The following is a 66,022-nucleotide window of genomic DNA, read 5'->3' on the forward strand; positions in this document are numbered from 1 at the left end:
CTCTTTTTCTTTCTTTCTTCTCTTTCCCACCCTCTTTTTTACTTTTATTCTGCTTCCCTCCCCCTTTCCAACCTGCACCATCACTAAAAGAAAAAAGCAAACATACACAAGTAATAACCATTGATCTGACTACATGGTCTAGTAGGTCAACCAACCAACAGATGCACACCCATTATCTGGCATATCTCTCAGTGTTCTGGGCTTAGTTTCTGAGTGAGACACACAGCAGTGGAGGAGAAGGCAACCGTTTCTAGTTTGTAAAACTGGGCATGTGGTGGATGATTTGGTGACATGAAGCACAGAAAACGGGAGAAGTTTTCAAATGAAAGACAAATCTGATTTTGATTTCCTGGTAGCAAGTCACTGCATTAGCTCAGAAAAGAGATTTAACATTTACCTTTTCTTTTTCTTAAATTTTTTATTTGCTATAAGGAGAACAAATCTCATGTATTTTATATATACAGTTTTAAGAACATAATTATGGGGCCGCCACTGTGGTACAGCGGGTAAAGCTACTGCCTGTAGTGCCAGCATCCTATATGGACACCAGTTCGAGTCCCAGCTGCTCCACTTTCTATCCAGTCCTCTACTAATGTGCCTGGGAAAGCAGTGGAGGATGGCCAAAGTGCTTGGATCTCTGCAACCATGTGGGAAACCTAGGAGAAGCTCCTGGCTCCTGGCTCCTGGCTTCAGCCTGGCCCAGTCTTGGCCAATGTGGCAACTTGGGGAGTGAACCAGCAGATGGAAGATGTGTGTGTGTGTGTGTGTGTGTGTGTATCCGTGTAATTCTGCCTTTCAAAATAATAAATATTTTTTTTAAAATATCATGATGATACTTCCCACCCTCCTTTGTTCCCTCCCTTGCTCCCATCTACTTCCTCCTTCCTTTCTTATTTTCTTTTAATTTCTACAATGATATACTTTGAATTCACTTTATAGTCACAAGATTCGATTATTGCTCATGGCCCTTGTCTATACTCTTCAGGAACAGTGGGGTTTTTTGCTGACTGCTTGTTGAATTCTTTACTTACTGGAGGGTGACTCTTGGTGATTACTTTTACCTTTTCTATTTCTATTTCTATTACATAAAAGATTATCATTAACTTTAACAGACGCAGTCGACTGCACAAAGAAAAAGCCTGCACTTGCTATACCTCGTCATGAATCTTTGAACCACTTTTAATAGCTGTGTAAGCTTAAATATATAATCTTAACTTCTTCAGCCTCCAACTCCAGTTTCCCATACATTAAGATCAATTTAGATGAAATAGGTTGTGTTTTATAAACTGCATAGTACAGTATAGACACACACACATATAAGGTTATGCGCCAGATTGTGCACCACCAAAACTGAACTTTGAAGTACTTGATACAGATATAATTAAGTTAAAAGTAAAATCATTACAGTGAGCTGCAATCCAATAGGACTACTATCTTTGTAAGAGGAATTTTGGACAGACACATACAGAGGAAACACGATGTGGTGGTAACAGACAGCAGGGAGAAGGTACCCATTATACAAGAGGACTGCAACAAGTTCATGGAAAAATCAAATCGAAAAACTAAGTTTATTCTAGTGCAAAAAACTTTAGAAATTCACGCAGAGCTTTCTCATAACATGTATTCTCCATGGCCTCTGGGAAGATGCCTCGTGTGGGCAGATTTCAAAATTCTTTTGCATAAAATAAACTTATTTTTTAATTCTGTTTTTCATGAGCCCTCTAAAGTAATGCATGTAAGCCCTGGAGAGAGACCTGGAGCAGACCCTACCCTCTGAAACCTCAGTAGGAAGTAATCCTACTGGGTGCCAGACTTCCAGCAGGCATAACTGTTAAGAAATAAATTCCTAACACATGGTACCCTGGTGCAGAAGCCTTAGCAAATGAATCCATCCACCTAGGCATGCCCCCTGTTCTCGTCTCTTACCTCGCTATCCACACCTGCTCGATCAACATAAGTACAGTCCGGAGGAACTTCTTTACTCTTTTTAAGACTCTTCTTTATTTCCTTTATTTCAGCGTCCCATAAAATCAATCTCTGAATTCGAGCAGTTGAATTTGAATGTAAATAACTGAATATAAAAAATCAGGAACGTCATGAATATTGATTATAACATGCCCTCTTCTTTTCAACATTTGAAATTGTGTCTGTAAGTGCCAGCATAAAAGAATGCCTGGTAATTTGAACCCAAAATATGATTGCCCTTATTAAAGGATATTCACCAGGCCTTAATTACTTCAATTCTCATTGCTTACCATCTGTTATTTTTAACATATGCATTGACACCTACTTAACAGAAAACAGAAAAACCATTCTTGGTCCTGCTTGACTACAGATTCTGGTATGAGGCCTGCTCACCTGTGGATTCCAGCAACAGGTCTGTCGCCAGACTTGGCAAGCCAGTAAGCCCATAAGCTCCACTAACTGGCCCATCTAAAACCTCCATTCAAGCCAACTGGTAAAACTGCCAAAGCCAGTTTATAAAGATTGGAAGAAATGATTGCTTCTTCAAATGCACAGAGAGCAACATGCAGGTACCAGAATCAAAGAATCAGGGAAACATGACATCACCAAAGGAATAAAATAAGATTCCAATAACGAAGCTTAAAGAAATGGAGATCTAGGGGCTGGCACTGTGGCTCAGCGGGTTAACGCCCTGGCCTAAAGTGCCGGCATCCCATGTGGGAGCCGGTTCAAGGCCCAGCTGTTCTATTTCCAATCCTGCTATGCCTGAGAAAGCAGTGGAGGATGGCACAAGGCCTTGGGCCCCTACACGTGTGTGGGAGACCCTGAGGGGGCTCCTGGCTCTGGATCAGTGCAGCTCTGGCCATTGTGGCCAATTGAGGAGTGAACATCGGATGGAGGGCCCCTCTCCCTCTCTCTCTCTCTCTGCCTCTCTTCTGTGTAACTCTGACTTTCAAATAAATAAATAAATCTTTTAAAAAAAGAAAGAAATGGAGATCTAGGGCTGGCACTATGGCACAGTGGGTAAAGCCACTGCCTGTAGTACCAGCATCCCATATGGACACCGGTTTAAGTCCCGGCTGCTCCACTTCCACTCCAGCTCCCTAACACACCTGGGAAAGCAGTGGAAGATGGCCCAAGTTCTTGAGCCCCTGCACACCCATGGGAGACCCCGAAGAATCTTCCGGCTCCTGATTTCAGACTGGCCCAGCTACAACTGTTGCAGCTCTTTGTGGAATAAACCAGCAGATGAAAGATTCTCTCCCCCCCCCCACCCAATTTTGTCTTTCAAATAAATAAATAGATCTTTTTAAAACAGAAGAAATGGAGATCTATGAACTGCCTAACAAAGAATTCAAGATAATCATCCTAAAGAAGTTTAGTGAGCAATATATAAGAGAACATAGAAAGAAAATATTTTAAAAATCAGCAAAATAATACATGAACAAAATGAGGGTTCAACAAAGATAGATAAACAAGAATTCTGAAGCTGAAGAACAAAATCATAGAAACAAAAAATTCAAGAGTTTCCATAGCAAACTTAATCCAGTGAAAAAAGAATCAACTAATTCACAGACAGACCATTTCAATTATCTAGTTAAAGAAACACCAACAAAAAGAATGAAATAATAAGTGAGTAGGAAGCTTTTGGATCTGCTATCGTTTGAATATATTTTGTCCCAGAACTCATAATGAAGCTTGATCCCTATAATGGTACTGAGGGACTTTAAATATATGATTAGGTTGTTAATCACAAACTTAAACTTTGTGGACCTAAGAAAATGTTAGAAATCAGCTAATCAACTGAAGAAAGTTACTGTGAAACATTGTACAATTACTGAAATACTCAATAATCTTCTCCCACATAAGTCCCCCAAAATGATGTTCTAATTAAATTAAGTTGGTGTATCATAAAAACATAAAGCAGTGAAATATGATTTTAATTATATAAATAATTGCACACTTAAAGGTTTCAGTTCACAATGAATTCCACAATTCCAGTAGAAATACTCACGCAGCGTACATTCTCCTTTGAGACTTAATTGCTTTCTCCAGTTTCCTGTTTAAATTCTTCTCTCCTAGTGATCCAACATGGGAAGTGAGATACTCAGCAGACTCATAGAATGGCGGATGTCCTAAATAGCACTCTGGCCTCAGAATCAGCCCTAAAGGCACTCGGATCTGGCTGAAAAGCCCATGAGAGTATTTCAGGCATGGAAAGCCAAGACACTCTGGCAAAAAGACCTCTGTGAGTGAGATCCCAGTGGAAAGAACAGGTCTTCAAAGAGGGAGGTGCCTTTCTCTGAAGGGAGGAGAGAACCTCCACTTTGACTATGACCGTGTCTAAACAAGATAAGAGTCGGAGAACTCAAGGGGCTTCCATAGCCTTGGAAACTCATAACTGGTGCATAGGGAGATTACTGATGCCATAAACAGGAGTGTCAATTGGTAAAGTCAACAACAGGAGTCACTGTGCACTTACTCCTCATGTAGGATCTTGGTCCTTAACATGCTGTACACTGAGGCTTAATGCTATAACGAGTACTCAAACAGTATATTTCACTTTGTGTTTCTATGGGGGTGCAAACGACTGAAATCTTTACTTAATGTACACTAAACTGATCTTCTGTAAAAAAAAAAAAAAAAAAAAAAAAAAAAAAAAAAGAAATTTTCAATTCCCAACTTGACTCTCACTGGGATTAAACATGACAATAGGTCTGATCTGATTTCATCATCATTTTAAAAAAATCATCTATTATTTTTCACTTTATGTTTCTGTGTGGGAGCAAACTGTTGAAATACTTACTTAAGGTATACTAAGCTGATCTTCTGTATATTAAGATAATCGAAAATGAATCTTGATGTGAATGGAAGGGGAGAGGGAGTGGGAAAGGGGAGGGTTGTTGGTGGGAGGGACGGTATGGGGGGGGAAGCCATTGTAACCCATGAGTCGTACTTTGGAAATTTATATTCATTAAATAAAAGATAAAAAAAAAAAAATTCTTCTCTCCTTCAGAGTTGTGACTATGAGTATATTGTCTCATCAACATATTAGTAAGAAGGCGTGAAGCTGACCTTTCCACTGAGTGAATGTTGAATCTAAAGTAAAGTATGTGAGAACACTGGATAACTGCATGCTCATTCCAGTCCAGCCCTGCATTCATTAATAAAGACAATTTTTGGATGTAGGAACCTTTGTTTGGGTAACATCAATCTCTGTCATTCATTCATTTTTGCCCATTTAACTCCTAAATCAGAGTTCATGTGAATGGAAGGGAAGATCAGAGTTAGTTACAAAGGTGAATTTTGATACTATGGTAAGAGTAGTTAGGTAAAGGCTCTTTACTAGAGAAAAAAAAAAACTGCTCTTTTCTCATTTGACACAGTTCCCATATTAAGACTGCTGAATCTTTGTAAAGAACAGACCAGCACCTACTTGTCATTGTTACTAGTTAGTTCCTTTTCACCTGTGACATGAAGTTTGAGTTAGGAATTGGATTTCTAGGAGTACTTTTGTACTTCCTCATATTTGGCTTAACCTTTTTCTCTTCACTTTTCTCAAAAATTTTCAGACTTATTACAAGATCAATGCACATTCCTATACAGACATGTAAAGAATTGACAATTTGGCCTCATATTTTCCTTCCAATTTTGAAGTTTTATATATATAGTATATATGTATATATATACTCTATGTCGGTGAGTGCCCACATATACACAATATGCATAAATTAAACCTCCCACAAAGAGCTGATGAAAACATGATTGCCAATTAAATCATCTTGCTACCAGGCCCTATCTAATTTTTCTTTTAATTCTTTGAAGTGATTGTCATAAATATTCTTCAAGGTCTTTTCTTTCCACTTAAAGAGAGCTTATATATAATAAAACTTCACAAAAGAAAAATGGCAGACTAAACACTCAATATGCCATCATATGTGTATATAGGTGTATGTTAATGTATGTACTTTGTTTTGCCAAATACACATTCTTTTTACCATATCTGATTCTACAAATATGTTGAACTTTCTATTAACTTATGGCCCAGGAAATTCCACTCTACCAAGCCATACAATTAGATTTTCAAATAAAATTCAGTAAGAGAGTGTTTGTTTCTGTTGTATTATATCCAAGTTGCTATAGAAAATATCTCTTATATGTGCTAGTTGATATAGATACAAAAATAACATATCAGAATGAAACTGATACCTTATGATTTGATTATTGTTTATAACCCTTTTCTATATTCCTGTGGAACACTGGTCTTCCTACTTTTTACTTGTTGAACATCATGGTTAGTGGTGTGTTAATCCTGTGGTCATAAAATAGATTGAAAATATGTTATTGCAGGGGCTGACGCCGTGGCACAGCAGGTTAAAGCCCTGGCCTGAAGTGTTGGCATCCCATATGGGTGCCGGTTCGAGACCCGGCTGCTCCTCTTCCATCCAGCTCTCTGCTGTGGCCTAGGAAAGCAGTACAAGATGGCCCAAGCTCTTGGGCCCCTGCGCCCACCTGGGAGACCTGGAGGAAACTCCTGGCTCCTGGCTTCGGATCAGTGCAGCTCTGGCCATTGTGGCCATCTGGGGAGTGAACCAGTGGATAGAAGACTTCTCTCTGTGTCTCTACCTCTCTCTGTAACTCTGTCTTTCAAATAAATAAAATAAATCTTTTTTAAAACAGAAAATATGTTATTGCAAAAATTAAAGGAAAATTAAGGAAAGGAGAAAGGTGGATTGAGGGAGGTAGAGAGGGAACTGTGCTTATCTTAGAAGTACATCTATAGCCGGTGCCGCGGCTCACTAGGCTAATCCTCCGCCTTGCGGCACCGGCACACCGGGTTCTAGTCCCGGTCGGGGTGCTGGATTCTGTCCCGGTTGCCCTTCTTCCAGGCCAGCTCTCTGCTGTGCCAGGGAGTGCAGTGGAGGATGGCCCAAGTGCTTGGGCCCTGCACCCCATGGGAGACCAGGATAAGTACCTGGCTCCTGCCATCGAATCAGCGCGGTGCGCCGGCCGCGGTGCGCCAGCCGCAGTGTGCCAGCCCCAGCGGCCATTGGAGGTTGAACCAATGGCAAAAGGAAGACCTTTCTCTCTGTCTCTCTCTCTCACTGCCCACTCTGCCTGTCAAAAAAAAAAAAAAAGTACAACTATAAAATGCATGAAATCTGTTCCCTATATTCTAAAAATTTAAAAAGAAAATATAACTTCAATATGCTCACAAATTTCTCAAATTCTAAGATATGTCAGATTATAAGTTCTTCCTTTTCAATAGTCTGCAAATTCATATAAATCAATGTATAATGCTTTCCACAGAAAATAATTACTTACGAAAAAAATATTGCTGGTAGCCTATCCATTTCTTTAAGTTTTTCCACAAAACAAGGAAGCATTCGTTCCTTTTCAATTCTTGCACTGTCAAAAGTTTGAGGCTTAAGGTACTGCAGTAACTGGTTCACCTGAATAAAGTTACCACAAATAAAAGGCAGATAAGGTACTGACGACCGCAAAGGAAGGCAACAGAATGCGCAGATATTTGAGGGTGAAAAGCAAGTTGCTGTTGAACAGTATATTCAGAATGACAATGTAAGTACAAAGTTAGGATTTCAACCAGTCATATACTAAGCATTTAAATACAATGAAAACCTCAGAAAACTTGAATGACATGGTTCTACACTACTGTGATCAAGTTTATGTAATACTGTGGTGTTGTGCTTACTGAAAGGATTATCATGACTTAATGCTGATCATTATCAGTAAATATAGGCTACAGAAGGATGACTTCAACATTTAATGGCAAGAATATCTGAAATAGTTTTTCTTATCTATAGATATCACATATACACGTATGGTCTACAAATAGTATTTTAATAGGATATTTCATTATTTTTTAAGCTACAATTTTTACGTGGTATAAGTTACCAGAGAAAAGGTAATAGATTCAGTAGGGGCTGTGCATTGGGCACAGTGGTTAGGGTGCCACCTGGGATGCTCACATCACAAAACAGAGTCCCTGGGTTCAAGACCCAGCTCTGCTTTGGAGCCAACAGAAGCTAATACACACCCTGGGAGGTAGCAGGTGGTGGCCCAAATACCTGGACACCTGCCACCAAAGTGAGAGATCCAGATGTAGTTCCAGGCTCCTGCCTTCAGCTGGCCTAACCCCAACTATTGAAGGCATTTGGGAAGTGAACCAATCGGTGGAAGATCTCTATATCTATCTATCTATCTATCTATCTACCCATCTACCCATCCACCCATCCACCCATCCACCCATCCACCATCCACCCATCCATCGCAGGCTCCAAAGGAATGAAGCATATGGCTGGAAGGGATGTGGGAATTAATTGGGTCTAGAGGTTTTCCACCTCCTAGGAAATGGCAAAAATACTCAATGAAATACTCAATGAAAGTCTGATCTAAGTGTTGTCTTTACACCCAAGTGTATTAGAAACCAGACAATGGCAATAGTGGGCCAAAGATTCTCCATCCTGCTGAGAATTAAACTTACACGGTGGGGGGAGGGGGTGGGCGCTGGCACTGTGGCATAGAAGGTTAAGCCTCCTCCTATGGCACCAGCATCCAATACGGGCGCAGGTCCGTGTCCTGGCTGTTTTGTTTACGGCCTGGGAAAGCAGTGGAAGATGGCCCAAGTGCATGGGCCCCTGTGCCCACATGGGAGACCCTGGCTCCTGGCTTCAGATCAGACAGCTCCTGCCATTACAGCAGTTGCGGGGATTGAAACAGCAGATGGAAGATATTTCTCTCTTTCTTTCTCTCTCTCTCCTCTGTCTGCTTAACTCTGTCTTTCAAATAAATAAATAAATAAATCTTTTTTTAAAAATTACATAGGAGGTTGTTTTAAAATTCCAGTGCCCCAGTCCACTGGAGGTCAATCAGCTCAGAATCTCTAGATGAGATCGGGCTTCCTAGATGATCCCTGATAAGCAGCCAGGGTTGAACCCCTCATGAATTTAATAATGATTTGGGACATTAGGTGGTTTTCACATTTGCAGATCAGTGTGGCCTGTCCCAGTGAGTTTTACTGACTGAGGTGCACATTCAAAGAGGATATAGTAGTAGCAGGTGTGGGCTGTCCCAGATGGAACTAAAGTAATGATTCTCTACATCTTTCTTTACCTAGCTGGCTAAATTTAAGGTAGAATGGCAAAGTACAGTAATAGGATTTCCATATTCAAATACTAAAGAGCCCTATGGGGATTTTCTTCACCATAACTGAATAAATCAGATTCATTTTATATTAAATAAAAAATCCTAAATGTCTGTCACAACCTTGCCAGGGTCCAGCTGCATCCAACTAAGCAGTTCCTTTTTCAGTTCCTCTTCATATTTCTTGGCATCTGTCCTCATGATGACTACTTTATTTTTGAAGCAGCTGAATTCTTCAGGTTCTAACTCCTTGAAAATGAAGAAGCACAAATACCAAAGAAAATACAGTTATCACCTGGTCTAAAGTTTGCCACGTGCACGGTTATGAGGCAAATCTCTCAGTTCACTGCATCCATGTTTATGAACAGCGTTAACTACATGAGGAGTTGAACACATAATGTTTTTAAGTATTTAAAAAGCAAGATTTAAGGCCGGCGCCACGGCTCACTAGGCTATCCTCCGCCTTGGGGCGCCGGCACACCCGGTTCTAGTCTCGGTTGGGGTGCTGGATTCTGTCCCGGTTGCTCCTCTTCCAGGCCAGCTCTCTGCTGTGGCCAGGGAGTGCAGCGGAGGATGGCCCAAGTCCTTGGGCCCTGCACCCCATGGGAGACCAGGATAAGTACCTGGCTCCTGCCATCGGATCAGCGCGGTGCGCCAGCCGCAGTGCGCCAGCCACGGAGGCCATTGGAGGGTGAACCAACGGCAAAGGAAGACCTTTCTCTCTGTCTCTCTCTCTCACTGTCCACTCTGCCTGTCCAAAAAAAAAAAAAAAAAAAAAAAAAAAAAGCAAGATTTATTAGAGCCAGAGTGGCATGGAGGGGGCCCCAAGAGAGGCAAACCAGAAGGGGCCCGTGGCACTGGAGTTTTTAAGCACAGTTTTGGGGGAGGAAAAAAACTTCTCAGCTTGACATTCAGTTACAGGCAGGGACAAAACCCATCAAAAAAAAAAAAAAGACATATCATTCTTACTGTAGCAAAGCATTATTCTAAGAACTTTTAATTATTTGGCTTATGTTAATAACAATGCTACAAAATAGGCATTATTAGCTCTTTTAACTAATTTTTCTAAATCTAGAGAAATGAGTCTCTGAAGTTTCTGCTTTGAACTATGGAATACTACGCCTTCATCTACATCAGAGTAACACCTAGTTTGTTCATTCTTAATAAACTATCATGCCACAGGACTAGAAATATCAGCTAAGGAATACCCACAAACACACACACACACACCCCACATGCACAGACACACAGACACACACATACCATTCACAGACACATATGCACTCATATACAACATACACACATACACCACAAGCACAACACACATGCAGACACGCATATCACCATACACATACATACACCACATGCACATACACGCATACACCACACACAACATACACATACACACATACCATGAACACATATACCACATTCACACACACATACACACATCACATGCAAATATGCATGCACACAAACACCACATACACAGACATACACGAAATGCACACACACACACACACACGAGAAATCTCCAAAAAGTTCATGGAAATGTGTATTGTGAAACAAACTGCATGAATTTCAAAATTACTTTGCACCAAAACAAACTTACGACTCCATTTCCTCTCATTTTTGAAATATATATACATATGTAAGTGTATTATACGTATTTACGCACACACAGAGAGAGAAACAGTTCCTAGTGTTTACTTTCATACACACACCTGCATTCTTTACCGTTCTGGCCAAATGTGTACCATAGCATCATACAGAAGTATGCTTTCCCGAGGAGAAAACTGAAGGTCTGCAGGGACTCCATACTTCTCTATCTGAAAAGCAGAAAATGCAAAACCATTGATCTCCATCCCATATGCAGATTTTAACCACCTTGACGCCTCCTTTTCCAAAGTGCTTTTGTACTTACATGGTTGACTGTGAGTGCAGCGCACGGGTGGTAGTGTGCAATGACAAAATCGTTATCCTTTAGAGAACACACATACTTTTCTAGATCGTTGTATCGTTCTTTGTAACACACTGTGAAAGTGGAATTAAAATGCGGATTAAGATGGGTTTGTGTCTCTCAGCAATGATGTAATTCCGATTTTCTAAAGACAGCTAGGCCTAGGGAGAGCTGTGCTGGAAGCCTCTGTCGACAAAATGACAACAGGGCCATGCAGTGGAGGAGGAGCTTATGTGCCTATACCGCACACAGATGTTTTACCTGCCCTCCTGGCCTGGATCTTCAGTCACAGTCCATCCTTGCTTCTTGTAATTCCTAGTGTATATTTTTCTAAATATTCTTGGAAAGCATGCTTTTGCATAAGGAGCATGGTTTGAATAAAAAGGCCTGCAACCCATTCAACTATTTCAATAGGAAACACGGGTGTTACTGGATCATCTCCCTGTCTTGGAGAACAGTATCACCATCTCCCAGAGAAAACGAGCCTTCTTCTGTCATTTACTCATTTTTTAAATCCAGGAATCCAGTATGCCACAGGGCTTTGTTAATATGTCACTTAAAATTAGGACAATTTAGCATTTACCTACCTAACATGTTATCTATTTTACTTGCGCATTGTTTAACCCCTGCATCTGCATAAAAAAAGCAAAGGAAAGCAAGGAGTTGTTTCCTGCTCTATCTCTAGGGACTTGAGTGGGATCTGGCACAGATGAGGTACTTTGACATTGTCAAGTGAAAACATGTATATGGGGCCTGTGTGGCACACCTGGTTGAGCTTCTGTTTGCAACCTTGCCATCCCATCGAGTGACAGGTCAGGTCCCGGCTGCTCCACTTCCATCCACCAACACCCTGATATTGTACTGAGAAAGCAGATGATGGCCCAAGTACTTCAGCCCCTGCCAACCACGTACGAGAGTCAGATGGAGCTCCTGGCTCCTGGCTTCAGCCTGGCCCATTCTCAGCTATTATGGCCATTGAGAGAATGTACCAGCAAATGGACAATCTCTCCCTTTCTGTGTCACTCTGCTTTCAAATAAATTAACCTTTTTTTTAAGGTTCTCTAATCTACTGTTGGTGGGAATGCAAACTAATACAGCCATTGTGGAAGACAGTATGGCGATTCCTCAGACAGCTGAAAAAAGATATGTCATATGACCCAGTTATCCCACCCCTGGGAATTTACCCAAACAAAGTAAAATCAGCATATGAAAGAGTTATCTGTACATCCAAGTTTATTACAGCTCAATTTCCAACAGCTCAGATATGGAATCAACCCAGGTGTCCATCAAGTGGTGACTGGACAAAGAAAATGTGGAATACATACACTTTGGAATATTACTCAGCTGTAAAAAATGGAATTCTGTCTTTCACAATAAATTGGATGTACCTGGAAACCATTATACTTAGTGAAATAAGCCAGTTCCAAAAAACAAATACCATATGTTTTCCCTGATCTGTGGTAATGAAAAGAGTACCAAAAAGTAATGTATAATTATTTGCATTGCAATCTGCACAAAATTATTCTTCTGTGTAAAATGGCTTAAAGTCTAAATGAACTTAATCATTATCCTGTAACCACACAGGAAATATTTAAATGTTACATTGTCATCGCTTCTATTTCATTTTAAAAAATGTATGGGTGAAATGGTCACTTTTTCTCTTCAATTATTGATAGCCGCTGTGTATATTCCCACTAAACTAGGGTCGTCTTGCTTTTTACATGTTAAACTTCTTATTAGGTAAGGTATTAACCTTTTTTTAGTATTCAGCCTTTTTACAGTACTGGAAATTTAAAATATGTTATCTCAAAACCTAAAAAAAAGAAAGGTAGCAGGAAGGAGACTGGGAGGGAGGAAGGGAATACCATTATGTTCTTAGACTTGTATCTATAAGCATATTGATTCTTAAAATTAAAACAAAAATGAAATAAAACAGCATGAATGTCACATATAGGAATCTGAAATTCACAGTAGCTAAGAGATGGAATTAACCTAGATGTCCATCAACTGATTACTAGATAAAGAAAATGTGGTATACATACATGATGGAATTTATTCAGCCAAAAAAAAAAAAAAAAAAAAAAAAAAAAAAAAAAAACCAAAACAGAGAGAGAATGAAATCCTGTCTTTTATAATAAAATGGATGCAACTGGAAACCAATTTACTTAGTGAAATAAGCCAGAACCAAAAAGACAATAGTAGGTTTTCTGATTTGTGGTAAGCAAGATATAGAGTACACAAAAAGTCATGTATATGAGTGACATTGACATCCTGAGATTTGATTATTGCTTATAGCCCTTGTCAACACCCCTGTAGAACAGTGGTCTTCCTATGGGTGGAATCCTTTATTTAGTGGAGGACTAGGCCTGTGATGAAAGAAGTTGAAAGTATGTTATTGCAAAAATTAAAAGGGAAAAAAAGAAAGGATGGAGGAGGGTAGTAGGGAGAGTGGGAAGTATCATTATGTCCTGCAAATTGTATATCTGAAATCTGTTCTCGTTATACAAAGAAAAATAAAAAAGTAGTCAGATAAACATGATTCTACACTACTTAATAGTCCCAAATGCATGCGGTAAGGAATACTCAATTCAATAGTAAAACATTTAGAGTATGTGCATAATAAAAGAGGGGCACATACAAAAATAATTACCACAGGTGGTAGGAAATTGCGTAACATAGGACACCCTATGGGCCCTGACCTAGAACAACCAAGGTGGTGTTCGGGATGTGCCGCAAGGCAGAATCTTTCCAATAAAGAGTAGACAGGACTTGGCCAAGTACAGAGGAAAGTGACCCAGGGAGAGCGTTCTAGAAGAAAAACGGAAACTCAAAGGCAGATTTCAGAGCACAATTAATAATCCAAACTATCAAGAAAGTCCTGAAAGGAGAAGATTTCTTGGATGAAACAGGGGATAGCACAGAAGCTGGGACCACAGGTGAAACAGGAAATTTTGAAACACATTGTTCAGTGAGCCAGAACTGTCCTCTAGGTTTGTTTGAGTCTTTTCTCACAGAACAGGAGTGAAATGCTTATCTTGGCTATGACTCCATATCAATCACATTAAATCATGAAGGAATTCGCACGACACCAATTAGACAATATTTGGAAAGAATCTGATCTCCAAGTTCAGTCAGTCAGCTCTGTGGACGTCAACACGGAATATCACCTCCTAGAGCTGTTTCCTATCTAGCTAATTTCCTCTGTAACTGAAACTAAGATGCACTGCCTTTCACGGTTACAATAAGAACAAGTTGCTCTGCGTATGTAGAACACCCTCAAATGTGACGAGCACACGGGGTATGCTTGCTACCTCTGCACTCCCCTTCTCCCGAGTGAAGAAATCCATACCCAGTCTAACTTTGTACGATGGCTTTCCTACTCTTGTTCGTTGTTGTCTCTTTGAGCTTTTTAATGCATTTCTTGATGGATCAGCATTTTCCATTGTGCTTTCAACACGTTGCCAATATCCTTTAACTAACGCCAACCACCTAGTTACAAAAAGAGAACAATCATTGTTGCAGAAAAACGTGTTCCTAAGTCTGTATATATGAATCACATGAAATTTGTTTACCTTAAATAAAAAAATTTTAAAAAGATAAAATGAAAAATTGGAAATGATGGGTGTGGTTCATTAACTTTGACAAAGATATCAGCATAAAGCGTAATAGCAGAACTTGGGTGAAGGGGAATATGGTAACTCTTTGTATCTCATAATTTGTTTGCAAATTTAAAATTGTTCTTAAGATGTTAAAAAGCAGATATGACTGGAGGGAGGCACGATGGTGGAACAGTGACAGGGAAGTCTTCTATAGGCTCCACGAACTTAGCAGAAAAAAAAGTGAAGTCACACTCTCCAGGAAAACTGCAGTGGGAGATCTTGCAAAAGCAGTGGAAATGGCCTGGACCTAAGGGGAAGGCACAGGCACACAGCAAGGAGCTCGGAGCGTGGAGCAGGAACACAACAAAGGAACCAGCAGCCCACCTGGATAGCCAGGTGGGGTCAGACTGCACCGGCCCTTGCCACACCACGGCTGGTGCAGCTGGAAGAAGAATCTAGTAGACTGTGCAGTGTCTGAGTCCAGCCCAGAACCCTCAGGGGAGCTGGGGCGACTGCTCACCCAGAGTGGGGGAAGAAAAGCCGAGCACCTCCCTCACCACAGCTCCTGCTACCACACCAGCGCCCTGCAGCTAACAGGCTGGGAGACAGCTGGCGTCATTCCACATGATCGGAGCAGCGGCTCCAGCTTCTCCGAGCGCACCCAGTAGCTAGTGGGAACTGTTGGCAGGGGCAACCAGAGCAGTTCGAATCAACTGGTGGGGTCTGTCCCCACCTGTCATCAGGCCAACAACACCAGCTCCTCTGTACCCTTATGGCAAAGGGCGGGGAGGTGGAGCCATCCCCACCAAAGGGAAGCGCCACCCTCAGGGCTCTTGTACCCACCCAGCACAGTTCTGAAAGCAGCAGGGCTGCAGATGGCAAGTACTGTGCTTGCTTGCAACCCAGGGATTCTACCAAGGCGAAAAATCCCTGTGGACTTTGAGTCTGCTCAGGGTGAAACACACAGCCTCCCTGTGGACAGGACAGCCTAGCGGGGCAGAGTGTACTCTCTTGCAGTCCTTGTCTGTGGGAGCCCAGGGTGCTGAGACTGTGAAAACACTGTGACTGTGAGAGGGGGCAGGGTGTAGCGGGTGCTGGGTAAGTTCTGGGTGCAGAGCCACACTTTCAGAACTCCTAGGTTGCCAGGGCAGACCACTGCAGCTGGACCCGTGCACACAGAGAGCTCTGCACACGTTCCCAAATCTGCATACAGGAAATGGATGAAATTTGTATACTTTAAATTAAATAAATTTTTTTAAACAAGAAAAGCTTTAATTTTCAAAAAAAAAAAAAAAAGAATGAATATAAGTCTCAGACTCAGTGAGATGCTCAGGGTTACTGATAGTAGCAGAAAGGGCCAAAAAGGGACAATGAATCATAACAAGGAGATGCTCCCACACTTCCGCTCCAACTTCTCCCCCAAGGCAGTGAACCTGTCAGTGTAAACAGACTCAATGTCAGAATGGGGACAGGGGTTTTATTTTTTAATGTTAATAAACTACCTTGCTACCAGACCTACTTTTCCCTTCTACTCTCCATTTCAGTAACATTCATTTACCCACTGACAAAGCTTGTGAAAGAAGCCAATATGTTTTGCAGAATCACAGTATGTTCCAGACTAACAATAATGTATTTAGGAATGACTTGCTCTGTAACACATTGTGATGATTGACCCATAAGCAAGTACTATTGCCTGCCGTGGTAGTGAAAGCGCATCAAGCACACCATGAACAAAAGGACACATGTTAAGTGTTATTTACAAAAGAAACACTGGTTGAATGACAGAGATTGTCCTAAACAGATACTAAGATAAATCTTGATACAAACCCACATTTGCTTATGCATCACTAATCTCAACACCTTTAAACAGTCTTGATAGATAACAGTATCTATCTTCAAAGGCATTTTATAAAGAGGAAATACAATTTCCTAGAAATTATTTAGAATATATGCCAATCACAGTAAACATTAAAATAATGATGCCAATTATATTTTGTATAGCAATGCATAAGTTACAATATACTTAATTATTAATTAACACAATGCTTGCATTCTTTTCCTAACCTTTATTTTGTTGTGAAACATAAGATTCAATAAATTACATAAAGCTTGATTTTTCAGATCACAAAGTATTATCCATGGAAATGAAGTAAACCAAATATCATTGTCACTGCACCTGTAAATCAAGATAAATAATGCCTCTAGCATTTCAGAAGTCCAGATTATAACAGCTTCCCTCTTTGGAAGTTACTATATCAATTTTTGAAAAAATTATGATTCCATTGGTCATTCTACTTCTTCACATGTCCATGTGTATATATGTACTTGTATGTTTATATATAAAGCATAGAAATTTATTTTGCCCATTTAAAACATTGTATAACTGGAATTATTTAACTTGTGTTCTTTTGTATCTAACTTCCTTTGCCCAACATGATTTTTAAATTAATCTGCATTTCAGCCGGCACGTGGCTCACTTGGCTAATCCTCCGCCTGCAGCACTGGCACCCTGGGTTCTAGTCCCGGCTGCTCCTCTTCCAGTCCAGCTCTCTGCTGTGGCCCAGGAGGGCAATGGAGGATGGCCCAAGTGCTTGGGTCCCTACACCCACATGGGAGACCCGGAGGAAGTACCCAGCTCCTGGCTTCGGGTTGGCACAGCACCAGCCGTAGCGGCCATTTGGGGGGTGAATCAATGGAAGGAAGACCTCTCTTTCTCTCTCTCTAACTCTGCCTGGCAAAAAATTTAAAAAAAAATTAATCTGCACTTCATTGACTTTCCTCACTCTATGTATTTTATCAAATGCCTGTGCCACCTTCTATTTTTTTCTACTCTGGAGGACATTTCAGTTGTTTATAGTTTGATAACACCACCAATGATGCGACTATGAACATTTTGTACAGGTATCCTAGCCTGATTCAGTCTTACTCTTGAAAACGTGACTCCTGTTTTTCTATTTCAGAATATATACAAGTGGAATTCCTTGTTCCTGAAGTACTGTCACCATCACTAGTTTTTTGAGACAATTTCCAAAGGAGCACAATGTCCATGCCTTCCCGTTGCTCCTCCTCCTCTGCAACACCTGACACTCTAATTGTCAACACTGTGATGGGTAAGACTCAATGTGAGGTTACTTTCAATTAATTTAGTTCTTTCTTTGAGAAGAAAAAGAGAGAGAAAGGCAGAAAGGGACAAACACTGTACCTACTGACTCACTCCCCAAATATCCACAATGTCCTGGGCCAAGCCAAAGCCAGGAGCTGGGAACTCAACCTGGGTCTCCCACATGCATGATAGGAGCCCAGTTACTTGAGGTATCACCTGCTGCCTCCCTGGGTGCACATTCACAAGCAGCTGGAGTCGAGAGTCTGAGTTGGGAATGGAACCCAGGCTCTTCAACATGGGATCTGGGCAAACGCCTGCCTCTCAGTGTGACATCAACTTGTATTTCACTTGACTTACTTTTCAGAAGTGTATCAAGGGTCTTCAAAAAGTTCACAGAAAATGTATGCTATGAAAAAGTTATTTGTGGAGGGGCTGGCATTGTGGCACAGCCGGTCCAGCATCCCAGTGAGCCCCTGTTTGAGTCCCAGCTGCTTCATTTCTGGTCCAGTTCCCTGCTAATGCACCTGGGAAAGGTAGCAGAAGATGTCCCAAGTGTTTGGGCCCCTGCCACTCAAGTGGGAGACCCAGATGGAGTTCCTAGCTTCTGGCTTTGGCCTGACCCAGCCCTGGCTGTTGTGACCATTTGGGGAGTGAACCAGTACATGGAAGATATCGCGCTCTCGCTCGCTCTCTCTCTTTCTCTCTCTCTCTCTCTCTCTTCCCCCTTAAGGATGTGCTACACACAGAAACACAGAGAGATAGCCATCATTATGAAAGAATGTAAAGGCAGAAAATCCCCCAGTAAAAGTACAAAAGAAATTCAAAGTAAACAATGGGAATATTATGGGAAAATGGCAGAGCCAAGTTGTTACTTATCAATAGTCATGTTGAATGTAAATGGCTTCACCTCTCCAGTAAAAACCAGACTGGCTGAATGGATTAAAAAACAAGACTCATCTATTTGCTGCCTACAAGAAACACCTCTCATCAACAAAGATACAAACAGACTGAAAGTGAACGGATGGAAAAAGATACTCCATGCCAACAGAAACCAAAAAGAACTGGTATACGATCCTAATATCAGACAAAATAAACTTCAACTTGAAAACTGCTGAAAAAGACAAAGAAGGGCACCATGTAATGATTAAGGGATCAATTCGACAGGAAGAAGTGACTATTGTAAACGTACATGCACCTAGTTACAGGTCACCTGGTTATTTAAAGAAATGTTAATGGATCTAAAGGGAGATAGGACTCCAATACAATAGTAATGGGGTGGAGGGAGGTCAGACCAAGGCAACAGGACCAGTCTCACAGGGCAAAATAGCTAATAAGGAAGGGGTATATAAGCCAGCAGTGACAGAGCCATGAGAATTTCATGCAGAGAAGCCCAGGAGTCCAACAGAGACTGAGCAGGCCCACACTGAGGGAGCAAAAAGTGGTGGAAGAGCAGTGGAGAAACCGAACCTCGAGACTGACACCACCCCCACCCCCGGCAGACCAGGCGAGGCACGAGGTCTCAAGTCCACGGAGCTGTGGGTAGAAGTGGGCGGGGGAGCCTGGTGAACTGTGTTTGAAGTTCCAAGCTGGAAGAACAGGGGAACAAATGGAGAGGTTGGGCACCTCCTACCATCCATGTCTCCCCCTCCCCACAATCAGACCTGCAGCCTGCTGGGAGAAGCCGTATTATTTGTTTACATCTTCAAATGTAAGCAGGGGGCTACTGCTTTGCTGCTCATGCTCATGTCCGTCAATTGGGGGGGCCACTTCACAAGACCCCAGAAATAGGATCACAACATTCCAGAGTAATTTCCCCACCACCAGCAGCAAGCTGTACAACAAGGAGAAGTACTAAATATCGAAATCTCGAGCTGGTTCCATGCACAAGCAAGAAGCAAGCCCAACCCCAAAAGGCAGGGCTTAGTGCATCAGAGCTCTCGTACCTGCCCCATCAAGATCAAGAAGTGAACAGAATGACTCCTGGAGGTGGCCCTGCGTGCTTCCATTTGCAACGCACAGACACATAGCAGCTCATAGCAGTGGGAAATCTCACTGTTAGGTAGGAAGTCAGATATGAGCTTATGTGTGTATGACATAAAGGCTTAAAGAGAAGACGTCTATGTCCAGCATATGCATCTGCATCTCAAAGTCATCCCAATAACGTTTCAGGGGCAGCCCAGTGTTCACATCCTGCACTGCCCCTTCCTACCCCATAATCTGCCAGGTGGGGGTCCCTGCCCCTTCTGCCTGACAATCTTCCACAATCGCAGCCCAGTATCTGCATTTAAAATACCCTGCTCCAGATCCTGGGTTAGGATGGTGCCAGCTAGGCTTCCTCCTGTCTGATACCTTCAGAGGAAAACTCAGATAGGAGCTTCTTAATATTTGCATCCATAAAATCCTTTGTTTCAGGAGGAGATGTGTGAAGACAAATACTCATCTCCTTAAAAACCCCCAGCCTCCACCGGACAGTGCGCTCTGCCTCTCTGCTGAGCTGCCTGCCTGCCTGGCCAGGTGTAATCTCTCCATTCAACCATGTAACCTCGTCCCCCCCCCCCCCCGCCCCAGTCCGAGTGACTGCACACTCTCTCTCAGGTCCTATCTGGAGAGGTGCCCATCCGTTCTTACGGATGTCCCTTCACTAATAAACTTTGCTATTTTACTCTTCTATTACTCTCACGCCTGAATTCTTTCTTGCAAAGACAAGAACTCTGCCATTCACGGTAACATCACCACAAGCACCAAGACACATATTTAAGAGAAAAGCAACCGGAAATGCCAAAAAACAAAGGAAAAAACCTTAATAAGGATAAGAAAGACAGTATGAGTCCCTCCCAAAGGAACACTACAACTCTTCAATAATAGAAGCTGGAGAAGAGGCTGAGGTTATGCCAGAAATGGAATTCAGAAAATTAATCATCAGATTACTTAGAAGCAATCAGAAATAAACTCACAATCTAAATGAAACATGTTCCCAATAAATTGAGATATTAAAGAGAAGTCAGTATGACCTTGTCTAAATAAGATTGGAGTTGGTGAACTCAAAAGGCTTCCATAGCCTTGGCAACCCATGATAAGAGCCTAGGGTGATTACTGATGCCATAAACAAGAGTGTCAATTGTTAAGTCAACAACAGGAGTCATTGTGCACTTACTCCCCATGTAGGATCTCTGTCCTTAATGTGTTATACTATGCAAATTAATGCTATAACTAGTACTCAAACAGTACTTTACACTTTGTGTTTCTGTGTGGGTGCAAACTGTTGAAATCTTTACTTAATATATACTAAATTGATCTTCTGTATATAATGATAATTGAAAATGAACCTTGATGTGAATGGAATGGGAGAGGGAGCTGGAAATGGGAGGGTTGCAGGTGGGAGGGAAGTTACGGGGGGGGGGGCACTGTAATCCAAAAGCTGTACTTTGGAAATTTATATTTATTAAATAAAAGTTAAAAAAAAGAGAAGTCAGAATGAAATACTAGAAATGAAGAATTCCATAGTTCAAATAAAAAATGCAGTGGAAAGCCTTAACAATAGAATAAGTGAGACAGAAAAAAGAATATCAGACTAGAAGACAATTTTCTGGAAATAATAAGGTCAGACCAAACACAAGAAGAAGAAATTAGGAAACTGAAAAACATGGTAGGAGATCTACAAGATTCTATCAAACGACCCAACACACAGATCCTAGACTGCCAGAAGGCATGGAGAGAAAGAATTAGAAGGCCTTCTTAATGCAATAATAACAGAAAACTTCTGCAATCTGGAGAAAGAGACATCCAAGTACAGGAAGTACACAGAATTCCCAAAAGACAGGAAGAGAAAAGATCTGCACCTTGACACATTGTAGCATAGCTCTCCTCCATAATGCATAAAGAAAAGATCTTAAAACCTGCAGGAGAGAAAGACAAATCACACTCAGAAAACCCAATTAGATTCACTTCCAACTTCTCATCACAAACCCTAAAGACAAGGAGAGAATGGAAGACATACTCCAAGTCCTAAGGGAAAAAAATTGTCAACCCAGAATACTGTACCCTGCAAAGCTCTCATTTATGAATGAAGGAAAAATAAGGATCTTCCACAACAAACAGAAATTGAAAGAATTTCTAACTACCTGCACAGCCCTAAAAAGATGTTCAAGGATGTGCTACACACAAAAACACAGAAACAGGAACATCCCTACAAAAGTAGTTGAATGCAGAAAATGACCCAGCAAAAGTACAAACAAAATTCAAAAACAGAACTATTTACAGAAACATGGCAGGGCAAAGTCGGTACTAACAATATGTATGGTGAATGTAAATGGCCTGAACTCACCAGTTAAAAGACACAGACTAGCTGAATGGATTAAAAAAGAAAATCCATCTATTTGCTGCCTACAAGAAACATATCTTTCCAACAAAGATGCATGCAGACTGAAAGTGAAAGGATGAAACAAGATATTCCATGCTAACAGAAACCAAAAAAGAGCTGGTGTGGCCATCCTAAATCAGACAAAATAAACTTTAACACAAAAACTATTAAAAGAGATAAAGAAGGGCACTATACAATGATTAAAGGATCAATTCAACAGGAAAATGTGACTATTATAAATGTATATGCACATAATAACAGGGCACCTGGTTATTTAAAAGAAATGTAAAGGGAGATATAGATTCAAATACAATAGTAATGGGGGACTTCAATACCCCACTTTCAGCAATGGACAGATCAATGAGGCAGAATATCAAAAAAGAAATAACAGAGTTAATCAATACCATAGACAAAATAGACCTATTAGCTATCTATAGAGCCTTCCACCCTACAGCCACAGAGTACATCTTATTCTACTTGGTACATGGAACTTTCTATAGGATTGACCACATACTAGGCCATAAAGCAAGTCTAAGCAAATTCAAGCAAATCAAATCATGTCATGCATCTTCTCGGACCACAATGCAAGGAAACTGAAAATCAACAACTCAAGAATCTCTACATTATATGAAAACACATGGAGAATGAACAACATGTTCCTGAATGCACAGTGGGTCATAGAAGAAATCAAAAGAGAAATCAGAAAATTTCTGGAAACAAATGAAGACAACAATACAACATACCAAAATTTGTGGGATACAGCAAAAGCAGTGTTAACAGGAAACAACTCTCCCAGAACTTATTGGTAAACCCTTCTATAAACAACTTATATTTATTTTAGTAACTAACCATATGAATGCCATCTTTATTAAAGTACATATGGTACATGTGGTCTTGGTTGACATAAAATATTCTGTTGAGATAAAAGGAATAAAAAGCACATACCTCATCAAATATGACATAGCGCATTCTTTCTGTCCATTTCTGATAATGAGGTGATAGCAAGAGTATTTCCAAACACTGAGGCACTGTTACTAATATCTGTTTTTTTTTTTAAAAAAGCTGTTTTAATTTCCAAACATTAATAAGAAATTTTATGACACACTATATCCATCTTGACATTTCCATGTTCAAAAAAATATTTCATTAATGTAAAAGTAAAATGAATATGTACAACTGATCCCCACATATGCTGCCACTGATACACTCAAAAGCAGTTAAGTTTGTTTCATTAAGAAACATTCTCTTGGGGCTGGTGCTGTGATGTAGCAGGTAAAGCCGCTGCCTGCAGTGCCAGCATCCCATATGGGCACCAGTTCCAGTCTCGGCTGCTCCACTTCCGAGTCAGCTCTCTGCTATGGCTTGGGGAAGCAGTAGAGGATGGCCCAAGTGCTTGGGCCCCTGTACCCATGTGGGAGACCAGGAAGAAGCTCCTGGCTCCTGGCTTTGGATCAGCACAGCTCCAGCCATTACGGTCAGTTGGGGAGCGAACCAGCAGATGGAAGACCTCTCTCTCTGCCTCTCCTCTCTCTGTAGAACTCTTTCAAATAAATAAATAAATCTTTAAAAAAAAAAAAAGAAATATTCTCTGGCACAGTATTCTGGGAATATAAAAGTCACCATGTCCTGTAACCATCTCTACTAAAGAAGAAGTTGCTTCCTCAGGCTAAAATTTCAGAAAAGTAACGCATTCTCTTTACGTAACATTTATGTAATGTAAACATTTAATAATTAATATTGAATTAAAATATCATCAGTGATCAAATTCTTAGATAAGAAAAATTATACAAACCATCTAGCCCAATATAAATACATCTATCAGGGTAGCTGTGGGTTTCATGTTACCCCATTAAAACCCCACCGGGTCTCCCAGAGTGCCACATTCACACTACGACTCATCACGCGGACAGCTGTGACGTACCTGACAGTTCAAGGTGTCGTGGTGGTAATCCCTTGTGAAAACTCCACACACCACTGAGCCTTTCGGCAGTGCTTTAGTAAACAAATTGTAGACAGTTCCCACCACCTGGTTAACCAGAGCCTGGAGTCACAAAAGACAGAGTGAGCAGCTACTCAGTAAACTATCAACAATGCTGCAAAACACTGGTTCAAGCAAACCCACGTCTGGAACCACTGATACGCAACAATGCAGTACCGAACTGGTAACAATTCTGCCCTAATAAGGCAACACTTCACAGCAAATCCTTCCACCGATTCCATTTAAGTTTTCTAAATGTTATATAATACAATGCAGTGCCTGTTGATGGGATGGTCAGCAACAAAAACACAAACAGTGGTTCCTCGTCCCGTCAGTGTAATATGTGCTGATACAGGTAATATTAGACGGCGCCTGTATTTTACAACGCTGTACAGTAATGGGCGCAGCACTGAAGCTCACTAAGCTTCCGCATCCTCATCAGTGAAGGATGTGGCTCATGGGACGCAGGGCCCCTCCCCACACTGGCTCCTCGCAGTGCAGCTGTAAGCCTGGGAATTAAGTATTTTGCTAGGGAAAGTGAGAGGAAGGAGTATATCCCAAAACCCCTTTTGAGAGAAAAAGAATATTTATTTCGCAAGAGCCCTTTAACTCTACTTCACCCAGGCTGCTGCAAAGGAAGAAACCCACGGCCCCTGTAAGAATCCAGGGCTCTTCCATCAGGCACCTGCCCAACCCCAGAGCTGGTAAAACTGAGGGGAGAAGAGCCTGCCTCTCTTTCTCTCTCTCTCCCCCCCCCTCTCTCTCTCGAACTTGTCTGTCCTCTCTTAAGTACACAAGCCTGGCACCAACACCAAATCATTCCCATTGGCAAGACTCTCAGAAGTGTCCAGCCCTGTCTTTTCACAAGTGCTGGCCCTAGGGAGATTTATGAGAGAACACTAATAAACAAATGCTTGTGAACGGCACATTTACGCATCATTATTCATGCCCAGACAGTACACTGGATGCCTGGTGTGCCTCGTCTCAGGTCACGCTCGGAACAACAGCATAAAGTAAGCGGTGCCGTGTCTCCTTGCAGGTGGAAAACATGCCAGGAAACTGGCCAAGGGCACACAGCACATGAGCACCAAGCCCACGACTGTGTGACACTGGAGGCTGGGCACTACCAGGTGGGACACACGGCTACGGCAGAGGAACACCCCTAGAACAGCGCAGGGTCACAGGGCATGATACCTTTGTGGGCGCAACGTACACGGCCACTCCGTCATCGCTCTCCCGCAGGACTTTCCCCATGCAGTAGTAGGAGGCGTAGGTTTTCCCTGATGAGGTTGGAGCAACAATCACAGCCGACTCATTGTTATCTACGACATCCAGGAGTTCCCTCTGAGGGAAAAAAAATCACCTTTCATTGGAAAATGCATCTTTACTGTCATTTTTAAGTTGGCTTCAACTAGCTCTTAGACTAGTGTTTACAGTTCTGAGACCTGCTAGTGCTCAAGATGGCAGGAATCACCACTTCCGGCTATGTGCAAATAACCCAAATCACTGGAGACAGGAAAGTCCTTACTTAAACTTAGATTTAAAAACCCTCTAATACAGCAGAGGACAGTGCCATGGGTCTGTAGCCTGGCTCTTGGAGTTCTTTTTAGTTCAGATTAGGGAAACCTCCTGCTGAGACGGAATTACCAAAACCTGTTGCTCTTTTCATTTCCATGTTTCATTAATTATGGTCAGTGAATGATTAAGGTGTAGAAAAGAAGTTTTTCAAAAAATGTATGCAAATACATAATAGGATCCGTGACACATCATGATGTATTATGAGTGACTGTGGTTGAACAATTGGACAACCCAAAAGCAACACTACTTTAAAAAAAAAAAAAAAGTATATTTTGCCAAATATACATCAGGCACCTATTTTGTTATGTGAATTAAGTGGCTGCACAGAATTGGAGTGTATAGTTGGGTTCTTGTTTGTTTTGTTTTTGCTTTTGTTTTTATTTGAGGGGCAAAGACACAGATAGACAAAGACAGGTCCCATCTGCTGGTTCACTCCCCAAATGCCTAGAAACTGGGAACTCAATCCAGGTCTCCCCTGTGAATGGCAGGATCCCAATCACTTGAGCTTTCACTGCTGCCTCCTAGCGTGCATTAGCAAGAGCTGGAGTCAGGCGCTGCACGTGACACCCAAGCACTAAGGTTTGGGACACGGCGTCCTGACCAATGGCTTCACAACCAGGTCAAACTGCTGCTTCTCAATGCATACTTCCCACACTCCATTTAAGAGAACCAGTGTATCTGTCACTCAACTGACTCGTCACTGCATTGCTTTATCTCTTGGGCCAAGATATGATTTACTTTTCTTGTCATTAAGTCGCTTTCTAGAACAACAGGCATTTTCAAAATTTGTCGCACACAATGAGGTCTGAACACACAGTTTCACCAAAGCGTCTTTGCCTTTCCATACGACAGATCTTTTAGAGAAATACCTGCCACGTGTCCGGTATAAAATGATGCACCCGGGGATCTGGATCACTTCTTTCTTCTCGGAACAAGTAAGGGCCCATGTGCGTTAACTGAAACCGAGCGGCTCCCATGTGAACTGAGTATTTAGAAATATCCTTCCCAGCACCTGACTCCTTCCCCTAAAATAAGTATGGTGCATTAGACCTCTGTACGACTTTACAATTCCTAACCTGGGCATGCAGGAATTATTCCCAATCCTGTTGTAGTTTGCTTTGCCTCAGTGAGATTATTTTTTCATGTTCTTTCAATAAGCTGCAAATCTTAAAACTGGATAACCCAATTTTGGAGTTGCCAGAGGGTAAAAGTGCCACTCAACTTAATATATCATTACAATAGCACAGGGAACATTGAGGCTATATTCAGTATAATTTTTTAAATATCATTTTTATGGCAAGATCATTTTCCATGGCATATAAGTAAAAGACAATATGAAATTGATCTTTTGTTACAAATTAGTAAAATCTTTGATAACTGTTCCACAATTATTACACACACACACATACACTCACACACACTAAAATTGTATTTCCTTTAAGGAAATTTTTTCTGACCTTAAAAAGGCATCTTTGGTAAAAATAAATATCTCTGTAAAGATCTATATAACAAATACCTATCATCTTACAAGTCAAACTATTTTACTCAGAGAATTCCACCCAATGGGTCAACAGCTCTTACTACAGGGCCTCAACATCACAGGAAATTCACGTGCTTGGCTGAGCCTCCATTCTCAGAGTTCTGACAAAACTGGATTATGATCATATTAGCCATGCATGGAAAACATAAACTTCTGTGCCAAAGTGTTCTCACTGTCAATCAACACCAAGACATGTTTGGACACAATGATGGCTTGGAGCAGAGAAGACTTCATTTAAAAATTGCCAAAAATATTAATGGAAAATGTTTAAAAACAAGCTTTTTAAAATTTATTTACTTTCTCATTTAAGAAATTAAAAAGTAATAGCAGTTTTGGTCATGCAATGTTTAAGCAAATATCCTATTTCAAATCTACAGCTGTTGGAAATAGCTAGATTCCCGTTCTGATCATCACCATCAAGGTTTTCTTGTTTTATTTTTTTAGAGAGAGAGTTGCTTTCCTAGAGCTTATAGGTCTCCAACTCTCTTAAAGGAGTGAGGAACAGCTCTCCTCCCTTCAGACAAACCCTATACCTGTGCAACATAAGGTAGGCATAGAACAACCAAAGGAAGGGATTTGTGTGAAGACTCATAATTTCCACTCTTGATGTTCACATCCTGCATTAAGATAATTCTTTCCAATGAAATTAGTTTCTCTATCCTCATGGTTTCAAAGGCCTTGTTAAATATGTCAGTCTTCCTGATAGAAGGCTTATTAGATGGGATAGTTAAATTTTGTCTGTGGCACTTGGGGAACAGAGATGTAGGGCTCCTTCCATGTTTGCATGATAGGAAACCTGACCTCAGACTCTTAGTGAATCTACAGAATCACCAAAGACTGGTTGAAAGTATTCCTGAGATGAGCAGAGCGAGATACACCAAGGAAGGGGCCACAGGCCCTGCTGAGATTCCTAGCAAGGCTAACCTAGCAAAGACGGGGGTCCCAGTGAAGCGTAAGGAAAGTCAGAAAGCCTAAAATGGGGAGATTTGGCACAGGAAGTGGAGAGCTACCTATATCTCCTCTTTTTGGCTTCTCACCCTGAGCTGGTATCTCTCCCCACATCCCTTATATTTCTCTACTTACAGAAATATCTCCACTCTAAGACCATGCAGTACCCCAAGCATGTCTTCATAATTTCTAAAAACACTATTTTAAAGGCATTACTTGAAGAGATTTTTTTTAAAAAATTTATTTAGTTGAAAGGCAGACTTACAGAGAGAGAAAGGCAGAAGTAGAGAGAGAGAGAGAGAGGTGTTCCATCTGCTGGTTCACTCCCCAACTGGGCACCATGGCTAGAGCTGTGCTTATCCGAAGCCAGGACCCAGGAGCTTGGGCCATCTTCCATTGCTTTCCCAGGCCATAGCAGAGAGCTGGATTGGAAGTGGAGCAGCTGGGTCTTGAACCAGCACCCGTATGGGATGCTGGCACTGCAGGTGGTGGCTTAACCCTCTATACCACAGCACTGGCCCCTTGAAGAGATATTTTGACCTACAATTTTTCTCTGGGGCCAGCATTGTGGCTCAAGGGGTTAATCTTCCACTTGCAAGGTCAACATCCATATTCCAGTCCCATCTCTCTGTTAATGCACCTGGGAAAGCAGCATAAGATGATCTAAGTATTTAGGGATCTGTGATCCACATTGGAAACCAGAATAGAGTTCCTGGCTCCTGGCTTCACCTTAGCCCAGGCCTAGCTATTACAACCATTATGGGAGTGAATCAGTGTATGGAAGATTTATTCTCTTCTAAAAGTTAACTAAAGATAAGGCATGACAAGAACCATGACCAAAAAGTGTTCCACTTCTATGAAATTTGCACACAAATTTTTGAAACAATGAACATATGAATAAAATAAAAACAAAAAAATTCAGACAATGACATATGTGTAAGAGTTATCTGTAACCCCAGTTCTTTGCAGCTCAATTCACAATAGCCAAGATACAGAATCAACCCAGATGTCCAACAACTGATGACTAGATAAAGAAATTATGGTTTATATACACTATGGAGTACCACTCAGTGATTAAAAAAAAATGAAATCTTGACTTTTGCAACAAAATGGATGCAACTGGAAACCATTATACTTGGTGAAGTAAGCCAGTCCCAAAAAGACAGATACCATATGTTTTTCCTGATCTGTAGTAACTAACAGAGTACTTAAAATGTAATGTATTGGAATTAAATTGACATTTTGAGATTTGATGACTGTTTATAGCCCTTGTCTCTACTGTTAAGGGACGGTGGTTTTTTTTTTTTTTCTTTCATACTATTTGTTGAACTATTTAGTGTAGCAGGGTTAATCTTAGGAGTTTCAAGTAAACTGAAAATATATCATTGTAAAAGTTGAGAGTGGGAACAGGAGAGGGAGGAGGAAGAACAGTTGGAGCATGGGTGGGAAGGAGGGTATAGTATCACCATGTTCCTAATCTGTATATATGAAATACACAAAATTTGTATACATTAAAATTAAAAAAAAGGAGAGAAATAAGGACATGTCTTAGTGGCTTCCTGAGTAGGGAGAAGAGTGGAAGAAAGGCTACACAATACTGGATGGTCTCCAGTGAAGACTCGCCACAGCGTTGCATTCATCTGGCACAGGCACAGGGAAAAGCAGCAGCCCGGCTATGAGCTGAGGGGATGAACTACCGAAAACAGCTGCCGCAAAACTCCGCAGCAAACGTAGTTCTCTGTACTCAACAGAATCTGTTGGAACTAGTAACAAAGGTAACTAGGGACCCGATGTGTATAGCCCTGGCGTCCTGGGTAAGATGGGAAGTCGGCTGTGTGGATAAATATGAATCCTAGAAAAATACACAGTCATAAACATTAGACCTGTGTCTATACAGTATAATGCATGGTTAACTGTGAACTATTAGCTTAATCTAATGTATACTGATTCTCAATATATTCAGAATATACAGTTCTGGTGACAGGTATTGATTCTCAATATATCCCATAAAATATTTCACAGACACACACATACACACACACTCACACGAATGTCAAGTAGTATCTTCCATGGCATTTACCTGAGGACATAACGTGTGTGCCAAGTTGTCAAACCCGATATATTTTAGATATTTGGCTAATTTTTGCCTGTGTGTATTCTGTAACAATTCTGAGTATTTCTCGTGCAGTATGTGAATCCTCTTCATCATCTGAATTACCACATTTATATCTTTGGATTCTGCTTCTGTTGAAGTAAAACAATTGCACGACCTAAGTGAAGCAAGAGAGTGATAACAACCCACACTCTACCCCAGCGCTGACTTAATTTTAAGATTTTAAAGAAAGCATATTCACATGAACCACTCACAATAATCAAAGAACTCACAACTCCCAGTTCTGCATGACAATTAAAAGTGTGGGCTCCTAGATTCTAAAAGTGCTGCTAGACTTAGCAAGCGAAAAACAGGAAGCCTGCTTTGACAAAAACTACAGGGCACATATTCACAAAATTCATCACACACCTGAAATGCAAACTTAACGTGCCTTTTCTGACATAGAAACATGGCAAATTACTTCTCTCAGCCTTGTTTTCTTTCTCTGTATAAGGGAGATATTAACCACAGGGCTCACCTCACATGGCTATTATCAAGATTAAACAAAATAATCTACATAAAATGATACAATAATTTCCTAAGAACATGACCATTCTATACTCTTTTATTACTCTTCTAATAATTACTTTTCTGTGACCACAATTAAGAGATAAATATTTTTTATCTTATCTCCAATCAAAATTGCTCATTCTTGGGCCTTCAGCCATGACACTGTGGTTATATCCCAATTTATTACTTATTCAATTTGTGCATATAGATTGAAGTAAACTTTTCATTAAAAATGTTGCTGTGTCACTGACATTCAGGCACATAATTGGTTCTCCTAGGGCTTTACGTATTATATCAAGATAGGAAGCCTATCCCAAAGAATTGTGAGAATTTAACAATTGTGTGTGTGTGTGTGTGTGTGTGTGTATGGTATTTGGCCAATAGCTGGCTATGAAGAACTGTCTGCTGCATTGACTTCTGAGTTGACTCTTTCCACCAATGCCTTTCACACACAAACAACTGTGGATCCAACAAGAGGAAATCCTTCTAAGACTTCACAAGAGTTCCATAATCACAGAAGAATCAATGCCAGCTCTTTTGCTGTCCTTATTAATCTCTGATTTCAAGAAACTTCTAGAATTGATGTCCTTATATACCTGGTTTTAGACAGCATTCTTTCCATAATTTGAAACAGGCATCCAATCCAACCATTTCTGCAATAAATTTTACAGATTTAACAGCACATATCTGGAGAAAATCTTCTAGTCTTTTGATTCCAGAGTGAAGATTCTCTTTAATTTCTTTTTCAATAGAGAGAGACAAATTATTCCATCTCTCTTCCTCCTTTTTCTCTAGTTTAGCTAGTTGTCTCTTTTGATTTTCTTCAATAAGTTTTTCTGCATTTTTCTTCTAAAAAATAGAAATAAAATTAAATAAACATAAAAGCAATTGTTTCCAGATTAATACTTTTTATATTTGGAAGGAAATATTTAATATCTTGGACTATTAGTTTAGCATTCAGAGCACTTAAGGACATCAAATTGGACCTTTGGTGTTGCAAAGAATTAAATGTAAATATCTTTTTTTATACACAAAGATGGTAATTGGCTATTCCTTTTCTCTATCTTCTCAGCTGCTAACCCCTTAGTCCATTATACTGAAAGCCAGTGTTTAGGCAGTCCAGATCTGTGCTGAGTCTAAGAAACACCCAACAAAGGTCCAATGAGGATAAGTATCTTTTATATGACCAGACCAACTGGTAAAATTACAAAAACTCCCTGGGGTGTGACACATTGCACTGTATAGAAATCAAATACAACTCTTGTGCAGTGGTAGCCAAGAGAACAGGATATGATGAAAGCAGTTATGAATAGATAAAAATCAGACCTAAAATTGCAATAGCTGGAATACTGCTTGCAATGGAAAATGCCACCATGGCCATTCTCTGGCTAACTCTCTTGTCCAGTTCCCAGGGCACATCTTTACTTAGCCCAGCCTTCCACCCCCAGTATGGAAATACAGGCCATCTAAGAATCTGAGCACTAGCAAATGACACCAGCTCCTCAGGGGAGTGCACACCCTACACAAGAGGAGAAAGTATGCTTGCAGAGTACGGTCTACAGGATAACAGCCCGACGACTGCACTTCCTAAAGCACCAAAAATGAGCACTAAGAAAAATTTTTTAAGCAAATACAGAGGGGGCTTCAGAAATGCACCAAAATGTATATTATTTTTTTAAAAATGCTTGGATTTCAAAATTTTTGCACTGATATAAAGTTATCTAATTTTATTTGAACATAAACTCTTCAATATCTATTAATTCAGACTTTATTTGAAAGGCAGAAAGATAGAAAGATGAAAAGAGATCTCCCATCTGCTGGTCCACTCCCCAAATGCCCACAATAGTCAGGGCTGGGCTGGGCTGGGGTCTTCTATTTGAGTGGCATGGACCCCAGTGTTTGAGTCATCCTCTGCTGCTTCCCAGGGTGTGCGCTATCAGGAAGCTGGATGAGGAGCAGAGCAGCCAGAACTTGAACCAAGCACTCCAACACGGGATGCAGGCATCCCAAGCAGCAACTTTAGTACTGTGCCAAAGGCCCACTCTCCCACGGACTTTCTGAAGTTCCCTCATCATAGGGTTTAGCAGTCAATAAGCAAAATAATAATAACAATGGCAAATAGTAAAGGAGATAGAAAGTCATAGGGGAAGAAACACAAATAGACTAATACTCATATCACTGGTATTTGAATTTGCAATCAAAATCTCTTGTTGAGATGATGTTAAACAAAAAAGCAGGCACACTCACAGAATGATACCGGGTATCTGTGGTTAAACAGAAAAGAGCACCAGGGTTATAACAGTAAAATAATGCACACATATTAAAGATTAAAAAGGAAACACAGAAAAATAAACATGGAATATTATGCAACTATTAAAAGGGAAAGTTTATTGTTCACTCATTGCAATAAAAAGTTTTAGAAAGCACACTGTTTAATGGGAAAAAAAAGTATAAAGCCATATGTAAACTGTAAAACTGTGCGTGTTAGTAAGTGTGTATAGACTGGAAGTATTTGGAAGGATGTTCACCAAAGTTAATAGGACCAGGTCTTTGAAGAAGGTAAAATGTTAGTTATTTTTCACACTTTAAGTACCTTTCTGAATAGCCTGAATTAGCTGTGTGTGTGTGTGTGCTGGATTTTTCTATTAAAGTTGCTTAAAATTTGGGAAATAACATACTATTGTGAATTTATTGTATATTTAATGATACAGAAAGAAGTCAGCTATACTGTTAGTAGATGTGGAATACATATAGAAAAAACAACAGACAATATAGGACTGCACAGGTGTATGCCAAAATAGTCATACAGTTACTTGTGGGACGTGAGAATGTGGATTTTTTCTTTTCCTTACTTGTTTTTCTATATTCCAACAAAGAAATAACTAAACAAACCATGACATTGCCATATTATGGAGGAGTATCCATCCACAAAATTATGTTGCAAAAGATGTTTAATAACACTGGAGAGAAGTGTGACTGTGAGGGAATTCACCAAAGCATTCCCAGTGCTCAATTCTGTGCCGGTCCCATTAGGATTTTGTTTTCTTCGTTACACCTCCCTTCATTTTCCCAGTGTTCTAAAAGGAGAATAAGGTCCTTTATCTGTTATAATTCATGGTTAGTACTTGGGAGTATTTTTTAAACAAAATATTTTTTGTCTCCAATAACATGAGATTACCAGTGTTGCCATGCTGAGTAAAGTTAACGCAGGTCTCACAGGGTGGGAGTAGAGTCTCAAGACCCCCACAGCAATGAGCTCCGCTAGCCCAAGAACGCACCTGATGCTGTCTTTTCTTCTGCCCGGAAGAATTTGCTGGAGATGGCAGCGAGCCCACTTTTGTAATCCTTATTGATCTGTTACTTCCTACCAAAGACCTTCCAAACACATGATAAAAATGATACAGTTTCTGTGTATCTCTTCTTTCTTTGGCATCTTTGGATTTAGCTGAGGGAAATAAAGTTATTAAAATATCATGACTCTACTGTTTATATATAAAAGTTGCATTCCTAGAGCATTCATGAGAAAGGCTTTGACAAATCCCCTGAGAAACTCATAATATTCTAATTAGAGGCTATTACTATTACAGAGATTGAGATGTGGAGATGTAAAGTAAAATTATTGAACCATATTTAAATATCATGAGATGATCCAAATTAGCATCTGTTATTGGGGCTGGCACTGTGACTCAGAGTTAGTTAATCCACTGCTTGCAACACCAGCATCCCATATGAGCACCAGTACAAGTCCTGGCAGTTCCACTTCTGATCCCGCTTCCTGCTAATACACCTGGGAAGGCAGCTGAAGACAGTCCAAGTACTTGGGCCCCTGCCACCCATGAGGGAGATCCTGGTGGAGTTGCAGGCTCCTGGCTTTGGCCTGCCCCAGCCCAGCCGTTGTGGCCATTCGCAGAAAAAACCAGCAGATGGAAGATCCCCCCCCCCCAGTAACTCTGCTTTCAAATAAATAAAACACATCTTTTTAAAAATCACATCAGTTATTTACTTATTCATTTTATTACAACTACTAAGCATTATGGGTGCATCCCATAGAGTAAGTCGAGGGTGAGATATGACCTGCTCATCCTACAGCGTATCAAAGCCACAAAAGAAAACACCTGCTCTTGGACATGGTTGCTGTCTCTGGACACAGGATCAAAAACGAAGCACATGAGCACTGCATGAACTCGGAAACAGAGTTTCTGAAAACTATACCCAAATTTGGCCAGAAACATTTGGCTACAACCACTCAGCCAGATTCTTGCTCTAGGAGAGAATGGACTCTGGAAACAAGATGTCACCAGTTCCCAGACCACTCTAAGCCTGCGGCAGCGCTGAACTCAAAGGCGTTTATCGCTGGCAACACCCATGGCCTCAGGGTGAGTGTCAGCAACTCACCCATCCACACCTACTACATATACCACGTCCTGAAGAAAATTAGAGGCCTGAGCAGGTGTTTTTGCCAGCTTTTTATCATTAGAACAAAATACCTGAGAAAACTAACTTCAGGGGGCCTCTGCACCCACGTGGGAGCCCTGGAAGAAGCTCCTGGCTCCCGGCTTCGGATCGGTGCAGCTCCAGCCACTGCAGTCACCTGGGGAGTGAACCAGCGGACGGAAGACCCCTCTCTCTCTCTCTCTCTCTCTCTGCCTCTCCTCGCTCCAACTCTGCCTTTCAAATACATAAGTAAATCTTTAAAAAGAAAACTAACTTCAGGAAGAAAAAAGGATTACTCTGCATCACGCCCACATTGGGCAGCCCCATGGTTCAGGCCGTGCTGAGGGTCCAGGCAGGGAACGGAGCTCAGGTGGAGGAGGGTTGCAGGGCAGCTGAGCCAGGAAGCTACAGAGCAACGGGGGGTCCATCCGGGCTCCAGCAACCAACCCCGCTGAGAACCACCGTCGGAAGGCAGCCCCACGCCCTCAACATCATCATTGCATTAAGCGGGCACGTCCGGTTCAAACCACAGCTCCGCTCTCCCGTTAACTCCCAGACTGCTCTGAGGCCGTTCCTGGGACCGCGCTACGAGAACTGAACGGAAGATGCCAGAAGCCAGGAACGCAGTTCCAGCTGCTCAAGGCCCCAGCGGGCCACCCAGCCACGGAGCGCACGACGAAGGTGGAAGCAAAAATCCTTCCCCTTAAACAAGTACCTGAGCGCCAGGCTCCCCCGGGCAGACGTTTAAGCAGCCTCCCCTTGCTCTTCGGTTCTGGGAAAGACGAAACCCCTAGCGCCTCACCGACTTGTCTGACGTCACTGGGGCTCTCGGGCTGCTTCGGTCACCAGCCCTTCCCACTTCCGGTCACAGCCCGCCTCACTTCCGGTCACAGCCTGTTCCACTTCCGGCAGGACTCTCCGCATGGTTCGGGTGTGGCTAGAGTCGCCCCCAGTCCTCCCGACGGACACCTGGACACCTCCCTCCCTGCCTTTTGCTCCCAACTGTACCACTCCCTAGAATTTTCAGTAAGGACCTCTCTCATGGCTGCTCTCATCCCGCCTCTCCCTCTGCCCTAGGAGTGCTACAAGACCAAGTCCAGAGCCCAGCACAGAGCCAAGGACAGGGACAGGGCACGCCTGAATTCAGACACTGAATACATCCAGAGATTGGCAGCACCAGTCAGGCCGCTAGTGTCCACGCCCTGAGGAATCGTACTTATGCGTCATTGGTCTTTTTCTCTGTATGTATCTGTGTATACACACCTCTATCCATTTTCCTCACCAGTTTGAAATCCAAGAAGACAAGTTTACAAACTATATTGGTTCATGGTGTCTTACCACCCAAAATAATTCTTTGGTGATTTAAATATTTTTTATTAATGAATACAATTATGAACCAATGTTTTATAACAAGTAATAAATACAATTATTAATTTTGGCAATTACAACACTATGTGCCTGATTAATATAAACACCAGGTCCTGTGAAACAATACAGTGGGGACTTTTATGCAAACCAGCAAAGAACAAAAGGAATTTCAACAATAACATATAAAGTAACTGTTGTAACAATCTAAGAAAATTAGAAAGCTAGGCACAATGACTTGGCTGCACACAATGACTTTTTTCCCCTCAATGGATTTATGAGAATTGTTCATCCTACAGAAACTAGCTTTTGCCCATTTCTGTATCTGCAAGCCACTGGGAGTGCATACAGTGGTAGAGAGAGAGGAGACTGTAAGTGAGACGTCACTATCCCCAGATGAGTAATTTTTCCCTTCTACACATGATGCTTGTTTAAACAAGAAAACTGCTGGAAACATTCCCTAGTATGAATTATACTCACCACTATCGCTGTTTCTTGTCCTTTCAAAATCATCACTTAGAGGTCGAGAGGAATGCCAATGTATGAGCTCATCAAACTCTCTCTTCTTAGAAAGACAGGTGATAGCTGGGTCATCACTGCGGTGGGAGGGAGGGAGTATAATTTAGAAAACACATGTGTAGGTCAGTGTTCAACTAAGACCCCACTTGAGATGCTTGTATCCCATACCCAGGCACCTCGGTTTGTGTCCCAGCTCCCATTCTGATTGCAATTTCCTGCTAACCCACAATGGAAGGCAGCTGATGATGGGTCAAGTATACTTGTGGGAGACCTGGATTGGATTCCAAACGCCTTGCTTCCACCTGGCCAACCCCTGGTGTTGCAGGCATTTGGGGGGTGAATTAGCAGAAGGAAGACCTCTCTCTCTCTCTTTCTCTCTCTCTTTCTCTCTCTGTGTGTGTGTGTGTCTCCCTCTCTAACTTTCAAATAAATAAATAAATCTTTTTTAAAAAAGCAGCGTTTTTATTTGTGTGTATGTATGTGTATTTGTGTAATATTTCAAACATAGAGAAAATATTAGAGAATAAATGATAACCATGAATCTACCATGCATTCATTCATAAGACATCCATTAAGTCCTAATTATATGCCAGAAACTCTTATGGATGCTAAGAACATATCAGCGTACAAAATAGAATAAAAATCTCTTCAATGAGTGTTTATTTATTTATTTTATTTGAAAGGCAGAGAGACAGACAGACAATGTGCCCACCACTGGTTACTCCCTACTGGCTGGGGCTGGCCTGGGCTAAAACTGGGAGCCAGAAATTTAATCCAGCCTCCCACATGGGTATCAGGAATTCAACTACCTGAACCATCACTGCTGTCTTTCAGGGTGCACGGAAACATGGCACCAGAATCGGGAACAGAGCCAGGAAGTGAATCTAGGTGCTCCTAGAAGCACAGGAGCATGTTAAACACTAGGCCACACATGAGCCCTTTACAGAGTTCATGTGTTCACAGAGACTGACAGACAATAAAGAGATACAAAGGTAAAATACACACTGTGGTAGATGGTGCGTGATACAGATTAAAAATCACACAGAGAGACAGAGGAGGAGGAGGAGGAGGTGCCACTTTAAGCAGAGTGGTGAAGAATGCCTGGCTGAGAAGCTATGGGAGCAGAGGGTACAAAGTTGTCTGGCTCAGAACATTGCCAACCAACAGAAACACAGGCAGAAAGGCTGTGAGGGGGCCAACGCAGTGGCTCAGTGCCAGCATCCCATATGGGGGCCGGTTCAAGTCCTGGCTGCTCCACTTCCGATCCAGCTCTCTGCTGTGGCCTGGGAGAGCAGTGGAGGATGGCCCGGGTGCTTGGGCCCCTGTGCCTGCATGGGAGACCCGTGGGAGGCTCCTGGCTCCTGCCTCCACATCAGCTCAGCTCTGGCTGTTGCAGTCCTTTGGAGGTGAACCATCAGATGGAGGGCCTCTCTCTCTCTCCCTCCCTCCCTCTCTCCCTCCCTCTCTTTCTCTCTGGCTCTACCTCTCTGTGACTCTGTCTTTCATATAAATAAAATAAATCTTAAAAAAAAAATAGAAAGGCTGTGAGCTGGGAGAGCAATTGTGTACAAGAAACAGCGGGAGGCCAGCCTGGAGGAGTACTCAGAGGGGGACAGATTAGGCTCAAATGAGGTTAAGGGGGCAGGGAGAGTAAGACAGAGGACAGAGCAGCAGATCCTGGTCAGGCTCCTTAGCAGGTTTGAGCAGGGAGAAACAAACTGATCTCTCCCCGCAGCGGATGTTTGGACACCACTGTGAAGGAGATCACTTGGGGTGATGGGGGGCCGATCGCACAGCTACAGGGTGAGCAAGGAAGGCCAGGCTCTGGAAGCATCTTGCAGGAACAGGAACAGATTTCGCTGCCAGATTAGATGAGAAACAGAAAGGGAAGTCAAGGACATCGCCAAGGATGATGAGAAAAACATGGAGAGAGAAGAGAGAATGATAGAGACGCACGGTGGGACCTCTAGGTGCCTGTGAGGTCAGTGGGCGCTGGCATTGCACACAGTGAGTTTACAGGGCCCAGGAGACAGCAACTGAGAGCAGATTCAAGATACGAGTCACGGGGTCAGTGCCGTGGGGCAGCGGGTAAAGCCGCCGCCTGCAGGGCCAGCATCCCATAATGGCGCCGGTTCAAGACCCAGCTGCTCCACTTCCGACCCATCTCTCTGCTGTGGCCCGGGAAAGCAGTGGAAGATGGCCCAAGTGTTTGGGCCCCTGCACCTGCATGGGAGACCTGGAAGAAGCTTCTGGCTCCTGGCGTCAGATCAGCCCAGCTCTGGCCATTTGCAGCCATCTAGGGAGTGAACCAGTGGACGGAAGACCTCTCTCTCTCTCTCTCTCTCTCTCTGCCTCTGCCTCTGCCTCTCTGTAATTCTGCCATTCAAATAAATAAATAAATCTTAAAAAAAAAATACATGAGTCACAGAATTTTCAGCCAATTCTTATCTGGTAGCTGGAGTAAAGAATTTGATACTTGCGACAGTTCATCCTCAAGTCATGAGATTGGTTGACCAAGGAGATGGCAACTCATTTTGATAACTGATAATTTTTTTCCAGGTTTGTTTCAGATTTCATTGATTTTAAAAAAAAATAAGAGTTGGCGCTGTGGCTCACTTGGTTAATCCTCCGCCTGTGGCACCGGCATCCAATATGGGCGCCAGGTTCTAGTCTCAGTTGCTCCTCTTCCAGTCCAGCTCTCTGCTGTGGCGCAGGAAGGCAGTGGAGGATGGCCCAAGTGTTTGGGCCCCTGCACCCGCGTGGGAGACCAGGAGGAAGCACCTGGCTCCTGGCTTCGGATCGGGCACAGCTCTGGCCATAGCGGCCATTTGGGGAGAGAAACAACGGAAGGAAGACCTTTCTCTCTGTCTCTCTCTCTCATTGTCTAACCCTATCTGTCAAATGAAGAAAGAAAAAATAAACCACTGTAGATATATTTGAAGCCCCCTATATATTTCTCAGAAATTCCATTCTTCTCTTTTTTTATGTTTATGTCTTTTTTTTTTTTTTGCCTTGAAAGAATCAGAGAGCGAGAGACAGAGACAAGAGACAGAGATAGAAAACAATCTTCTATCCACTGGTTTGCTCCTCAAATGCCCACACAGCCAGGGCTGGGCCAGGCCAAAGCAAGGAGCCAGAACTCCATCCAGGTCTCCCAAGTGGGTGGCAGGGACTCATGGACCTTAACCATCATCTGCGGTCTCCCAGGATGCACAGTAGCAGGAAGCAGGATTGGAAGTGCAGTGGCTGACCCTTGAACCAGGCACTCTGATTGCAGGCATCCCAAGTGGTGAGTTAAGCTGCTGCATCAAAGACTACCCCTCATTCTCTCTTCTAAGAAGCAGCTTCTTCCTTATATGTATATCATGCCCATGCACAATATAAATGTGCATACATTACAAGTAGTGTGCCCCTGGCCAGCGCCGCGGCTCAATAGGCTAATCCTCCACCTAGCGGCACCAGCACACCAGGTTCCAGTCTGGTCAGGGCGCCGGGTTCTTTCCCGGTTGCCCCTCTTCCAGGCCAGCTCTCTGCTGTGGCCCGGGAAGGCAGTGGAGGATGGACCAAGTGCTTGGGCTCTGCACCCCATGGGAGACCAGGAGAAGCACCTGGCTCCTGCCTTCGGATCAGCGTGGTGCGCCGGCCGCAGCACGCGAGCTATGGTGGCCATTGGAGGGTGAACCAATGGCAAAAGGAAGAAAAGACCTTTCTCTCTGTCTCTCTCTCTCACTATCCACTCTGCCTGTCAAAAAAAAAAAAAAAAAAAAAAACAAAAAACAAGTAGCGTGCCCATAAATGATATGAGAGTCACAACACTCTCTAACTTACTTAACTACATAAGCAGTGTGGTTTGGAAATTCACCCGTGTGGATGCGTGCATGGCTGTGTGTGTATGTATATGTATGTGTATGCTGTTATTTATTTTTACTGTGGAGTACTGCATTGTAAGAATATCCCACTACTGGGGCAGGCATTTAGCCCAGCGGTTAAAACACCCACATTGGAAATACCCAGATTCGATTCCTGGCTCCAGCTCCTGACTCTGGCTTCCTGTAAATGCAGACACTGGATGGGCAGCAGCCCAGTCCAAACCCAGTTATTGCAGGCATCTGGGGAGTGACTCAATAGAGGAGAGCTCTGTGTGTGTGTGTGTGTGTGTGTGTGTGTGTGTGTATGTGTGAGAGAGAGAGAGAGAGAGTCTCTCTCTGTTTCTTTCTCTGTGTGTCTGTGTCCGCCTCTCAACAAATATTTTTTAGTTTATATTCTGTTCCACAATATTCTTTTCCTTGTTCTACAGATGGCTTGCATCTATATAAACAATCCTGCAGTGACACTGATGCAAACTCACCTCACTCAAACATCAGAGTTTCTCCAGGGAAGCTGCAGGTTGCGGACACAGCACATCTTGAACCTGTGTAGCTTTTACTGGTTCTGTTTCTGCCACCAGCCTGCCCACTGCCTCACACCTTTGGCCTTACTTAGTCATAAATTTTATCAAAAGGAAGAGTGTTGAATACGGCCTCGCTGTAGCTTTAATTTTCATTTCTTAGATGCACAAGGACCTTTAGATATCTTTTTACAGTTTTACGGGCCATTCCCCACTAGCTTCTCTATTAGTGACCTATTTCTCCCTATTCCTATTTCTCTACTGTCTCATTCCTGTCTTTCTCGTGAGTTCTAGGACATCTTTATCCTAAATCTTTTATGCTAACCCTGTGATGCTTATATACCTTCTAAATGACTTCCAAAATCTGTTTTGCTATTATTGATTTTTATAATGTCAAATGTATCCTTATTTTCCTAATGACTTGGAGTTTTATACTGTCTTTGAAGGCCATGACGTCTCTACTCTGGCACCATAAAGATATTTTCCTGTATTGTCTTCTGAAAATGTGACTGTTGTCTTTCACATTTAGATTTCTGACCACCAAGATTTGACTTATGGCATGGTGTTATGTACAGAGAGAGTTTGATTTTTTATAAATATAGATATTTTAAAACATACCATTTGCAAAGTAATTTGCTACTTTCACAAGGATTTGCTTTATTCTGTCTGCCATATACACATTTACATTTGGAATTTTTTCTGCTTCCTTTGTTATCTCTTCAGTTTGGCTAATTTTTTTTTTTTTTTTGACAGGTAGAGTGGACAGTGAGAGAGAGACAGAGAGAAAGGTCTTCCTTTTGCCGTTGGTTCACCCTCCAATGGCCGCCGCGGCCGGCGCACCGCGCTGATCCGATGGTAGGAGCCAGGAGCCAGGTGCTTTTCCTGGTCTCCCATAGGGTGCAGGGCCCAAGCACTTGGGCCATCCTCCACTGCACTCCCTGGCCACAGCAGAGAGCTGGCCTGGAAGAGGGGCAACCGGGACAGAATCTGGCGCCCCGACCGGGACTAGAACCCGGTGTGCCGGCGCCGCTAGGCAGAGGATTAGCCTAGTGAGCCGCGGCGCCGGCCTAGTTTGGCTAATTTTTCAACCAATTATCCTCTTACTCTCGAGCCTTTAGTACACTTAACTGCTGTCTCAAGAACACCGTCCCCACTTCTACAACACGGAAACCTATGCCTCCAATGTGACACTGACAATTCTAGCAAATAAAGGTGTGGAGCAACCTTACTTCATGTTAACTCCAATAATCCTGGCCAGTGCTGTGGCATAGCAGGTAAAGCCACCATCTGCAGCACCGGCATCCCATAAGGGCGCTGGTTCCATTCCCAGCTCCACTTCTGATCCAGCTCTCTGCTGTGGCCTGGGAAAGCAGTGGAGGATGGCTCAAGTGCTTGGGTCCCTGTACCCGCGTGGGAGACCTGGAAGAAACTCCTGGCTTCTGGCTTCAGATTGGTGAAATTCCACCCATTGCAGCCATCTGGGGAGGGAACCAGCAGATGGAAGACCTCTCTCTCTCTTTCTCTCTCCCTCCCTCCCTCCCTCCCTCCCTCCCTCCCTCCTTCTGCCTTTCAAATAAATAAATTAATTTAAAAAAACTCCAACAACCTTCTCTGCTGAATCACCTTGTCACAGGCGCCACCAGCCCCTCCCCCAGGACCTCACCTACTCCCCAAATCCCTCCCCTTTTGTGCTGCGGCTAACGTAACCAAAATCACAATCACCACAGAACTGCCCGGAACCTATGACTGCTGACCATACCCACAACCAGTTACAATGACATCACTGCTGACACTTCACTCCCTCCACGTGCCTGACACCAGACTCTTCCAAGACTTCCTAAAAAGGCAAGTAAATGGGAGGTGCCCAAATATCGACTCTCCCCCTACCCCTGGAAAACCCTGCCCCACATAACACCTCCTAAGAATATTCTATCCTTCCCATCTCTCAAGTTCATCTAAAAGAGGTAACTCAAACCTGGCTGGGTGCAGCTCACTCTCAGGTACACCTGCGCTTCCTGTTGAGTGTGTACTTTCACTTTATGGATAATCAATCTTATTCCTCTGCCAACCTTTACTCACATCTAAAGATCAAATTCTTTCTTGCATTACAGATAAGAACCTGAACCCAGCCACCCAACAATTCTCTTTGTCACCTCCTTGTTCTCACTGATCATTTTTGCTGACTTTAAGATCCACATAGATGATGTATCCAACATCAGGCCTTGAATTTTTATGGTCTTGCTACAGCCACACCTCAACAACCCACTGCTTTCATTATACTATGAATTATGCTGACATTATTATGGAGAAAAAGGTAAAGATATGTAAGTGGTGTAGAGTCATTTAAAGCAAACACATAAATGTTTTTAAAATCATACCAATCAATCAAGTTGAAAAAAAAGTATCTCTCAATATGAATTTTCACCACATACAATAGATGCAGTCCACCATACTCAAAGATATTTGGCATTGTAATCCATAAGCTGTACTTTGGAAATTTATATTCATTAAATAAAAGTTTAAAAAAAAGATATTTGGTTACAGCCACAGAGCTATTACAAGCAAGATAAATACCTGCTTACAAAAGGTAGTTCGGACCAAATATCTCCAGCGTAATCTTCTATAACCTCAGATTTCAGAGGAATTAGTCCAAGCTTGGGAATTTCTTGATTTGATCCTGGCAATATTCAGAAATACAATTGATATTTGAACACTAAACTCTAATTAAAATTCACCATTCTGATGCAGGCATTTCTGCAATAGCAAAACTAAGCCTAAGTAATCTAAGTAATCTCTCATTACCAAATAAATAGAAACTGAATAGAATTTCTACAAAGTAGACGTTCAAATCACATTTCTGCTCCACATATTAAGTCACAAATGTAAATACTCATCGGTGTAGATTTCAAAATCTGGCAAAATGTAAGTTTGTTTTAAAATTCCATTTTCCATTAACTATTTAAAGTGTGAGGATACTAAAAGATAAGTTCATTTTGGTGAAAAGTTGTTTGAAATCCCACATAGTTTTTCCCTAGTACTCATTTTCCATTAATTTTTTTGAAAGCTCCTCATATCTGAATGGAGTTAGGTAGAATTTATTTTAAGAGTCAAAGAATCACTATGTAACCTAGAAAAGACAAATATTTATTCTAGACCACAGAAAGATCTCTGCTTATTTTTCCATAGGTCAAACCAAGAGAAATAAATTTGTTTAATAAAAATGTTTTAAATTTAAACATCGGTACCAACAAAATGCATTAATTTATTTCCACATCTCGGGCTAGCGAAAATTCAAAAGAACTTTTGTATATTTCATTCAACTCCCAAACCTTTTTCTGCATGAATGGACTCATCTGATGTGTCAATCACAACACCTTAAGACCTATTTAAATTTAAGCTACTTCTTCATAGAGCTTTAGGGAAAAAGTTGCCTTTGGTAAAAAAAAGTAGTAAAGCTATGACAACGTTTTCTGTATCTGACTATGGAGACAGACAGACACGGATTCAAATCCTCTCTCTTCCATGAATTTGCTGTGTGATCTACAACAACCTTCCCAAGATCTTACCTCTAAAATGAGATTGATAATACCACCAGCAAGGTTGATTGGGAAACCAACTAGAAAAATAAATAAAAACAATCGCAAGGCAAAGGAGTTGCTAGAGGAGTAGAAGCTATTCAGTATGACTATCCCAGCCAAAAGGCAAAACTTATAAAGACCAGACCTATTTTCTAAACAAGGATTGCACTGCTAATCTCTTTCCATCTGGAATGAGATCCACTTTTAAAAAACTATTGGGGCTGGCACTGTGGTGCAGCAAGTTAAAGCTGTTTGCAACATCAGCATCTCATGAGTGCTGTTCCAGCTGCTCCACTTCTGATCCAGCTCCCTGCTAATGCTCTTGGAAAAGTAACAGAAGATGTCCCAAGTGCTTGGTCCCTGTCACCTCAGTTGGAGACCTGAATGGAGTTTCTGACTCCTCGCTTCAGCCTGGACCAGCCCAGTGGTTGCAGCCATTTGGAAAGTGAAAAAGCAGATGGAAGATCTCTCTCCTCTCCCTCTCTCTCTCTCTGTGCCATTTTGTCTTTCAAATAACAAGCAAATCTTTTCTAGCAAACTGTCAGCACCTTTAGGCAATGTTTCCTTCTGTGTAAGGAACAGTCTGGAAGTTGTCCTCACGGGCATGGAGTCTCCAAAGTCACCACCCTCTGACAAGGCTAACGTTGTGTTCCACAGCTTGTGATATGCGTGCATCAGAGCGTCACCCAATTCCAAGTCGAGTCCTAGGGAGGAGAAGGTAACATATTCCAATTCATAATCAAAGTCTGAATTTATGTGTTACAGGTGTCTGAGTTATTCAAGTTTATAGTTACTAGCTTCTAATGTTAGATGCTTAATGCAGGACAGAATATGATGTTTTCATTACGTACTCAATATTTGAAGACCGCTAGAGCAAAAATAAAATTGATACTGCTATTGTTATATTTTTCTGCCACAAAAAAAAGCAGGGAGCAGCATTGTGGCACAGTGGGTCAAGCTGCCACTTGTAATACTGGCATCCCATCCTGGACACCTGTGATACTGGCATCCCATATTGGAGCACTAGTAGGAGTTCCGGCTGCTCTGCTTCCCATCCAGCCTCCTGCTAACACTCCTGAGAAAGGAGCAGATGATGGTCCAAGTGCTTGGGCCCCTGCCACCTGCATGGGAGATCCAGGTGGAGCTCCAAGCTCCTGACTTTGGCTGGGCCCAGCCCTAACCATTGTGGCTATTTGGAGAGTGATCCAGCATATGGAAGACACACACACTCTCTCTCTCTCGCTCTCGCTCTCGCTCTCACATGCACACATGAGTGAGCATCCTTCAGAAAATGCTCCAAGCTGGTACGCCACTTCAGTTTCCATGGGAACAACATCTTATCTGAAGCAGCCAGCAGCAAAGCTACATTGTCATTTTCCAACACATACACAATATCTGGTGTAGGAGGGTTCTTCAAAAACTGCATGGAAAAATGGAACTAAAAGTTGATTCTGGTGCAAAAAAAGAATTGAAATCTATGCATAAGGTGTTCTTCATACTCATTTTCCACAAAGTTTTTGGAGATTCCAGAAATTTTTATACCAAAATCAACTTATTTTATTATACTTTACTTCTTGCATTTTTAATTAACATGCAATACTTGCACACCATTATGGTGCATGGTGCAATATTTCAACAGTGAAAGCTGATCAAATCGGGAAATCAGCATGCCCACCTCCAGCTCCTCTCCACACTGTGCAATGCGTTATTATGGGCTACGGTCTCTCCCTGTGCTGTGCAACACTAGGACCAGTTACTTCTGTCTAGTGGGGTTTTAGACCCTATAGCCAACCTCCCTCTAATTCCCTCCCTACATCCCCTCCAAGCACTACTGGTCACTATTCTAAGCTCAGATATCCACTTTTTTCTTTTCCTTCCACATAAGAAAGAAGATGTGGCATTTAATTCCATTATCCATGAACACTTTGAAGTACCTCATATGGAAGACACAGAATAAATTACAACTCCGTAGTTCCTTTCCATTTATCTTCCTTTTTTTCCCCAAGTAACTAATCAATTACCCCATAATTATTCAAAAAAAAAAAAAAAAAACACTCTTATAAAGACCCCTCAACTGAACCTTGTGAAAATACAGACTTTCCAGGCCGGCGCCGCGGCTCACTAGGCTAATCCTCCACCTAGCGGCGCTGGCACACCGGGTTCTAGTCCTGGTCGGGGCACCAGATTCTGTCCCGGTTGCCCCTCTTCCAGGCCAGCTCTCTGCCTGTGGCCAGGGAAGGCAGTGGAGGATGGACCAAGTGCTTGGGCTCTGCACCCCATGGGAGACCAGGAGAAGCACCTGGATCCTGCCTTCGGATTAGTGTGGTGCACTGGCCACAGCGCCAGCTGTGGCAGCCATTGGAGGGTGAACCAATGGCAAAGGAAGACCTTCTCTCTCTCTCACTGTCCACTCTGCCTGTCAAAAAAAAAAAAAAAAAAAGAAAGAAAGAAAGAAAGAAAGAAAATACAGACTTTCCACAGAAAATATCTTCAGGGTGGTTGGCCAGCATCCCATATGGGTGCCAGTTCAAGCCCCAGCTGCTCCACTGCCAATCCAGCTCCCTGATACTGGCCTGGGAGAAGCAATATAAGATGACCCAATTCCTTGGGCCCCTTCCACCCACACGGGCGACCCAGAAGAAGCTCCTTGCTCTGGGCTTCAGCCTGGCCCAGACCTGGCCATTGCAGGCATCTGGGGAGGGAACCAGGGAACCAGTGGATAGAAAATGTTCTCTTTCTCTCTCTCCCTCTTTCTCTCCCTCTATAACTCTGACTTTCAAATAAATACATCTTTTTAAAAAAAACATATCTTCAGAGAAACTTTTTATGTAATTCAACCTAATTGATGCATGACTAACCCACTGTCATTATTTATTAGATACAATTCTCATTCAGGCATGGACAATGAATTTAAAAAACTATTTAATGAACAGCTATTTAAAGCATACCTCTGTGATACTCAATTTCATAATAATAAGCAATATTTTTCCATAAAATATTATCAGTTAAGTCAGGGAGGCCGGTGAAATCCACACTCCAATTATTTGTAACTTTTAATTGTTTTAGGATGAGAAATTCACATTGTTTTAGCTGGAAAAAATACAAAAGGACAAAAGAGAGAGAGGAACAGGTGTTAATGATATAAAATCTTCCAAAAATGTGACCGTGTCAATTAAGTTTCCCTGAGCATCATCTACTCCTTGTACAAAGACAAAGGACATACAGTGAAGACCAAGAGCTTAGAGCCAGTTACCTTCTTCCGGTCCATCCCACTGCAAAATAACAAGGGCAATATCCAAGGGGTCTTCAAAAAGTTTGTGGAAATTCACGATACCTTGTAGTTCCATGAAATTTTTAAAAAATATTTATTTATTGTGCTCGCTTCAGCAGCACATATACTAAAATATTTATTTATTTGAAAGGCAGAGTTACAGAGAGGCAGAAGCAGAGAGAGAGAGAGAGAGAGAGAGGTCTTCCATCCACTGGGTCACTCCCCAGATGGTCACAATGGCTGGAGCTGCACCAATCCAGGAGCCAGGAACTTCTTTCAGGTCTCCCACGTGGGTGCAGGGGCCCAAGGACTTGGGCCATCTTCTACTGCTTTCCCAGGCCATAGAAGAGAGCTGGATTGGAAGTGGAGCAGCCAGGACTTGAACCGGCATCCATATGGGATGCTGGCACTGCAGGTGGCAGCTTTACCTGCTACACCACAGTGCCAGCCCCTTTCCATGAACTTTTTGAAATAACCGTGTATAACCTTTGAGGTATTTTTCAGTGCTAACATTAATTTTTTCTTCTGAACTCATCCCAATCATAATTTCAATAAATACTTCCTCATTGATTCGAACTAATAAATATATAAAAGTAGTGGGCATTTAACTGCTTTACTACAGATTTACAATTAAAAGTTGTTTATGGTATCATTTCAAGAGTTAGGTCTATGGGGCCTTTACTAGGCATCCCATATGGGTGCTGGTTGAAGTCTCAGACACTCTTTCTCCAATCCAGTTCCCTGCTGATGCACCTGGGAAAGCAGTGGAAGATGGCTTAAGGGCCGACACACTGTGGCGCAGTGGGTTAAAGCCCTGGCTTGAAGCACCGGCATCCCATATGGGCACCTGTTCGAGTCCCGGTTGCTGCTCTTCCAATCCAGCTCTTTGTTATGGCCTGGGAAAGCAGTAGAAGATGGCCCAAGTCTTTGGCCCTTGAACCCACGTGGGAGACCCAGAAGAAGCTCCTGGCTTCAGTCTGGGCCAGACCCCACCATTGTAACCATTTGAGGAGTGAGCCTGTGGAAGAAAGATCTCTCTCTCTCTCTCTCTCTCTCTGCGGCCATTTGGGGAGTGAACCAGTGGATAGAAGACCTCTCTCTGTGTCTCTACCTCTCTCTGTAATTCTGTCTTTCAAAGAAATAAAATAAATCTTAAAAAAGAAGCGAGATCGGCCGGCACCGCGGCTCACTAGGCTAATCCTCTGCCTAGCGGCGCCGGCACACCGGGTTCTAGTCCCGGTTGCCCCTCTTCCAGGCCAGCTCTCTGCTGTGGCCAGGGAGTGCAGTGGAGGATGGCCCAGGTGCTTGGGCCCTGCACCCCATGGGAGACCAGGAGAAGCACCTGGGTCCTGCCTTTGGATCAGCGCGGTGCGCCGGCCGCAGCGCGCCAGCCACGGCGGCCATTGGAGGGTGAACCAACGGCAAAGGAAGACCTTTCTCTCTGTCTCTCTCTCTCACTGTCCACTCTGCCTGTCAAAAAATAAAAATAAAAAATAAAAATAAAAATAAAAAAAAGAAGTGAGATCACAACTAACTACATAAAAGCATCAAACTGTGCTAAGTACAAAAAACCAAGGTTTTCAAATTTTCCTAAATTTCCTAAGAACTTACAAAGGACTTTTGTATTCCTGTCGTCTCTGTTTCAACTGGCTACAAAGTGTGAAACGCAATGAATGTAAACTCTTTATTCATTACTTCACTATTTATATAATACTCATTAGAGTTGTTTTCTTCAGTGTGGGGGTTGTTTTATACTAGGGAGGACTACATTTTTGTATGGAGTGCTTTTATCTAGGACTCAGTTTTTCAAGGAAACATGCATTGTTTGTTGGTAGCCATGCTGAAGATGGATACAGGAAACAAAGAACCTTTTAAGATGACTATAAAGGGCCGGCGCCGAGGCTCACTAGGCTAATCCTCCGCCTTTTGGCGCCGGTACACCGGGTTCTAGTCCTGGTCGGGGCGCCGGATTCTGTCCCGGTTGCCCCTCTTCCAGGCCAGCTCTCTGCTGTGGCCAGGGAGTGCAGTGGAGGATGGCCCAGGTGCTTGGGCCCTGCACCCCATGGGAGACCAGGAAAAGCACCTGGCTCCTGGCTCCTGCCATCAGATCAGCGTGGTGCACCGGCTGCAGCGCGCCGGCCGTGGCAGCCATTGGAGGGTGAACCAACGGCAAAAAAGGAAGACCTTTCTCTCTGTCTCTCTCTCTCACTGTCCACTCTGCCTGTCAAAAAATAAAAAAAAAAATAAAAAAAAAAGATGACTATAGAAAGCAAAACAGTATCAGTAGAGACACAGGATTGCACCGTCCAAGTTTTGCCTTATTGAATTTTGAGCGCTTATGAATTTCCAGGTGGTTCACTTACCATTCTTAGAAATGGAGAAAGTGTTGCATCCCATTTATGAGTAATGATTCTACTCTTAGCTCTTTGGATCAGAGGTAAATGCTGAAGGAAAATCACACTGAGACAGTACATTCGGCACAGGTCTGCTGCTTCACTGAGTGTGGGTGCCTCCTTCAAATCCTGGAAAAACATGAATTTTTAAAATGTCCACTTGCACAGGCAACATAAAAATTCAGATACAAAGGTGGGCCTTTGGTGCACGGGTTGAGTCTGCTTGGACACCTACATCCCGTAACAGGTGTCTAGGATGGAGTCCCAGCTTTGCTTCCAAGACCAACTTCCTGCTAACACCCAACCTCCTAACGTTAAGACCCCAGGTGATGACTGCCATTCAGCTGGGAGAACCACACTGAGATCAGAGCCCTGGCTTCAGCCTGGCCCAGTCCTGCTGTTGTGGGCATTTGAGAAATTAATTGGCAGATGGGCTCGCTTGCACTTGCTCATGTTCTCTCTCTGCTCTCCCTTTCAAATAAATAAAAACAAAGAAAGAAAAAAATTTAAAGAGAAAAATACAAACAAGAAGTCAAATTTTCTTGAAAAAATTCAGACATGCAGTAACAATATTTTAAGGCACCTTACCCAAAATTCTCCCATGTGATGATTTAATTCTTTTGGGGGTAATTTTATCTCTAGAAAAATTCTACTAAGCATGTGATGGATGAAAAACAACACAACTAGCTGTGTTGCCTAGGAGTGAAAGCTTTGCCTAATACATGGAGTTCCGAAATTCACTGTATCTAAACCTTGCATTTGATAAAATGGTAGGGGATGGCCTCTGTTTAAGGACATGTCCAGCAGCCGGTTATTCATGTCCTCAAGAGCAGAAGTACCAGGGGTTGCAGAAAAGCTGCTTCTTGTCACACCTGTTCCTATGTAGAACCAGGGCTGAGCATGGCTGTGATCTATACGGTAAAGCAACGTAGCAGAACAGAAAAGGAAAAAATGGGTTGCATCCCAGCTCTGCCCCCGAGTAGCTGCTTGACTTTTACTTACCATGTAGTAGACCACCAAGAACAGTAAAAAGTTGGTGACTGCATGCCCACTACAGCAAGGATTGACAAGTAATTCAGACTCTACTAGCTCACTACTGTTACAAATAGGAGCAACCTTATCATTACAGAAAACGTGATGCTGAGCCACAAAGTGGACAGTGGGCTCATCGTCAGGTCCCACTGCCTATCGGCTTTGACAAATGCTAACTTCTGTGCAATGTCACCACGTATGCATTGAAACTGGCCCAGGAGATTGCAAGCAGCAATGATGACCAGCTCTGAGCCAGGGGACAAAAGATATTTGTCCTGTGATCAGAGATGAAAGAGGTGACAGATTCATCTCAACTATCTTATAAAGAATCTTGCCAGCTTTCATAAGAATGAGATCATAATGATATCTCCATGCTTAGCCAGCAAACATGTGATCCACACGTCGTATTTTCTGTTTGACCTTGAGCTTATGCATAGGGCCACCACCCACAAGCACTGTCACATCATCAAAAGTGGCATGAGACGGGCTCATTGGTTTTGAAGGAGTCTCACCTGTGTATCACAGTTTTCTGTGTATGTGTTTGGGTTTTCACGGTCTTCTAAATCTAGTAACATTTTTTTGTAGAGCTTTAGTGCCACCGAGCATGAAACGGAGCAGACAACACCTCGGATTTCAGCTCCTTGTGGCCACAGGTCCTGAAGCAAGGACAGGGTTTGATGCACCTGAAATAGAACACTTTGTCAAAAAAAAACAAAAAAACAGTGATTCCAAGAAACAAGATTCAAAGCTGACATAGTAATTAATTCTAGAAAAATACTGAAATTTTATCTTTCAAAAACTTAAAGAAAAACATATAAGATAGGCCTGCGGAATTTGGAAAATGATGCTGAGCCAGTATTTCATAAGGTCCTAAGTGACATTTTAATATTAATAACTTTCTCCTGCTGATCTACAGGCCATGGCAAATCCACAGGTCTCTGTATGATTAACCTGTGGATTCTTCAGTGTTGTCAGCCCAGACACTTCCCAGGGGCCAGTGAAGACACTGAGATGCATGGCATACACACTGCTAACGATCAACAGCTCTACTCCCATAAACTGATACGAACGACTACTACCAAAGGCGTGATCACGAGAACCCTTGTATTTTGGGGAAAGTTGCAAAGGCACGATAAATCACAGCGCTCAGCAAGAGATGTGGACAGGAGCAGACGGGGGCGATGGAGACTGAAGACATTTATCTGAGTCCGTGGTGAGGCATCAGGATTTGAACCAGGAGACGCAACACCTTCTAAAAGCTCGAAACAGTCATTGAACAAGTCACCTGGTCTCAATTCTTTCACTTAAAGACGTCAGTTCAGTGTCTACATGCTATGTCGGGTCTCACAGGGGCTTTACACTAAGACTGAAAAGAGCACCCCCAGGGAGTTCCGAGCAGGAGAGCATCAGCACACATAGGCTGCCCTTTGAAATCAGAGGAACTCAGAGGATGAAACTGGCAGCCCTATTTCTACTCTGTGTGCTCCTGGGGGCCTAAGGAGCAGGGGAGGGCCACTGAGCCCCAGGAAGGGCTACAAGTTTGGGAAGGAGAGAAGGACAGGGTAACGCTTGAGCACAGGCTGTTAAAAAACCCCACCTATGTAAAACAGGAATGAGAGTGAGGACATGAATAAAAACCATAGCTAGAGCCACAGTGAACGCTCCGCTGCAGCTCTAAGAGTCCCTCCCCTTCTCACAGCTGCTCAAGGAATCACCTGCATCTTTCTCCATGCAACGTTACAGTTGGTTACTTGGCTCACATAGGTTAAAATTCCTATGAAAACAAGACCCCTTTCGGTCTTGTCCGCCACTGTAAGTCCAGCACCTAGCATGACACGTGGAATGATGCATCCGTGTCACAAATATTGCTGTATGGTTAAGTGAGAGAGTGAATGCAGGGAGAATGGAGAGAAGATTCCAATGACGTGGGGACTTTTAGTTCACCTTAGAATAGGGGACACTAAATATCTGGATGCTCATACGTGTACTGACTCCACAGTCAGGTGAACCCCGTCTCATCACCACGTCATGCCTAGTCTTCCAAAAACACTGTTCTATGGATTGTGGAACCACGTGAGATGGCATGATTCAGGAAATCAGAAGTACAGAGTAACCACTGGCCTAGGTTACCTTCCGGAGACGTTCCCAAAGGCCAATGGCTTCCTTGCATTTGCTAACCTCAAAGATCCCTTTCCTTTCAAGATCTGAACAATTCCCGTCTTCCAGGAAGCCAGCACCCACAAGAGCCACCTCACCCATCACAAGAGTAAGCCCTGGGATCGTTAACATTATCACAGCACTGGCCTCTGGCCAGTATCACCACACATTGCATACAAAGTATTTTGTAGAAAATATTTTTAACCAACTTCAGGATGTTTTGATAACAATTTAGCAAGACCCTTTCTGCCTCAGAGGAATGCGGCTTGCAAGAGAACACTTCCCAGAGATGGAAGGCTAGGGAGTCAGGGGGCGTGAAGGCGAGCATAGGACAGGGCTATTTGCTAGAAGCAATAGCCATCAAAGGTATATTTCCTACATGCTGAACTTTAGTTTTAGGAGCATAGTCATTACCTCTTTCTGCAGGTCTTCCACATTTAATTTCAAATGACCACACACAGATATTCTTGCTTCCTGTGACTTTTGGAAAACCACATGGGCATGTAAGGCATGTCGCAGCTGTTTCTCATGCTACACACACAGATACAAAAAAAAAAAAAAACAAGTATGTGTACACATCACAAACCTCTAGTTAAACTAAATACAAGGTGGAAAGTCATGTTTATTTGGCTACAGGAAAACAAAAAGAAAGCCATCAATTCAAATCAAATAAACTTCCATTATGTCTTCTTGAACTAATGCTGAGGACATTGCAATCTAACAACAACAAAAAACACTTCTACCTAGTTCCATAAAAGCAACTATTTAAAAAGTACCAAATGGTATGAGCACTGAGCCTTGAGACTGACACCCACATCCCACACGGGAATGCTTGGATCTGATTCCCAGCTCCAGTTCCTAACTCCAGCTTCCTGCTAATGCACACCCTGGGAAACCAGCGACAGCTCAGGGAACTGGGCTCCCACCTCCCATGTGGGAGATCTGGATTGCATTCTAGCTTCAGATCAGCTCAGCTCCAGCAGCTGCAGCCAATTGGAAAGAGAACTGGTGGATGGAAGATCTTTCCCTCTGTTTCTCCCTCTCTGTCTGCTCTCTCTGACTCTGTCAAATAAATAAATAAAAATCTTTAAAAGAAAAAAAAATAACAAAGGAAGGGGGGGTGTGGGAGCATGGGCACGAGGGAGGAGAGGGTGGGAAGTATCACTATACTCTAAAACTGTATAGATAAAATTTGTCCATATTACAAAAACAAAAAAAATTATTAAAAAAACTATGCATGTTCGATTTTTTGCACCAAACTTAGCATCTTTAATTCCATTTTCCACGAACATTTTGAAGAACTCTCCTAGGTAATACATATGCAAACAAGTACACATCTGAGTGTGTGTCCCTATGAGCTGTCACATGCACACATATTTGTATAATTTATGCAGAAGAAACAGAATTTCCCACCTTGGTGCTCTCATGTCTGGTTTCTCTGGGTTCCTCCCCTCCATTTCTTCTTTCTTTTTTTCTCTCTCTCTCTCTCACTGTCCACTGAGAAAGGTCTTCCTTTTCCATTGGTTCACCCCACAATGGCCACTGCGGCCGGCGCACTGCACTGATCCAAAGCCAGGAGCCAGGTGCTTCTCCTGGTCTCCCGTGCCGGTGCAGGGCCCAAGGACTTGGGTCATCCTCCACTGCACTCGGGGCCACAGCAGAGAGCTGGCCCGGAAGAGGGGCAATCGGGACAGAATGCGGGGCCCTGACCGGGACTAGAACGTGGGGTGCCGGCGCCGCAGGCGGAGGATTAGCCTAGTGAGCTGTGGCACTGGCCTCCATCGCCTCTTGCCCTTGAACTTGGCCCACACCCTTCTTCCTCATCTCACCGAATCACCCAAAGGCTTCATCCCCAACAAGAATTTCTCTCTTTGCCAAAACTCAGAACTCACTTCTACTAACCTGACTTGTAAAGCCAGAGCAAAACCTTCCTGCTTTCCACGTTAAAAGATTCCTTCAGAGCCTTCCTAGGCCCAACCTCTTGAACAAGGACTCACATTATCAGGGTTGTTTCTTCCACATTTACACAGCTCACTTCTTCTTAGGCAGTTCAACCTGACTTACCATTTCAAAGAATTGTCTGTGCTCAAAGCGACTTGAGGTATGGTATCCATAAATTCTAAGGACATCCGACTCTAGCCCCAAGGGCTGTACTATATTGATTTTCTTCTGAAGAGCATGAATGATAAAAATGTTTAAAAAATCTGTTTGTCGAGCGGTGATTCCTTCGTCTGAGACGACCAAGAAATGCGGGTAGCATTCCTCAAGAAATGTGTTCCATTCTGGAGACAAACAATTGGAAAACTCGGTATGAACAGTGACATCAGTATTGTATTCTAAATGTTGAATCAGGGCAGTACGAAGGGCCAGAAAATGAGGGCAGTTAAAATATATATTTTCTGCATCCTGTAAAAAAAAAAAAGGAAACAAGTGTTAGTATTAGAGATAAAAAATGAGTGTCTAGTTATTTTTGTGAAGCTTATGGGAGTTACTGTGCTAACATGATAGAAAGAGCTAAGATGATTAAACATGTTCTACACAGCCTCTACAAGTGTAAGTAGATAAGAACACACTCGGTGGCCATTCTCCTCTGCACAACATTTACTATTAGCCCTTTCAGCAGAGCCTCTAGTTACAGACTGAAGAAGCAATATAGCTAATAGTTAAGTAATGATGGGCCACGTTTCGAAATGATTGACTGTGTTTTCCAAGATGAGAACGGAGAACGAAATATCTGTTACCTTAAAAAAGACGATTACAAATCTGGCTTCCTTTTGAATGAAGTCGTGCAGAAACCGCTCCATAATGTAGAAGAAGTGGAGGGTTTGCCCCATCTTGAGGTTCACATGGAGAGCACAAGTGAGGAGTAAGGAATCTCCATCAATCAAAAAAAATTCAGATTCAACGAAGTCTTTCAGCAAGCTGACCATCCTGAATAAAATACAGAACAGGCGGAGACTGTGGACAGAGCAGCAGCCTCAGAGAAAACCTACAGTTTGATTGGGTGGGCAACTCTTCTTCCAGTCTAAGAAATTTAAAGAAAAAACTAAGCACAAATTTCTGTTACCTTTAACAGTTTTCCAGGGCATTGCCATGATTTTGATAATAGAATAAGCCCCTGGTTGGAGCCTGACATCCTAAGAGTGGAACTGCAACTCACTTCAGTGTACGCGTATGCTTAAATTTATGCAAAAAATTCATCTCCACATACATTTTAGATTGACAGGCTTACTGTTATGTACTTCAAATGTGAAACACTAAATCAGTCATTATCCTTGTTCTGTTATATGCTGTTTATTTATTCAGTTCAGTTATTTGCTTTTTAAGCTAATGTACAATCAACATCTGTGACGTCTTCACTCAACCCAGCAACAAAAAGATTTTTCTTTTTTTTTTTTAAATTTTTTTTGACAGGTAGAGTTAGTGAGAGAGAGAGAGACAAAGAGAAAGGTCCTTCTTCCATTGGTTCACTCCCCAAATGGCCACTACGGCCGGTGCTGCGCCGATCCGAAGCCAGGAGCCAGGTGCTTCTTCCTGGTCTCCCATGCGGGTGCAGGGCCCAAGCACTTGGGCCATCCTCCACTGCACTCCCTGGCCACAGCAGAGAGCTGGACTGGAAGAGGGGCAATCGGGACTAGAACCCGGTGCCCAAGATTTTTCATAACTTATATCTTCCCAGTGAGTCATTTCCAAAGCTCATTACCCAGCCTCTCCCCTCAGAGGCTGCCACTGCCTTGAATTCCATTTTACTCAGTCTCACTTCACTTTTTAAGTTCTTACGATGTATATTATGCCTAATTTGTAATTTTTATCAGAAAGGCATCCCACGCCTTTTCTGAAATTTCTTTGTTTAACTCAAGTACTAATTACGATTAAAATCCCGCATGTGGTTATAGGATGCTGTGCTTGAACTACTGCACTGTGATGTGTACATCATAACTGATTCTGTGTCCTCCTTCCCATGGGCATCTGACTTGTTTCTATGCATTTTTTGATACTGCAAACTTTTCTGCAAGGACTATTCTCGTAGCTTCCTGAAACACAGGTTTCCTCAATGCCCACTCGACTGAACTCAGGCAAATGGAATTACTGAGTTGCAAGTTATAGGGTAGCACCAAGCAGTTTCCAAAGTCATCATAGAGCTACACAGGCCTTAGCAGGTATCAGAAGTTATTCCAGCTACATCTGGTGGTGTATAAAAACAAGAACTGCTAGGACGTGGGTTGTTACTAGATATAATTCCTTTTAATTAAAGGAAAGCATTTGGCCTGTTAGGATGCCTATAACCTACATGCGAGTGCCTGGATTTGAGTCCTGGTTTCAGCTACCAATTCCAGCTTCCTGCTAAAGCACACCCTGGGAGGCAGTGGTGATGGCTCAAGTAGCTGGCTCCCTGCCACCCACACGGGAGACCCACACTAAGTTCCCAGCTCCCAGCATTGACCAAGCCCAGCCCGGCAGTCCCAGGCATTTGAAGACTGAACCAGCAGGTGGAAACTAACTCTCTCTCTCTCCCCTTCCCCCTCCCTCTCTCCTTCTCTCCCTCTCTCCCTCTCTTTTCCATCCTGCTCCTCTCAAACTAAAAACTCAAACACAGTAGGAAAATGTTAACTCTATGTATTCTTTCAGAATTCACTTTCCGCAAATTTCAACACATAATGTTTTGGCTAAGACCAAATGCTCTGGATTCTAAGCCTGCTCCTACGTGACTTTAGACAAGTTGCTTGTCTATCCTGTGCTACAGTTTCTTGACTTGCAAAAAAAAAAAAAAGAATTCAGAACAGCTAATCCTTCAAACAATTGCTGTGAGGATTAATGAGATAAACATGAGTGGTTAGAACCAAAATATGCTTAGGCCATAATCTATACTTAAAATATGCTTGTTATAAAGAATATTTTGAGTTTTTATATTACTTTGTAGTTGAATACAATTGGTATTGTAGTATTATAAATTCCATTTTGATTCTAAACTTATTCTATTGTAAATTAATTGAGAAAATTGGAATGAGGCACCAAATGCCAAGATTAGACTCAATAAACCACCAGTGGCAGGAACATTTTTACTCTCTTCACTGTGGTGTGCAAAGTCCCTAGCACATTAGCAAGCACACACAAATGGTTGTCAGGAAAACAACACAACACACTGGCGTGGTGCAGTCATCGTTGCTGATATTATAGAATGTTTCACCGTTGGTCAACTTGTGCCAAAGTCAGTTTCATGAAACTCGCGCAATGTTTTAAATGGAATACAATGTTAGTTAAACAGCTACTTTATTATTGTGCAGTATTAAAAGAAAATTGAGTCTTTTCTCCGCTTATACCCCTCTTCAAATTCTTCAATAACTTGCTCCTGGCTACTGAATGACTTAGACCATAACATTTCCCAAGGAAAGATTTCTCTATTTTTAATAACATTAACTTTTTACCCCATTGGAAGGTTATATAAAACAACTTAGCAGGAAGAAAATTAAAAAAAAAAATACGCCATGCAGAGGGAAATAACATGTCGTGATGTGTGACTTTGAACTATTTGTGTTATACTTACTCGGATTTTGACAGGTGGGCCCAAAGGTACCTGGAGAGTTTCTTTAGAATTTCCCCACATTCAGTTAATCCTTTCAAAATAAATAACAGAGGTTTAATATTCATTTTTTTAAAGATTTATTTGTAAGGCAGAGCAACAGAGAGGGAGGGAGAGATCGACCCAGGAGCCCAGAACTCTGCTTAGGTCTCCCACATGATAGCAGGGGCCCAAACATCTGGGCCATCTTCCATTGCTTTCCTGGGCACGTTTGCAGGGAGCTGGATTGGAAGTGGAGCAGCCAGGACTCGAACTGGTGCTCACAGGGGATGCTGGCATTGCAGGCAGCAGCTTAACCTGCTGTGACACAACACTAACCTCTCATATTCAGTTTTAAAAGACACCTTCTGCTGATGACTTTGACTAAATTTGTATTTTATGCAAAGCTGCAAACACATCAATGGAACATTCCTAAGAATGTGAAAGACACATCGCTGTCTCCATAATGACAGCCTGCCTACCCCACTCATTAAACAGAATGATTGTGGGCCAGGGCAGCCAAATCGTACAATTTTGAAATTAGCTTTTTCATAAATTCTCAGTCACAAATGAATTTTATGATATACATAAATCTTTAAGAAATCTGCAAAATACAAATGTAAACAAAACTTGAGCAATGTGCCACTTCCAAAGTTAATTCATGTCAATATTTTATATGGAGAGACACACAGAGAGAGAGAGAGATGTTAAATAAACAGTTATATAAATTTCTAAATATCTACATCTACCTTCAAAAGTTCTGCCACGGTGCGGCGGTGTGACGCAGTGGGCTAAAGTCCCAGCCTGCAGCACTAGCATGCCATCTAGGCATCAGTTCGAGTCCCGGCTGCTCCACTTCCCATCCAGCTCCCTGACAATGCTCCTGGGAAAGCAGCAGAGGGTGGTCCAAGTGCTTAGGCCCCCTGCACCCACGTGGGAGACCCAGAGGGAGTTCCTGACTCCTGGCTTAGTCTTGCCTATTGAGGCCATTTGGGGAGTGAACTAGCGAAAGAAAGATTGATCAATCTCTCTCTCTCCCCTCTCCTTTTCCCCATCTTCCACCCTCTGTATCTCTTCTTCTCTGTTGTGTCATTCTACCTTGGAAATAAATAAATAAATAAATCTTTTCCCAAAGAAGAGGAGAAGCATGAAAGAAACTCACATGCATGGGTAATCCCTCACCTGATTCTCCCAACTGACAGCTGTTCTCAACTGTAGCTTCAGCTCCTGGAGGTGTCTCTTCATTGATTTCAAACTGCAGTTGCCTGGAAGTTGGCTCTTCTACGATGCCTTCTGCGCTCAGGTCATCTTCTTCTTCAAATTGATCAAAAGAGGACACGCTCTCTGTGGTCTCACTGGCTTCAGAGCTATCATTTTCAGTGTCACTGTCACTGTCACTGGAGCTTGACTTTTCACCTGCCACAGCAGGTGCAGTAGCCATGATCTATAAAAGCAAACCTATTAAGCATTACCCATTTTTTAAAAATAAGATATCACGATAGTTCACTCATTCAACAGTAACATCTGCTTTATTACTTCTCTCTCTAAATCTTCCCAGTTCGTATTTACCCAAGAGTGTCGCTCCCCCTCTTCGTGGAGGAGCAACACAGGACCCTGCGCTGTTCTTTCGTCTGCTCGGCCCTCCCCGGGTTTGCTGCTGGTTCTTCCCGGGTTGGCTACTATCCCTTCCACCTCCGTGGAAGGGCAGTTCCCCCTGGCCACATTCCCCACTTCCACAGGGGAGCGGCACACCGCCGGCCGGTTCTCTCGGGGGCTGCACAGGTTCCCTTAGATGTTCCCCATAGATGTTCCTGGTGCATGCCGTCTCTCTCCTCCTTTATAGTCCTCCTCCGCCAATCCCAACTCGGCTGCCCACACGCCAAGCACGCTGCTCTCCAATCAGGAGCAAGTCCTACAGTTTATTAGTTGAACTGGAGGCAGCTGTGCGGAAGCTGTTTACTTCTCTCCCAGCGCCATATTGTGGGAGAGCAGATGCATAGAATAAGTCTTAATTCCAGTAACTCAGTCCAGTCCGGATTGCTCCCCACACAAGAGGATATTTTTCACAATCCTTCCCCCAAATATGTTTGCTGCAAGTCATTCAAAAGAAAATGGTGTGGGGAAGGCACTGTGGCATAGCGAGTTAAGCTGCTGCCTGCAGTGCCAGCATCCCATATGGGCGCTGGTTCAAGCCCCGGCTGCTCCACTTCTGATCCAGCTCTCTGCTATGGCCTGGGAAAGCAGTAGAAGATGGCCCAAGTGCTTGGGCCCCTGCACCCACGTGGGAGACCCAGAAAAAGCTCCTGGCTCTGGATCGGCACAGCTCTGGCCATTGTGGCCAACTGGGGAGTGAACCAGTAGATGGAAGATCGCTCTCTCTCTCTCTCTCTGCCTCTCCTTCTCTCTGTGTGTAACTCTGACTTTCAAATAAACAAATAAATCTTAAAAAAAGAAGAAGAAGATGGTGTGGCACCACTGCATGGCACAAAACACTTCTGAAAATACCTGAAGCTGCTTCAAAAAGCCTGTGAAAAATTGAACTAAAAGGACTTTTTTGTGTAAAAGCAATGAAATCCATGCATGGTTTTTTCATAATAAACATTTCCCACAAACTTTTTAAAGTCCTCTCATGCATGAAAGTCACATTTACAGAGAGAAAAAAATAATGTCTACAGAAGGATGTGAAGCAAGAAATCTAGAAAATGGTAGAAAGTTATGTTTGCACCTTCCTTTTGGAAGAGTCTCCAAAGACAAATTCGCAGCATTTGAAGCGTTACTAAGTCATATTCTCTCTCACAGTTGAGCGCACAGTCAGCCAGCTTACACTGAATTAGCATCCAACTAACATGAGGGAGTTGTTGGTTTCTGCACACTCAGTGACTTTCGGGGTGTCCTCAGCTGAGGTTCTGAAACGTGCACTCTCTTACTCGAATCAGCGTATGTACCCTCGCTTTATGTGTCCTTTCACCAGGAAATACTGCAGGAGCAGCCCCAGCAGAGGTGCCAACAGTGAGACAGTGTCTTCTGGCCGGAAGAGCTCATCACGTCATTGTATACTGAAGCACTCCTGCTCTCAGGAGTTGAGGTCATTCTTAAGTCCAGGCACTCTACTGCGGGATGTGGTCATCCTAATTGGGCTCTTCATTGCTGGGTCAAATGCCCACCCCACTTTAAATGGCCTCTTGCAAGATGACCCCAAGGGAATGAATTATTAGCCGTGTAGATACTAAGCTGTGGACACCTCTGTGGTGCACCTCTGTGTTGGCTCTTCCTCTTGCTCCACCTCATTCTTCTTGACCTTGGATTTCCTGAAACTGTGCATCTTAATAAATTATTAGCACTTTTTTTTTTTAATCTCAGTCTGTGCTTTCTTGGGAACCTTGACCAAGAGCATTGAGATCAGGAGTGGTCACTGAGAGTCTGTCTTCAGGACTGAATCGTGCAGCTGGATCCCTCCCTGGTGGAAGGTGCATGGTGATCCCGTTGCTGGGGCTAAGACAGGTGCCCATAACCTTGGCACACAGCAGGATCACAGTCACTAATGCTTTACTCTGTGCTTAATTCTAACGAAGCACAGGTGGAGGGTAAGGCACTGAAAAAAATGCTTTAGCTGCAGCGCTTGAAAGTATGGGAGCAGGGGCCGGCGCTGTGGCGTAGCAGGTAAAGCCACCACCTGCAATGCCAGCATCCCATATGGGCGCTGGTTCGAGCCCCGGCTGCTCCACTTCTGATCCAGCTCTCTGCTGTGGCCTGGGAAAGCAGTGGAAGATGGCCCAGGTCCTTGGGCCCCTGCACCCATGTGGGAGACCTGGAAGAAGCTCCTGGCTCCTGACTTCAGATAGGCTTAGCTCTGGCCATTGCTGCCAATTGGGGAGGGAACCAGCAGATGGAAACTCGCTCTCTCGCTCTCTCTCTCTCTCTCTCTGCCTCTCCTTCTCTCTGTAACTCTGACTTTCAAATAAATAAATTTCTAAAAACAATTTATGGGAGCAGTGATGATTTTCTTCCATCCATAACACCAGAAAATTTTTACAAAGAAACATAGATTGAGGGCATCCACCAGCCAACTTAAGGCGTGTCCTGAAATTCAGAACACCTCAAGACAGATTTTTGAAGGCAGGCTCTCCTCTCCCTACTGCTCAGGGCAGAGTGTGATGAAAATCATGCTTAGAATCTCATACACAGCCTTGGCTGGTGTCCATTTTTTTTTTCTTGATAGGAAAAAAAAATGTAGGATAGGTATTTAGGTCAACAATCTCATGCATGTTGAACCCCCAATCCCTCAAAAATTCTTCAGGCTGATGAAGCTGCCCGCCCCCTCTTGCCAAGGGATAACAGCCTCTGCTCGCTCCACGCCAATGAGCCACGCCACCAAATGAGGTTCACTTTCCCGGAGACCTGTACCTACCCCTTCCACCAACTCCAGGCAGTCACCCAGAGCTCCTTCTTAACACCGCCTATGTGGAAAGTGCAGTCCCTGCTCTACGAGGAAATAGCTTAGCTGGCAGAGGGACTGAGGGGCTGGCTACTGCATTTCCTCAGGACTGAGGGTGCCTTTGCAAGTAGATCACGAAGGTGCTGAACAAGGGATGCCGGTAGCAAATATGAGGCTGAAGGGGAGAATTCATGGACGTGAGAGCAGTGAACAGCCTACCGAAAAAATCAAGCAAATGGATGCCCATTCAAGCACACCTGCTCTGTACTGAAGCACATCACTATAGCCTCTGGCACTTGTCATGGGGCTGCCACACTGGTAAATCCATTTGTTTCCTACTCCTATCCATAAAGAAGATAGAAAGTAGCACACATTCACCTAGGAAGAATGTCAGTTTTTTCTCAGGGCTCTGTTAAATTCCCTGTTCACTACCACAGTACAGCAGGTACCTTGACCAGCATGACATTTCAGAGAACATCATGCTGGCTTTCTGTACTGATGATTTATCATGTACTATTAGGACACAATTCTTTTTTATTTTATTCATTTAGTTGAGAGATAGAAAGAGAGAGAGAGAGCACGCACGCATCCACCGGGTCACTTCCCAAATGCGGGCAATGGAAGGGCTGGGCTGGGTAGAAACCAGGAGCTAGGAACTCGGGCCAGGTATCCCAAGTGGGTGGCAGAGACCTAACTACTGGAGCCATCACTGTTGTGTCCAGGATCTGCATTGGCAGGAAGCTGGAAACAGAAGCAGGAGCCAGGAACCACACCCAGGTCCTCCCGTGTGGAACGCGGGTGTCTTAACACTGTGCTAAACACTCATCCCAAGACACATTCCGTGAGGCTCAATTGCCTGCCACAATCCTTCACATGTAAGCATTAGGATCTCCAAAAAGTTCATGGAAATAAGTATTATGAAAAAAACTACACATGGATTTCAAATATCTTGTGCCAAAACAAAGTGAATTTGAAATTCCGTTTTCCACTAAGTTTTGGAAGTGCCTTCATACATGTGCCTTCACCCCCTTCTCCTCTCTGATACCCACAGTCGGTTTCTATTGGCTTCTGTCTTGCACAAACTGTTCCCTTTGTGTTCCAGGCTCATCCTCACCTGCTCTCTCCTGGACCTTGTCTAAAGGTTGCCTCCCTCTTCCACATGATCTCCTCCCCCACTTTTTTTTTTACCTGGCGTCTTCCCCTTGGTGTCTAAATATAGCCACAGCTACTCCATCCTATAATAATCCCACTGCGACCTCTGTTCTTCTCCTCAATTTCCTTTCTTTACCTCCCTTTCTTTACCTTTCTATCACTCTCCTCCTGAATGGCAACCCAGCAGCTCATGGTCTTTCAACAGAAGTCCTGTGCCATTATCCATGTCAATGAGCATTGGAAGGATCTTATGATTCCTCACCCAATACTATCATCATCAGGAAGAGTCAATGATTGCATAACTGAGAAATCATTTTATCTCTCTGTGTCTGAGTTCCTTTGTCTTTAAAATAAAAAGTTAAAAACTAACTTCCTTCTAAAAGCAAAAGCGTATAAATAGAAAATGGGAAGATGTAAAGTGCTGACCATTTCTGCCACAAATCCATAAATTTCCAGCATTTCCTGGCTCTTGTTTTTTTTTTTTTTTTTCAGAAAGTAAAGTTTCCTATAAATATAATTTCATCTTGATGAATACCGACTTCATTAATTAACTTACTCAGTCATCATGTAGGGGACATTTACTATAATGTCAGACACTATTCTAGGCAGTAGCCTTGAAGACATCAACTCCAGAAAGGGCGTGGTCTGGAGAAGCAGAAAGATAAGTTAGCAGATCAATCACAAGGCAGCATGAGTGCTGTGGTATAAGCTCAGGGACGGATCTGGCGCTGTGGAAGCTTAAATCAGGAAGTGCTTGGGACAGCTGAGTGAGACTTCTCAGGTTATGCAATATTCGAACTTTAGCTTGAAAAGGTATTAGAAGGTTGGTGGGTGGGAGCAGGATAAAGCATTCCAGGAAGAGAGAACAGCATTATGAGGTCA

The 66,022-nt window shown here is 42.8% G+C and overlaps 1 protein-coding gene and 1 long non-coding RNA gene across 2 annotated transcripts; both read right to left on the reverse strand.

Moving 5' to 3' along the window:
• Window positions 1–10,865: 10,865 nt before the first annotated feature.
• Window positions 10,866–14,565, reverse strand: LOC149124901 (uncharacterized). The gene is made up of 3 exons (XR_016211689.1): window positions 14,439–14,565; window positions 11,054–11,163; window positions 10,866–10,958 (listed from the first exon to the last, which is right to left on the reverse strand). It is a non-coding gene; the product is annotated as an uncharacterized LOC149124901 (long non-coding RNA).
• Window positions 14,566–18,887: 4,322 nt separating this feature from the next.
• Window positions 18,888–56,918, reverse strand: LOC149124902 (putative ATP-dependent RNA helicase DDX60). Its single transcript, XM_089301753.1, has 16 exons — window positions 56,735–56,918; window positions 56,058–56,399; window positions 54,408–54,524; window positions 52,349–52,519; window positions 50,775–50,933; window positions 48,089–48,230; window positions 45,689–45,844; window positions 44,137–44,239; window positions 37,137–37,252; window positions 34,136–34,302; window positions 31,454–31,706; window positions 30,276–30,439; window positions 26,577–26,732; window positions 25,324–25,473; window positions 24,073–24,192; window positions 18,888–18,902 (listed from the first exon to the last, which is right to left on the reverse strand). Exons 1-16 carry the CDS (start codon window positions 56,825–56,827, stop codon window positions 18,888–18,890), a joined length of 2,424 nt encoding a protein of 807 aa, XP_089157879.1. The 5' UTR covers window positions 56,828–56,918.
• Between the last annotated feature and the right edge of the window lie 9,104 nt (window positions 56,919–66,022).

The sequence above is a fragment of the Oryctolagus cuniculus genome, chromosome 8 (genome assembly GCF_051225735.1).
Source record: "Oryctolagus cuniculus isolate XC-2025 breed Fujian yellow rabbit chromosome 8, ASM5122573v1, whole genome shotgun sequence".
In the NCBI taxonomy this organism is placed as follows: Eukaryota; Metazoa; Chordata; class Mammalia; order Lagomorpha; family Leporidae; genus Oryctolagus; species Oryctolagus cuniculus.

Bases quoted from the DNA above. Each gene is read 5' to 3' on its own strand.
- LOC149124902 (XM_089301753.1), bottom strand. From the start codon at position 56,827: ATGGGGCAAACCCTCCACTTCTTCTACATTATGGAGCGGTTTCTGCAC. The intron at 54,525-56,057 runs GTAAGTCAGGTT...CTGTGTGTGTAG, and splicing joins ACAGACAATTCTTTGAAATG to CATGAGAAACAGCTGCGACA. The intron at 31,707-34,135 runs GTGCGTTCTTGG...TCTATTTTTTAG, and splicing joins AGAAGAAAAGACAGCATCAG to AAGAAAAATGCAGAAAAACT.